The sequence below is a fragment of the Cnephaeus nilssonii genome, assembly GCF_951640355.1.
Source record: "Cnephaeus nilssonii genome assembly, chromosome: 7".
NCBI lineage: Eukaryota > Metazoa > Chordata > Mammalia > Chiroptera > Vespertilionidae > Cnephaeus > Cnephaeus nilssonii.
This window is the reverse complement of record NC_137078.1, coordinates 37,584,847-37,656,935: the sequence shown is the minus strand read 5'-3', so window position 1 is coordinate 37,656,935 and position 72,089 is coordinate 37,584,847. Positions and strand designations below refer to the sequence as shown.

The following is a 72,089-nucleotide window of genomic DNA, read 5'->3' as shown; positions in this document are numbered from 1 at the left end:
CTTGTGCATTGTGTCTTGGTATACTGTATTTTGTGCCTTTAAGTCAATGCAGGAGAGAGAGAACTACATAACCAGAAACCCTGTGAGAAGTGATCATGGGGAGACAAAAAAACAGCCCGCATACAAAAGAAAAGGAGGAATCACCAGAAAAGGAAGTAAAAGAAATGGAGGCAAGCAATATTAAAGAGAAGGAATTCAGAGCAACGGTCATAAGGTTGCTGAAAAGGATGGAAGACAAATTCAACAATATGTGTAAGAAGCAAGAGGAAATGAAGAAGAAATAAAAAATGATATCACGGCAATAAAGAACTCAATAGAAAGCATCAACACTAGACTAGAAGAAGTGGAGGACTGCATCAGTGAGCGAGAAGACAGGGTAGGAAGAAATACCCAAGCAGAGCAGCATCTAGGAAAAAAACTTAAAAAACAGGAGGAGAGCCTAAGGGAACTTTGGGACAACATGAAATGAAACAACATCTGCATAATAGGGGTGGCAGAAGGAGAAAAAAACTGAGCAAGGAATAGAAAACCTGTTTGAAGAAATAATGACAGAAAACTTCCCTGATATTGGGAAGAAAATACTCACAAAGTACAAGAAGCTCACAGAGTCCCAAACAAGATGAATCCCAAAGGACCGACACCAATACACATTATAATTAAATTGGCAAATCCAACGACAAAGTAAGAATCTTAAAGGCTGCCAGAGAGAGACAGATAGTTACCTACAAAGGATCTCCCATCAGACTATCGACTGATTTCTCAACAGAAACACATCAGGCCAGAAGGGAATGGAATGAAATATACAAAGTGATGCAAGCAAGGGTCTGAATCCAAGAATACTGTACCCAGCAAGGCTATCAATAAAAATTGAGGGTGAAATCAGGAACTTCACAGACAAAAAAGGACTAAGGGAGTTTATTACCACCAAACCAGCAATGCAAGAAATGCTAAAGGGTTTGCTATAAAAGGAAGAAATAGGAAGGGAAGAAGGCTCACAGGCATAAAGAATAACAATGTTGACAAACAAGTACCTATCAATAATAACTTTAAATGTAAATATATTAAATGCCCCATAAAAAGACATAGGTTAGCTGAGTGGATAAGAAAACATGACCCATATATCTACTGTCTACAGGAAACCCACCTTGGAACAAAGGACTTACACAGACTGATGGTGAAGGGATGGAAAGAGGTTTTTCAGACAAATGGAAATGAAAAAATAGCTGAGTTAGCAATACTTGTATCTGACAATTAGACCTCAAAGGGAAGGCCACAACAAGACATAAGAAAGGCCACTTCATAATACTAAAGGGAGCAATTCAACAAGAACATATAACTCTTGTAAACATATATGCACCCAATACAGGAGCACCCAAATATATAAAAAAAAACTTCTAGAGGATATCAAGGAAGAGACTGACAGCAATACAGTTATAGTAGGGGACTTTAATACCCCACTAACACCATTGGACAAATCCTGTAAACAAAATATCAGCAAATATCAATCCTAAATGACTCACTATGTCAGATGGAATTAATTGACATCTTCAGAACATTCTACCCCAAAGCCACAGAATATACATTCTTCTCAAGTGCACATGGGTCATTTTCAAAGATAGACCACATATTGGGGCACAGGCAAAGTCTCTTCAAATTCAAGAAGATAGAAATTATATCAAGCAGGTTGTCAGATCACAATGGGATAAATCTAGAAATCAACTACAATAAAAACAATAAAAATAAAAAACACTTGGAGTCTAAATAGCATGCTTTTAAACAATGATTGGGTTACAAAAGAGAACAAAGAAGAAATAAGAAACTTCATGGCACAAATGACAATGAAAACACAACAATCCAAAATCTATGGGACACAGTGAAAGCAGTCTTGAGAGGGAAGTTTATAGCTCTCCAGGCCTATCTAAAAAAATCAATAAAAGATGGTAATAAATTATCTAATCCTAAAATTCAAAGAGTTAGAAAGACAGCAGCAAGAAAAGCCCAGCGTAAACAGAAGGAAGGAAATAATAAAAATTAGAGCAAAGATAAACGACATAGGGACAAAAAAATCAGCAAAATACAAAAGATCAGCAAAACCAAGAGCTAATTCTTTGAAAGGATAAACAAGATTGATGAACCTCTAGCCAGGCTCACCAAGAAGCAAAGAGAGAGGACCCAAATAAACAAAATCAGAAGTGAAGGAGGCGAAGTAACAACTGATCCCACAGAAATACAAACGATTATGAAAAAATACTATGAACAACTCTATTCCAACAAAATGGACAACCAAGATGAAATGGACATATTCTTATAAAAATACAATCTCCCAAAACTCAATCAAGATGAATCAAAAAACCTGAATACGCCGATAACTACCAATGAAATTGAAGCAGCGATCAAAAATCTTCCAGCAAACAAAAGCCCTGGTCTGGCCAGCTGTATAGGGAGTTCTATCAAGCATTGAAAGAAGAACTAAAACTGATCTTCCACAGACTATTTCAAAAAATTCCAGAAGAAGGCACACTTCCAAGCTCTTTCTATGAAGCCAGCATTACCCTAATTCCAAAATCAAATAAAGATGCCACAAAAAAGAGAACTACTGGCCAATATCCTTGATGAACATAGATGCTAAAGTCCTCAACAAAATTCTAGCAAATCTAGTTCAGCATTACATTAGAAAGATCATACACCATGACCAAGTGGGATTTATTCCAGGAATGCAAGGATGGTACAATATCCACAAAACAATAAATGTGATACATCACATAAACAAACTGAGAGACAAATATCACATAATCATATCAATTGATACAGAAAAAGCATTTACAAAATCCAACACCCTTTCTTGATGAAAACTCTCAAAGTGGGAATAGAGGGACCATACCTCAACAAAATAAAAGCCTTATATGATAAACCTACAGCCAACATCATACTCAATAGGAAAAAACTAATCTAATTTCCCCTAAGAATAGGAACAAGATAGGGATGCCTACTTTCACCACTCCTGTTCCATATACGGTGTACTAGCCATAGAAATCAGACAAGAAGAAATAAAAGGCATCCAAATTGGAAAAGAAGAAGTAAAACTGTCCTTATTCACAGATGACATGATACTATACACAGAAAACCCCAAAGACTTCATCAAAAAACTACTGGACCTAATAAGTGAATTTGGCAAAGTAGCAGGATATAAAATTAACACCCAGAAATCTATGCCTTTTTATACACTAATAATGAACTCACAGAAAGAGAAGCGAGAAAAACAATCCCATTTACCATTGCAGGAAAAAAAATTAAGATACCTAGGAATAAACAAATTGAGGACATGAAAGACCTGTACTCAGAAAACTACAGGACATTGAAAAAAGAGATTGAGGAAGACATGAACAAATGGATGAATAGACCATGTCCATGGATTGGTAGAATCAACATCATTAAAATGTCCATACTATCCAAAGCAATCTATAAATTCAATGCAATCCCCGTTAAAAATGCCAATGGCATACTTCAAAGACCTAGAACAAACTCTCCAAAAATTCATCTGGAATAAAAAAAGACACCGAATAGCTGCAGCAATATTTAGAAAGAAGAACAATGTAGATCACAATACCAGATATCAAACTATACTACAAAGCCACTGTTCTCAAAACTGCCTGGTACTGGCACCAGAACAGACATATAGACCAATGGAACAGAACAGAGAACCCAGAAATCAACACAAGCTTGCATGCTCAATTAGTATTTGACAAAGGAGGGAAGAGCATACAATGGAGACAAGATAGTCTCTTCAATAAATGGTGTTGGGAAAACTGGACAGATACTTGCAAAAAAATGAAACTAGACCACCAACTTACATCATACACAAAAATACACCCAAAATGGATAAAGGACTTAAATATAAGATGGGAAACCATAAAAATTTTAAAAGAAGCCATAGGCAGCAAAATAGCAGACATTTGTTTTAGCAATATCTTTACCAATACAGCTCCTAGGGCAATGGAAACTAAAGAGAAAATAAACAAATGGGACTACATCAAAATAAAAAGATTCTGCACAGCAAAAATCAAAACAAAACAAAAAGAAACAAACAAAAAAACATCAACAAAAGAACAAGAAAGCCCACTGCATGGGAGAACATATTTGCAAATGTTATCTCTGATATGGGTTTAATCTCCAACTTCTACAGGGAACTCATACAACTTAAGAAAAGGAACAATCCAATAAAAAATTGGGCAAAGGACCTAAATAGACACTTTTTGAAAGAGGACATTCAGAAAGCCAAGAGACATATGAAAACATGCTCAAAGTCACTAATCATCCAAGATATGAAAATCAAAACAACGAGGTACCACCTCACACCTGTCAGAATGGCTATCATCAACAAATAAACAAACAACAAGTGCTGGCAATGATGCGGAGAAAAAGGAACCCTCGTGCACTTCTGGTGGGAATGCAGACTGGTGCAGCCACTGTGGAATGCAGTATTGAGTTTCCTCAAAAAGTTAAAAATGAAACTCCCATTTGACCCAGTAATCCCACTAATAGGACTATATCCCAAGAAACCAGAAACACCAGTCAGAAAGGATATATGTGCCCCTATGTTCATAGCAGCACCATTTAGTATAGCTAAGATTTGGAAACAGCCTAAATGCCCATCAGCAGATGAATGAATTAGAAAACTGTAGTACATCTACACAATGGAATACTATACTGTTGTAAAAAAGAAGGAATTCCTACCATTTGCAACCGCATGGATGGAACTGGAGAGCATTATGCTAAGTGAAATAAGCCAGGCAATGAAAAAAAAATACCACATGATCTAACTCATATTGGATAATAAAGAACTTTATAAACTGATGAACAAAAATAGATACAGAGGCAGAGCAGCATTGAACAGACTGTCAAACTACAGTGGGAAGGCTGGGGAGTGTTGGGACGGGGGGAGGTAAGAGATTAATTGAAGGACTTGTATGCATGCATATAAGCATAACCAATGAACGCAAAATACAGGGTAGTAGGGGAGGCCAGGGGAAGGTCAATGGGGCAAAAAAGGAGACATATATACTACTCTTTATAATACTTTAAGCAATAAAATTAAATTTAAAAAAAGAAAATATACAAATAACTAATAAACATATAACAATATAATTAACAGCACTAGCTATCAGGGAAATACAAATCAAAACCACAATGAGATACTATTTCACACCCATTAGGATGATGACTACCAAAAGAACAATATAGCAGCCTGGCTGGTGTGGCTCATGGGTGAGTATGGACCTATGAACCAGGAGGTCATGGTTCTATTCTCAGCCTGGGTTGTGAGCTTGATCCCCAGTGTGGGGCGTGCAGGAGGCAGACAATCAATGATTCTCATTATTAATGTTTCTATCTCTCTCTCTTTCTGTCTGAAGTCAATAAAAACAAACAACAAAATCACCACACACACAGCCAAATAACAGGTATTGGAAAGAATGTGGAGAAATTAGAATCCTGTGCATTTCTGGGAGAAATGTAAAATGGTAGAGTTGCTGTGAGAAATGACATGGTGATTCTTTAAAAAATTAAACATTGAATTCTAGGAAAATAATACAAATTATGCTTTTAAAAGGGAAATTAAGGAAAGTGGGAAGAGACAGTGCGTTGACTTTTTTAGACCACAGTAAGGTAAGAAGGTAACAGTAGATAGATTAAAAGCTTGCTTTCAATATTCCTCCCAATCTCTACCTTGCTCTTCCTTTAACACCATACTCAAAGCTGGGAGTGTGGGTGGAGAGAAGGGATCTGGCAGAGCTTAACTGGTGCCCCTCACCGTTTTTCTGCCCAGCCAGCTTGTTCATCAGGTAGGATTTGCCTGTGCGGTAGAGACCCACAATGGCCACCACCACAACAGGCTGTGTGATGGCAGACAGGATCTTCAAAGCTTCTGGGTTAACCACTAGTTGTGTGTCAGTGTTCTCAATGAGGCACACCGGGCCTGGCATCTGGATATATGAGGCCATGTCCAGGGTGTCACCTTATCTGCAAGCGAGGAGATGGGATGGATTAGAACTTCCATTCTAAGTAGATGAAGCACTTTCACCAGGTTATTTTGATCCAAAAGGTAGAGTCATAAAATTCCCCAACATGGCCAGAAGTTCTATGTCTACACTGAGGTGGATGAGAGGAAGATCTGTATTGTTTTAGAAAGTTACAGAAGTGCAATTGAAGGAGTACATTAAAAAAATATTGCTATGACAAGGACATCAATATTTAACTGCTTTTATGAACAAAATCTTTAATTTACCATAGAAAATTTTCTTTTTAGATTCTCATTAAAATTTTCAGACTAGAACCCGCCTAGTGGCTCAATGGTTGAACATGGGACAATGAACTAGGAGGTCAGGGCTCAATTCCTGGTCAGGGTACATGCCTGGGCTGCAGGGTTGATCCCCAGTAGAAGCTGCATAGGAGGCAGCCAATGTTTCTCTCTCATTATTGATGTTTCCATCTCTCCGTCTCCTTTCCTCTCTCTAAAATAAATAAAAATATATTTAAAAATTTAGTTGCTAGACATGAAATATAAAATAGAATAGGGTTTAGAGAGTAGTTTACATCCTGGCCATATGTAAGAAATTTAATATTTATTTGTTAATTAATTCTGCTATGAATAAAGACTTTTGGGAATAAATGTTTTGTCATTTGATGTATGCTCTTTGGACAATTTTCACAGATTTTTTTGTTGATGGTAATCCTCACTGGAGGATATTTTTCCATTGATTTTTAGGAAGAGTGGAAGGGAGGGGGGAGAGACAGAGAGAGAGAAACATCAATGTGAAACAGACTCTTGGATTGGTTGCCTCCTGCACATGTCCCCACCGCAATAATTCAGTCCACCCTTCATATGAGGGTCTACACTCTTAACTATTGTTCAAAAACAGGCAGGATATTTTTCACAGGTTTGAAATGTGTGTGTTTTGTTCTAGTTGTGCTTATTTTGCAGAAGTCAGGGTTCACAGAACTGGTTATACTGCTATTCTGGAAGTGGAACCAATATAACTTACATTTGCTAATTTTATAAAAATGTATGACTGTGTGCCGAAGCCGGTTTGGCTCAGTGGATGGAGCGTCGGTCTACGGACTGGGGGATCCCGGGTTCGATTCCGGTCAGGGGCATGTGCATTGGTTGTGGGCACATCCCCGGTGGGGGGTGTGCAGGAGGCAGCTGGTTGATGTTTCTCTCTCATTGATGTTTCTGGCTCTCTGTCCCTCTCCCTTCCTCTCTGTAAAAAATCAATAAAATATATTTTAAAAAAATGTATGACTGTGTGAGAAACATGACTAGGGACCTGCCCAAAGCCTTGATATGGGCTTGTGCAAGCAAGGGGCCCTGTACTTCAACTTCATTAACTTAAAAAAAATTAGCCTACAAGCAAGAGGGGGTAAGACTGCAAGGCTGCAAATACTGTATGTTGCCAAAAACCATGTTTGTGTATACATGTGTGTGGTGTAAGGGAACAAAAGACTATGAAATATGGGATAAAAGATCAGGAGAGCCTAGGTTGTTTTATGAAAATATATTTCCAGTCATGCACTTGTACGTTTTCTGTTTTTCCATTTGGTAGAGGAGAAGGAGAAGCAGGAAGAAGATAGGAGGGAAATAAACTGGGGAGGAGAGGGAAAGGAAGAGCTGAAAGGAGAGAGAGAGAGAGAGAGAGAGAGAGAGAGAGAGAGAGGGTTGTCAGACAAGTAGGTGATGAGTAAAGTTCATGCCAAGCCAAGGAATTCAGAGGCAGTTTCCAGAAAGCAAGAACAAAACTGCTTCAGAGCACAGAGAGGTCAGGTGAACAAAATGTTGGCTTTAGCAATGCAGGTTCTTTTAAGAGCAAACTTTTTAGTAAAGTAGTGGGGCCAAATTCTACCTGTAGGTGGTAAGAAAGAAGTTGGTCCTAAGAAATTGGGTTAAGTGAACAGGGGCTATTGTTTATTTTATTTTATTAAAAAACTAGAAGCCCGATGCACGAAGATTCATGCTAGAATGGGCTTTCCTTTCCCTGGCTGCTGGCACCACCTTTCCACTCTGGCCCAGCCCCTTTCTACTCAGGCTCGGGAGCTGCCTCTTTTTGTTTCAGGAGCCACCTCTTTCCACTCCAGCTCTGCCTTCCCAGGCTGCCCAGAGGCCCTGAGAGACTGGGGGTGGGGCAGTCTTTTTTGGGTTAATTTACATATCAATCCTGATTGGCGTAGCGGAAGTATGACCAATTTACATGTTTATCTATTATTAGGTATGATTGTTATTTTTCAATTACAGTTGACAATATTATATGAGTTTCAGTGTTCTACATAGTGGTTAGACATTTGTATACCTTAAAAGGATGGCTTCAAGGTAGGGGAGGGTGGGGGTAAGAGGGAGAGGTCAACCAAAGGACTTGTATGGCATGCATATAAGCCTAACCAATGAACACAGACAACAGGAGGGGGAGGGCATGATTGGGGGGTAATGAAGGGATAAGGACAAATATGTAATACCTTAATCAATAAATAATTTAAAAGTAAAAAAATCCCTTCTATGGGCTTCTATGGGTCTAGTACAGGGGTCCTCAAACTTTTTAAACAGGGGGCCATTTCACTGTTCCTCAGACCATTGGAGGGCCAGACTATAGTTTAAAAAAACTATGAACAAATTCCCTTGCACACTGCACATATCTTATTTTGAAGTAAAAAAAACAAAACGGCAAAAACACCTGCATGTGGCCCGCGGGCTGTAGTTTGAGGATGCCTGGTCTAGTACCTACATGTCAGCATCCATAATTATTACAGTACTAGAGGCCTGGTACTCCAATTTGTGCACGGGTGGGGTCCCTGGGAGTGGCCGGCAATTGGGGATCCTTGGGGCATCTCACCGAGTCCTGATCAGGGATGATCAGGGCCAGCCAGATGGGGGAAGGGGCTGAGGGAGATTGGCTGGCCAGGGTTTGGAGCCCGGGAGGTTGGCTGGATGAGGGGGATGGGCTGCAGAGGTTGGCCAGCTGGCCGGGGGAGGGGTTGCAGGAGGTTGGTCAGCTGTGTGAGGTTAGCTGTGGGAACACACTGACCACCAGGGGGCAGCTCCTGTGTTGAGCCTCTGCCCCCTGGTGGGCAGTGCGCATCATAGCGATCAGTCTTTCTGGTCATTCCGCCATAATGGTTGCTTATGCTTTTATTATATAGATTATTGACTATATGCCCTAGGCTTTACTTTACATCCCTGTGACTGTTTGGTAACTGCCAATTTGTATTTCTTAATCTCTTCCCCATTTTCACCCAGCCCCATCCTCCCTCACAGATGGCAACCAGAACCTGAGTTACTTTTCAATGAGTAATCCACTTTGAAACAAAGCTCATCGGTATGACTGAAATGTATGGTGTTTTTGTGAATCTTCATCTTTCACTCTGACTTTCAGGTTTTTGCTTTCTTCTTTTTTAACAGTGTCAGGTGGCTGTTTATGCTGCATCTCATTTCCTATGCCTCTTTCTCATGAAAATAACACATCTGTAGCCCTTTTAGTGTGTCAGCTGCGGTCAGATTAGAATTGAGCAAATTCCATGAAAGAAGCTTAGGGGAGGCCTGCATGGCAGTCTTGCAAACTCAGAGACCTAAAGTAACCACAAAGGATGGTCTGAAATTAACTGTGTCTGCAGCCAGCACAATGTTGGCAAGAAGAAAGACAATTGTAATGCATTTCAAACTCTGAACTTAGTCCCATGTCTGCTGCTTCCTAATTCCTCCAGGCACAGTTTTGACACTTAGGGATGCGCTGGGATTGCACCTCACCATCTGTCACACACGGGCTCCACTGCAACCTATCTTCATGCTCATCGTTCTTTGGAAAATGAACTGACCCTTGTAAATCCCTCCCACCCTGCCCCAACCTTGTTCTGGACTCCATTTCTCAGAGTACAGGTCCTTTACAGGTGAAGAGAAAGGCGCTTTAATGAGAAATAGTTCTTACCTGTTTTTTCCCCTCAGTGTAGGTTGGAGTGGTTTGTTACTTCTCTGCCTCTCACTGGAGGGTTGGGCTTTTACTTAAACTCTGATGTGATGTGGCTGTCCTGATGTCCTAAAGTACTTAATTAGAAATGAAAGCTTTAGAATAATGCGAAACTGAAAGCACTGAGTAAAAAGCAGTGACTCAACAACCATAAAAGGAATTTCTGAAAGCTATGCAAATGAGAGAGTACATGGACTTTACAGGATTTCCTAACTAGTTCATGACAAGCCAGCAGAGGACATTTGGCTAGTGGACTAGAAAGTCCAGAAAGAGAAAGTGGCCCCAGCCTCATTTCATGGAACAACATGCGGTCACCCTATGTGGCTTAACAGGAGGCAGTCACACCGAGGGAGAGACAGCAGGCCAAGGATAACAACAGCAGCTTACTGCCCACAGTCTTGTGGCCTGTCTCTCGCAGCACAGCTACTACTGCCTTTGCCATTCTCTTGTCCTGCTTCTCCTCCGGGGTGTCTCTATTGTTAAAGACCTTTTGGGCTACTTCTACTAACTATGACTGATTCATTCCTTCAAATCCTTCCAATTTTTGGAGTTTATTTCTGATATCTGGGGCTGACTGTGTTGCAAAGGCCACATTGATCGCCCTCAGGTTCTCCAGAGCATCTGGGTCTATGGGAGTACAGATTCAATAAGCCTCGCATAAAAGCTCCAGAAAAGCCGCAGGTGACTCCTGTGGTCCTTGGACAACTTCAGTGACTTTAGATAGATTCATGGGTTTTCTGGCTGCTGCTTTTAAGCCCCCTTGGAGAATGTGGTGAAAATTGTCCAAAGAAGCCCTTGTCCCTATTGGTATTGGGGTCCCACTGGGGGTGAAGGGAGGGGAATGCTTCCTCAATCCAGTCCAGGTTTTCCTCAATCAACCCCTACCTGGCCCGAGAACAGCCTTCCGGGCTTCTAAACGAAACTGGTCTCGTTCCTCTGAGGTAAAGAGGGTAGCAGGAGTTGCTGGCAATCATCCCAGGTCAGCTGGTGGGTATGGAAAACAGTTTCAAGCAGACCAATGAAAGCCTGAGGCTTCTCGGAGAACTGGGGGTTTTGTGCCTTCCAATTATAGAGGTGCTCGTGGAGAACGGGACATAACCATAAAGGGGCGCCCTCCCATTTCCCCATCCCTCCCCCACTCCCCCACATGGCACTTCTCTCAAGGGCAAGATGGTAGAGGAGACTGTTCCCTCTTGTGGGAGTCCTTCAGAACTTCCATACTCTGAGCTGCTCTGGGTGTGGGGCAGTGAAAGGGAAGTGTACTCTTGTGGCCCTCCGGCAGGGCACTTGGTGGAGGAAGGACTGGAGGCTCTAGAGTGGGAGGCGGAGCAGGGGGTTCGGGTTTCTGGATTTTCTTAGAAACGGCCTTAGGTCCTACTACTAAGACTCGAGCCCCTACTTGCAAGGCACAATTCTTAAACCAGGATGGGGGATTCTGGACTAGGGCCAGCCACTGATCTATGTATGGGAACTGGTCAGGGTTCCCTTCATTCCCAGTAAGGACATTCCAGATTACCCTAGAATCAACTGGGAATCAAAAGAGCCTGTTCCTGGCCAGCACACATCAAAATCGGGCCATTCTGACTCACACCATGTTCTGAGTCTTCCTGCTGAATAAAGCTTAACACCATAGTCAGCCCCTTCCACAAACTCTTCCTTAAAATTCTTCAGCATGCAACCCAGGGGACTCTTCTGAGAGCTGGGTCTGCCTCCCATAATGACTGGCTCGGGTGGGAGAGGTGGCGCTGGGAGATGTTACAGCCAGAAGGAGGGGAGGGGTTTGCAGTTTGCTGGTGAGTGTGTGGTGAGTGCTCGGCAAGGAGAGAAAGAAAAAAGTTAAAACCACCCCGTCGCCTGCCTGGGGCTGTGAGGAGAAGTCCACGTTAACCTGCAAAATGGAATCTTTAGTCAGGGAGAGACAATATACAGATTAGGAGTAAAGAATATAGTCACCTCATCTGGGGTGAAGTCCCTTAAAGATCCTTGATAAGCTAGGCCAGTAATCCATTCATCTAATCCTTCAATAGATAAAGAGGCTAGATAGAACCATGAAATGTCTTCCAAGAGAATTTGAGCGAAATATTGAAGATGACACACAAGACACATAGGGCCCACAGACAAAAAAAACACACACACAAAACAAAAGCCAAAAGTGACCTCTGACATCTCAGGGCACTTCAAGGATGGGGAAGTTTCAGCTGCGTCTAGCCCTTCCCTTAATCCCCAAATGACCGATCCCAAGAACCAAAACTCACGTTCTGGAGAGTTTCCAGATGACTCCAAGAAAATTTTTTAGGGACGGCCCAACATTCCCTGTCCACTTGCTGGATCTGAATGGAAGTTCTCCGGGGCCCTGGAACATCTCAGGTTGCGCACCCCCTAGAGACCCCTAGGTCTCCACAACTGGCCCAGGGTCGATCGGCCTCTCTTGGTGTCCGAACCAGCGCCCCCTAGTGGCTGGATCTCGCTGGGGCCTCCAAATGTTGTAATGTACCCTGTGAGTAAATACTCAGTATGCAAGACCAAATTAATGAGTCATTTAATCAATAAGCCGGAGACTGAGTTATGACTCCAAATCTCACAGTCCTGAAATAGTGGAAACATCAGGCTTATATAGGCAAATATCACAAAGGTATGGATTACATCTTTAGGTTTGGAATGAGGAACCTGGTTTGCAAAAAGCAGTTACAGAAGCTAAATTGAGCAAGGTAGATATCTACAAAGATTAATTATAGTTTTGGGTCTTGGGACCACTGAGTCAATGGAAACACATTATCTGGAGCCATTGAGGCAATTTAGAGTAATTGTGCTGTCCTGTCCAGGTCTTGGGACCGCTGAGTCAATGGAAACACATTATCTGGAGCCATTGAGGCAATTCAGAGTAATTGTGCTGTCCTGGTCTCCAGGTGCAGAGGAATGTGTTTCGAGAGACCAGTAAGATCACAATCAATGGGATATTCAAACCACAATAAATGGAGTATTCAATTGAATGGGATAACTTATATAAGTTCAGAAAATCAAAATAATTTTTCTATTATTTTAGCAAGCAAATAAGGACAGAAGCCAAAACTGCAGGGTTAAAGTTAAACAGCAGTTTTTACCCAAGATGATGGCTACCATGCTTCACAGAATGTCTCAATAATCCACTGTATATTTCTTTAAAAAATTACCTGGAAGAGTAATTTTTTAAAGGAAATACATCTGCTTACAATCACAAAGTCCATTTCCTTCTATATTAGCCGTCTGCTGATGTCCTTGTAGACACTTGTCTTTTTGGTTGTGTGAAGCACGTGTTTGTGATAGAAAAACTGGTTGGTCTCACAGAACTTCATGAGCTGTTTTCCTGCTTTGTTTCTGACCCCCAGTCCAAATTTACCAATGACATTTGATTCTGACATTTGATTTCCTACTTGTGCATTCTAGTCACCGATGGTTATCAGCATGTCTTGCTTTGATGTGTGGTCAGCTTCTTCTTGAATACTTGCATAAAAGCATTCAATTTCATTTTATTCAGCTCAGTAAAATGAAAAAGGAAGAGAGGGGGAAAAGAATAAAAAAACACAGCAATGGTTTGCCACTTCCTTCTGCTGTGCAGTGTGTGGGTCCAAACCCCACGTGTGCTGGGTTCCTGTTATCACAATCACTAAACACTGTTGTGGTTCTAAACTCTTTATAGGCTTTATTAACTAAATTCAATTTATTCTTCAGCACATGCATATAATGTAGGTATTATTTGCATTTTACACACCAGTAAATACAGTTTAAAGATATTTAATGTTTTTGTTTGTTTGTTTTTGATTTTTAGAAAGAAAGGAAGGGAGAGGGAGAGAGAAAGAAACATTGACGTAAAGCAAAACAACCTTTCACATGCTCCAGACCAGGGATCAAGTGCACATCCTGGGCAAGTGTACTGACCTGGAATTGAACCTGCAACCTTTTGCTGCGCAGGACAACACCTGACCAATTGAGCCACAGTGGTCAGGGCTAGTGGTTTGTTTATAGTGTTAGGGTCACCGAAGGAGAAACATATGGGGCCAAAAGGGGTAAAGAATTATGAATTTACTACAGGCCTGATGCACGAATTTGTGCATGGGTGGGGTCCCTCAGCCTGGCTGGCAATCGGGGCCAATTGGGGCTGTCTCACCCAGTCCCAATCTGGGCCGATCAGGGTCTACCGGCCTGAGGGAGGAACTGTGGGAGGTTGGCCAGACACGGGAGGTTGGCTATGGGAGTGCACTGATCACCAGGGGACAGCTCCTGCATTGACCCTCTGCCCCCTGGTGCTCAGTGTGCATTTTAGCGACTGGTTGTAATGGTCGCTTAGGCTTTTATATATATATAGATTAGGTCATCTGGATACCAGAAGGGCTGAGCCTCCAAATGGTGCCAGCACCCAAAGATGGAAGTCAGGTTTTTAAAGGACTCTAGGCAGGCTTTTTCTGGGTGCAGAATTCTCTGGACAGGTCCAGGATTCTGGGAAAGCACAGAGGGGAGAGATAATGGTCTTAGCAAGTGGAATGCCCATTGTGAAGTGGCCTGAAGGTCAGTTCCCAGGGGAGGGGGTATAGATTCAATTATTTGATCAGACTTAACATATAGCAGCAGTTCTTTGAGTCACAAGGCCCTGGTGATTGATTTGGGATTTCCTCAAATGATGAGTCAGATGAATCAGTGTGTTAAAAGGAAGGTGAGAGGACATAAAGAAGGCCAAGAGATATATGAAAACATGCTCAAAGTCATTAATCATCTGAGAGATGCAAATCAAAACAACAATGAGATACCATCTCACACCTGTCAGAATGGCTATCATCAACAAATCAACAAACGACAAGTGTTGGCGAGGATGCGGAGAAAAAGGAACCCTTGTGAACTGCTGGTGGGACTGCAGACTGGTGCAACCACTTTGGGAAACAGTATGGAGTTTCCTCAAAGAATAAAAAAAAAATGGAACTCCCATTTGACCCAATAATCCCATTTCTAGGAATATATCCCAAGAAACCAGAAACACCAATCAGAAAGGATATATGCACTGCTATGCTCATGGCAGCACACTTTACAATAGCTAAGATTTGGAAACAGCCTAAGTGCCCATCAGCAGATGAGTGGATTAAAAAACCGTGGTACATCTTCACAATAGAATACTACGCCGCTATAAAAAAAAAAAAAAAAAGGAACTCTTACCATTTGTAACAGCATGGATGGAACTGGAGAGCATTATGCTAAGCGAAATAAACCAGTCGGAGAAAGATAAATATCACATGATTTGCCTGCCTTACTTCTTTAATAAATGTGCATGCTTTAATAAATGGGCTTTCCCTAGCTGGTTTGCTCAGTGGATAGAGCTTCTGCCTGCAGAGTAAAGGGTCCCAGGTTCAATTCTGGTCAAGGGCACATGCCTGGGTTGTGGTCTCAATCCCTAGTAGGGGGCATGCAGGAGGCAACCAATCAAGGATTTTCTCTCACCATTGATGTTTCTATCTCTTCCTTCCTCTCTAAAATCAATCAAAATATATAAATTACCGGTATATCGAAAAATAAATAAATTTACTTTATCACAATGTAACTACCTGGAGTTTTCTCATATAAATGCACTTTTAAGAGATGACAAGCATGGAGGTTGGAGACAGCTCTCTCCCTCTGACTCAGGGCTCGTTGGTGTCTGTGAGAGGTATCTGTCATGACTCTTTTTAAATTTTTTGATGAGCTATCATGCAGTTTTCCATAGCCGCTGTACCATTTTTTCATTCCTACTTACATTTCACAACAGTTCTAATTACTCCATATCCTTACCATATCCTTTTTACTTTAAGGACAGTGGCCATCCTAATAGGTGTGAGGTGATATTTGATTTGCATTTCTGTAATAATTAATGATATTGAGCATCTTTTCATATGTATATTTTCTTTGGAGAAATATCTATTCAACTCCTTTGACTATTTTTAAACTGATTGGTTTTGAATTTTAGGAGTTCTTTATATATTCTGTGTATCAGATGTATAATTTTTAAATATTTTCTCTCATTCTGTGAGTTGCCTTTTGACTCTGTTGATAGTTTCCTTTGATGCACAGAAGTTTTAAAATTTGATCTGGTCTTATTTGTCTATTTTTGCTTTTGTTTCCTATGCTGTTGGTGTCATATGTAATATCATTGCCAAATCCAATGTCATGAAGCTTTTCCCTATGTTTTCTTCTAGGAGTTTTAAGTTTTCAGTCTTACATTTAGATCTTTAATATATTTTGAGTTAATTTTTATATGTGGCTTAAGGGTCCAACTTAATGCTTTTGTGTATGGATAATCCATTTTCCCAATATGATTTGTTGTTCTTTCACCATTTTCGGGGACTTGATGAGATCATTTTATCTTATAGGTGAGAGTTTAATTCTGAAGATGGGGAGGGAGCCTGATTACATAGCTATTCAGTAAGAAACAATACAACACATTCAATAAAGGCTTCTTCAGAGAAAATACCACAGGCCCTGCCACGTGGTCTCCATATCAAATGCCAGAAATGCCATAAATGTCAGCTCTGAGGAACTGACTCTCCTATGTGGATGAAAGGGGCCACATGCTAACCTGACAAGTTCAGGGAAGGCCTGCCTGGCAGTCTTGCAAACTCAGAGACCTCCAGTAACCACAGAGGATGGTCTGAAATTAAAGTTTAACTAAAATCAGTTATGGTGGGTAGTTATGTCCTAGGCCGGTATCTTCACTGACAAGGTCAACCTTTACCTTAACTGAATCTATCTGTCTTTTTGCCTCTATAATAACATATCTTGAAATGTCTGCGTAACTTGTAACTTCCCTTTTTCCAGACCCCTTGCGGCACAACCTAATGTGTCTGGACACCAGGACAGATACCCCAAATTCCTTCATTGTTATCACGTTAATTGTTCCTGCATCCACTTAAGTATGGGTCTATCATTTTACTCCTTATCTAATCCCAGAGGTTCCCACCTCCCACCCCCGCTTTGCTTTCTCCCACCTCTCTAATCTATCACCAATGGATTTCATGTAACACACCTATGTCCCTCCTTTTATTTCAATGTATAAAAATAGATGTAAGACCGCCATTCTCCAAAGCACTATCCCAATCCGTTGAGATATTGCTTCCCGGCAGTTGTCGACAGTTTGGCTCAAATAAACTCACAAAAATTCTTTACGGGTTTGAATGTTTTTTTACATTAACACCCACCTTCATGTTTTCAAGAAAACACTGCCCCATGAAAAAGAGTATCTCTGTGTGGCTCACATCTGCATCTGAGTCTCACAGTGGTGAGTCTGCTTGGCAGAATGTAAGTCACATTGTTACCAGAAAGGGGACCTGGCCCTGAGCGGGTCTGCCTAGCGCCGGGCGGTAGTGGGTAGTGTGTAGGTTCTTGACTTCATGCAGGAAAAGTTTCACAACATGAGTCCAAGTGAATTTAGAGGATGTTTATTAGAGCTGGGAAGTGAACAAGAAAGGGCTGGGAAAATGAGCCCAGGCTGGGCTGCTTTCGCTCACTAAGAAGTCAGAGAAATGGGGGCCTAGGGAACAGGTTCAGGGAATTTCCCTGGAAGAACTGCTACTACCCATTGCTGCCCTAGTTGCAAGCCTTGTGGGGTCCCTGAGAGGTGAGGAGATGCCTGCCTGTGGGGAAAGATGGGGAAAGGGAGGCGCAGGCATGCTCCTGGGAGGGAAGCTGGACCTTTGTTTTGAGGGGATTTAAAGGCTGGGCATTTAGGGGAGGTGTAGGGAGGATCTCAATATAACATTCACCAGCTTCATGCTGATGTACCAAAATAAGGTTTATTCTCTTACCTTCATCTGTCCTTGAGTGTGGTTGGCAAATGGCACTACTGGATATTTGCTGTCTGTTTTCCTGAATAGGGTGATTTAAGCTATTACCCTCTGGTTGGGGAGGAGAATTGCAAACCATTTACTCTTAAGTGTCCCGGATTTAGGGAAGATGGGATTTACTAAATGGCTGCCCACTGCTTGGCATCTAGATTTTCTAGATGGCTGCCATTGCTGTTTAAATATCTATCTCAGTTTCCCTATTCCTCTCATCCTGGCTTACTGGCCTTTCTCAACATGCTTCCCCATGGAGGGTCTGAGAAGTAGAGTTGTTTATCTCCTACTTTTAGAAATAAAGATGAAACAGGATTTTTTTGAGGTGAAATAGACAGATTTAGGAAATTTTAGAATTTAAGGGGACCATGAAAAAAGTACAGGGCTGCAAAGTAGCAGAAGGGATATTTCCATAGAATAGGGGAACTGAAAAGCTGAAACAGGTACATTTCCATAGAATAGGGGGCATAGAAACAGCAGAAGGTCTATAATTACAAAATAAAGGGAAGGAAGCCCCTCATCCAGAAGGAGAAGAAGAAGGCCCAATGGAATAGGAAAACAATAAAGAAGGAAGGGAGGAATACCTCACAGGTCCCATGTGAGGTTTGGCCTTTGAGCTCAGAAGTTACTATAGTAACCTGTCCAAGGGAAGAGTGACCTATCAGAGGATATCCAGGCACCAGGATCTGCAGCCTTTATAAGCCACAGGGAAAAGGAACTCAGTGGGACTCTTTCCTCCTCCCTACGTGGGAGTCCGTGCTATGAGACTCTCTCTCCCTCCCCACATAGGAGTCTGTACTTGTTCTTCAATAAATTTCCACCTTGGCTATACCATCTTCCATCCCTGGATTCATTCTTTTACTCCTATGGACAAGGAGCCTGGGAACCATCCTGCCCAGGGGAACACCGTGTGTTCCAGTCCAAAAATTCCATTTCAAAGATTGATAATGGGGGGAATTTCCATGCACACTAAGATCATTCAATCCAGCCAGGTAGAGCATCCTATATAATAAAGAGATAATATGCAAATTGACCCTGACTCTGTCATGCCATCATAGGATGACTGGGCCCACAGCTGAGGCAGGGTTCCTGTAACATAAGATGGCTTCGTCCACAGTGGAACCGGGGGTCTTGTAATGAGCAGTAAATGAGCAATCAGCAGGAACCTGAGGCTGCGTGGTGCCGGGCTGAGGCCGGGGACCTGAGGCTGCACACCCTCCCCTCCGCCCCCCCCCCAGCCTGGCGGGACTTTACGGGGGACCTCAGACTACACCCCAGCCCCTGTGCTGGGCCGGGGGACCTGAGGCCATGCCCCCTTACCAGTGGGGCTTGACAGGGATCCTGAGGCTGCGCCCCCCGCCTGGTGGGGCTTGACGGGGGTGGGGCTGGCCTGGTCTGGATCTTGCCCAATGGGGGTGGGGATGGCCGGGTCTGGGTCTCATGCAATTTTGAGGTACACATGGGTGGGTGGGGACTTGACTCTGGGTCCCATGGCATGCCCCAGACTCTTACAGAAGGAAGATTTTCATGTACATTTTACTAATTTTCTTTCATCTCTGACACTTCTATTATAGAGAAAGGGCAAATAGCAATATTAAAATATTTCCTCTAATTAATTCCCTTTTAATGTGCATGAATTTCATGTACCTGGCCACTAGTTGGTACTAAGGCTCTTGTTAGTATTTTCATGCATATCACATACAGCACTCTTTTTCACTTTTTCTCTTTGCAGTGGCATCTCAATATTTTAATTTGTTCCTCTACTTGTTTTTAAGTTCCACACATTAATAACATTCTTCAGTTTTTTAAACTTTTAACTTTCATACATATATACTCTCATCCCTGTCGAACATATTATTTGCTCTGCATGTAACATTCATTTTGGTTTTATTCAAATTTGGCATTTTTCTTAATTTTTAGTGCAGTTAATATTTTGTGTCTGTCTAAGAAGAAAGCAACTTTATTCATTTTTTAACTCATATTATGGGATTATTCTCTCATGCCACTAGTTTATTAGTCACTCAAGGAAGATGAATAGTGTCCTTTTTATTTTTTTATTGTCTAAAGTTTTACATATTTCTCCTTTCTCCCTAATTGACACCCCGCCCCCCAGCCATTCCCACCCCGGGCAAGCCCCCACCACCCCAGTGTCTGTGTCCATTGGTTATGCTAATGTGCATGCATACAAGTCCTTTGGTTGCTCTCTGACACCCCTTCCTCTACCATTTGTCTCTGGATTGATTCTTGTTCTTCAAATTATGTTGATCGTTATATTCCACATATGAGTGAGATCATGTGATATTTATCTTTCTACAACTGGCTTATTTCGCTTAGCATAATGCTCTCCAGTTCCACCCATGCTGTTGCAAATGGTAAAAGTTCCTTCTTTTTCATAGTGGCATAGTATTCCATTGTGTAGATGTACCACCGTTTTTTATTTTATTTTATTTATTTATTTTTTTGTACCACCATTTTTTAATCCACTCATCTGCTGATGGGCACTTAGGCTATTTCCAAATCTTAGCTATTGTAAATTGTGCTGCTATGAATATAGGGGTGCACGTATCCTTTCTGATTGGTGTTTCTGGTTTCTTGGGATATATTCCTATAAGTGAGATTACTGAGTCAAATGGGAGTTCCATTTTCAGTTTTTTTTGAGGAAACTCCATACTGTTCTCCATAGTGGCTGCACCAGTCTGCATTCCCACCAGCAGTGAATGAGGGTCCCTTTTTCTCTGCATCCTTGCCAGCACTTGTCATTTGTTGATTTGTTGATGATAGCCATTCTGACAGGTGTGAGATGGTATCTTATTGTTGTTTTGATTTGCATCTCTTGGATGATTAGTGACTTTGAGCATGTTTTCATATGTCTCTGGGCCTTCTGTAGGTCCTCTTTTGAAAAGTGTTGGTGCCCCACGTTGGGTGCCATAATGCCAGGGTTCTTTTTCCCAGCCTTACAAAGGCTTCAGCATTCTGGAGAAAGGACTGCGTGTAGATGATTAAAGAGTCCAAGGATGAAAGATATTTTTGAGAGGCATTGGGGGTCAGAGGAGCTTCAGCTGAAGGAGCTAGAAGACACTCCTCCTTGACTCAGGACCCTGCTTTTATTCAAAACAATTTGTCCCAAGGCAAGGTGGAAATATACACTTCAAAGGGTAAGGTATCAAAGGGTATACAGAAACATTGTCAGTTTGGGGAATAGCCTACAGCTGTTCAGGTGTTTGGCCAACAGGAGCCAATAAAATGCTCTGAGCTGTCTGGCAGTTAACAATCCCATTCAGGTTTGGGGGAAGTGCCCTTTATCCGTTTCCAACAGGTAAACTACATGTGTGCCTCACCCTTGTTGAGCCCCTCAAATTTCACCAACCTTTTGGTAAAACTCTTGTAATTATTACATGCTGGAATTGGTTCTTGGCAGAAAAGTGTCTATTTAGATCCTTTGCCCATTTTTTGATTGGATCGTTTATCTTCCTTTTGTTAAGTTGTATGAATTCTCTGTTAATTTTTAAGATTAAACCCTTATCGGAAATATCATTGGCAAATATGTTCTCCCATGCAGTGGGCTTTCTTGTTGTTTTGTTGATGGTTTCTTTTGCTGTGCAGAAACTTTTTATTTTGATGTAGTCTTATTTGTTTATTTTCTCCTTTGTCTCCACTGCTTTAGGACAGTGGTTCTCAAACTTCCTAATGCCGCGACCCTTTAATACAGTTCCTCATGTTGTGGTGACCCCCAACCATAAAACTATTTTTGTTGCTACTTCATAACTGTAATTTTGCTACTGTTATGAATTGTAATGTAAATATCTATGTTTTCTGATGGTCTTAGGCGACCCCTGTGAAAGGGGTCGTGATGCACAGGTTGAGAACCGCTGCTGTAGAGCCTAAGACCATCGGAAAACACAGATATTTACATTACGATTCATAACAGTAGCAAAATTACAGTTATGAAGTAGCAACGAAAATAGTTTTATGGTTGGGGTCACCACAACATGAGGAACTGTATTAAAAGGTCGCAGCATTAGGAAGGTTGAGAACCACTGCTCTAGGAGCTGTGTCTGTAAAGATATTGCTATGACATATGTCTGCTATTTTGCTGCCTATGGAGTCTTGTAGGATTTTTATGGTTTCCTGTCTTACATTCAAGTCCTTTAGCCATTTTGAGTTTGTTTTTGTGTAAGGTGTAAGTTGGTGATATAGTTTAATTTTTTTTGCATGTATCTGTGCAAATTTCCCAGCACCATTTTTTAAAGAAACAGTTTTGACTCCATTGTAAGCTCTTGCCTCCTTTGTCAAATATTAACTGAGCAGAATGGCTTGGGTCGATTTCTGGGTTTTCTGTTCTGTTCCATTGGTCTATACTGTATGTCTGTTCTTGTGCCAGTACCAGGCAGTTTTGAGAACCGTGGCTTGGTAATATAGCTTGATATCTGGTAATGTGATCCCTCCAACTTTGTTCTTCTTTATCAGGATTGCTGTGGCTATTTTTTTTTTTTTTATTCCAGATGAATTTTTGGAGAGTTTGTTCTAGATCTTTGAAATATGCCATTGGTATTTTAATGGAGATTGCATTGAATCTGTAGATTGCTTTGGGTAGTATGGACATTTTAAAGATGTTGATTCTATCAATCCATGAACATGGTATGTTCTTCCATTTGTTAAAGTCTTACTCTATTTCTTTTTTCAATATCCTATAGTTTTCTGAGTACAGGTCTTTTATGTCCTTAGTTTAGTTTATTTCTAGGCATCTTAATTTTTTTGGTGCAATGGCAAATGGGATTGTTTTTTTTTTTCATTTATCTTTCTGTGAGTTCATTATTGGTGTATAAAAAAGCCATAGATTTCTGGGTGTTAATTTTGTATCCTGCTACATTGCCAAATTCATTTATTAATTCTAGTAGTTTTTTTATGGAATCTTTAGGGTTTTCTATGTATACTATCATGTCATCTGATATATAAGGACAGTTTTACTTCTTTTTTTAATTTGGATGCTTTTTATTTCTTTTTGTTGTCTGATCACAATGGCTAGTACTTACAGTACTATATCAAACAGGAGTGGTGAAAGTGGGCATCCTTGTTTTGTTCCTATTCTTAGGGAAAATGAGTTTAATTTTTGCCCATTGAGTATGATGTTGGCTGTAGATTTGTCATATAAGGCTTTTATTATGTTGAGGCATGATCCCTCTATTCCCACTTTGCTGAGAGTTTTTATCAAGAAAGGATGTTGGATTTTGTCAAATGCTTTTTCTGCATTGATTGATATGATTATGTGATTTTTTTCTTTCAATTTGTTTATGTGATGTATCACATTTACTGTTTTGCAGTTATTGTACCATCCTTGCATCCCTGAAATAAATCCCACTTGGTCATGGTATATGATATTTCTAATGTAATGCTGGATCCAATTTGCTAGAATTTTAGCATCTATGTTCATCAAGGATATTGGCCTGTAGTTCTCTTTTTTTTGTGGTGTCCTTATCTGGTTTTGGTATTAGCGTAATGCTTGCTTCATAGAATGAGCTTGGAAGTATGCCTTCCACTTGGATTTTTTGGAATAGTCTGAGGAGGATAGGTTTTAGTTATTCTTGGTAGAACTCCCATGTAAAGCTGTCCGGGCCAGGGCTTTTGTTTGCTGGAAGATTTTTGATCGCTGCTTCAATTTCTTTGGTAGTTATCGGCCTATTCAGGTTTTTTGATTCATCTTGATTGAGTTTTGGGAGATTGTATTTTTCTAAGAATATGTCCATTTCATCTAGGTTGTCCATTTTGTTGGAATAGAGTTGTTCATAGTATTTTTCATAATTGTTTGTATTTCTGTGGGATTGGTTGTTTTTTCGCCTCTTTCATTTCTGATTTTGTTTATTTGGGTCCTCTCTCTTTGCTTCTTGATGAGCCTGGCTAGAGGTTCATCAATCTTGTTTATCCTTTCAAAGGACCAGCTCTTGGTTTTATTGATCTTTTGTATTGATTTTTTGGTCCCTATGTCTTTTATGCTTTTTTTTATTCTTTGATCTCTTTGGTAACCCAATCATTGTTTAATAGCATGCTATTTAGCCTCCAGGTGTTTGATTTTTGAATAGTTTTTATTGTCATTGATTTCTAGTTTTATGCCATTTTGGTCTGAGAAGATGCTTGATAAAATTTCCTTGAATTTGAAGAGACTTTGCCTGTGTCCCAATATGTGGTGAATCTTTGAGAATAACCCATGTGCACTTGAGAAGAATGTATATTCTGTGGCTTTGGGGTGAAATGTTCTCAAGATGTCAATTAATTTCATCTGATCTAGTGAGTCATTTAGAATTGATGTTTCCTTGCTGTTTTTTGTGTTTCAATTAATTTAATCTGATCTAGTGAGTCATTTAGAATTGATGTTTCCTTGCTGTTTTTTTGCAGTGGTGTTAGTGGGGTATTAAATTCCCCTACTATGACTGTATTGCTGTCAATCTCACCCTTGATAACCTCCAGAAGTTTTTGTATGTATTTGGGTGCTCCTGTATTGGGTGCATATATGTTTACCATAGTTATATTTTCTTGTTGAATTGCTCCCTTTAGTATTATGAAATGGCCTTCCTTATCTCTTGTTGTGGCATTCACTTTGAGGTCTAATTTGTCAGATATAAATATTGCTACCCCAGGTTTTGTTTTTTTTCATTTCTATTCGCCTTAAAAATCTTTTTCCAACCCTTCACCATCAGTCTGTGTGAGTCCTTTGTTCTGAGGTGAGTTTCCTGTAGACAAAAGATATATGGGTCATATTTTCTTATCCACTCAGCTACCCTATGTATTTTCATTAGGGCATTTAATCCACTTACATTTAAAGTTATTATTGATAGGTACTTGTTTGTCGCCATTTTTATTCTTTATGCCTGTGTTCTTTCTTTGCTTCTTATTTCTTCTTTTTACAGCAAACCCTTTAGCATTTCTGGCATTGCTGGTAATAAACTCCCTTAGTCCCTTTTTGTCTGTGAAGCTCCTGATTTCATCCTCAATTTTTATTGATAGCCTTGTTAGGTACAGTGTTCTTGGATTCAGACCCTTGATTTGCATGACTTTGTATATTTCATTCCATTCCCTTCAGGCCTGATCTATTTCTGTTGAGAAATCAGTCGCTAGTCTGACGGGACATCCTTTGTAGGTAACTTTCTGTCTGTGTGTGGCAGCCTTTAAGATTTTTACTTTGTCTTTGGTGTTTGCCAATTTAATTATAATGTGTCTTGGTGTCGGTCTTTTGGGGTTCATCTTGTTTGGGACTCTGTGAGTTTTTTCGACTTGTGGAAGTTTTTTCTTCCCTGTATCAGGGAACTTTTCTGTTATTATTTCTTCAAACAGGTTTTCTTTTCTTTTTTTCTTTTTATTTTGGTATATTTTTATTGAATTCAGAGAGGAAGGGAGAGGGAGAAACAGAAACATCAATGATGAGAGAGAATCATTGATTGGCTTTCTCCCGAATGCCCCCCACTGGTGATTGAGCCCACAACTCAGGCATGTGCCCTTGACTGGAATCAGACCCAGGACCCTTTATCCACAGGCCAATGCTCTATCCACTGAGCTAAACCAGCTACAGGTTTTCTATTCCTTGCTCGGTTTCCTCGCCTCCTGGCACCCCAATTATGCAGATGTTGTTATGTTTTGTGTTGTCTCAAAGTTCCCTTAGGCTCTCCTCCTTTTTTTTTTCTAGATGTTGCTCTGCTTGGGTATTTTTTCCTACCTTGTCTTCTCGCTCACTGATGTGGTCCTCTGCTTCTTCTAGTCTACTGTTGATGCTTTCTATTGAGTTCTTTATTGCAGTGATAACATTTTTCATTTCTTCTGGGTTCTTCTTCATTTCCTCTTGATTCTTACACATATTGTTGAATTTGTCTTCCAGCCTTTTCAGTGACCTTATGACCATTGCTCTGAATTTTTTCCTCTCATATATTGCTTGCCTCCATTTCATTTACTTCCTTTTCCGATTATTTCTTCTTTTCTTTAATATGTGGGCTGTTTATTTGTCTCCCCATGATTGCACTTCTCTGGGTGTCTGGTTATAGCTCTCTCTCTCCTCTGTTGACTTAAAGGCACAAAATACAACACAACAGGAACACAACACACAGGGCACCAAACACAAATGGATTCATGATACTAATAACCCTAAATAAAGATGACCACTAGAGAATAGAGAATTAGGGGATAGAAAAGAGTGCAAAAATAATATTGGTACAAGGAAAAAAATGTAAGAGAGAAAACAAAGAGAATAAAAAAGGAGGAGGAAAATATATGTATATGGGGAGAAAACTCCAATCAAAAAACAACTAATCCAATATATGTAAACTACAACCATCCAAACAACAAATACCCAGATGCATCTGAGGAAGCAGAGCTTATTTCCATAAGGTAAGGTCAAGGAATTGAATGAATGGGGAAATAGCCACAATTCAGTATAGAGGAGGTAGAATGAGAATGAGTGTATAAGAAGAAAAGTAAAAAACAAAATACAAAACAGAAAAAAATATACATTAAAATACATATTTAAAAGAAAATTTATATATATATATATATATATATATATATATATATATATATATATCCTACTTAATAATAGAGTAATATGCAAATTGACCACACCTTTGCTTTGCCTAAGCCACGCCCACCAGCCAATCAGAAGCAAATATGCAAATAAACCCAACCAAGATGGCTACAGCCACTGAGAGCGGGAGGGAGGCTTGGGTTTCTGCGGTAACAAAAGAAGCCATCCGCTGAAACCGGTTTGGCTCAGTGGATAGAGCATCGGCCTGTGGACTAAAAGATCCCAGGTTCGATTCCGGTCAAGGGCATGTACCTTGGTTGCGGGCACATTCCCAGTAGGGAGTGTGCAAGAGGCAGCTGATCGATGTTTCTCTCTCATCGATGTTTCTAACTCTCTATCCCTCTCTCTTCCTCTCTGTAAAAAATCAATAAAATAAAATAATTAAAAAAAAAAGAAGCCATCCTGTTGCTGGCCTAAGCCTCCACTCAAGGCTACAAAGTTTCAACTATAGAAGGTGAATTAACTACAACAGAAATCACTGCTGGCCGCGGAGTGAGCAGCAGGCTTGGCTTTGCTCTAGGCTACAAAGTTTCAATTGTAGAAGGTAAATAAATTCCAGATACCAGGGCCTCCTCTTGGGTCGCCAGGGGGCATGGCCGGCCTGCAAACCACCACAGGCCCCTCGCTCAGGCCGCCCCACGCCCCAAGGGAACCCCCACCCTTCAGGGCAAACCAGTCAGCCCCCACCCATGCACCAGGCCTCTCTCCTATCTAATAAAAGAGTAATATGCAGATTTACCATCACTGCAACACACAATATAGCTGCCCCCATGTGGTCAAAGATCCTGCCCCCATGTGGACACAAGATGGCCACCACAAGATGGCCAGCAGGGGAGGGCAGTTGAGAGGGACCAGGTCTGCAAGGGAGGGCAGTTGGAGGTGATCAACCCTGCAGGGGAGGGCAGTTAGGGGTGACCAGGCCGGCAGAGGAGGGAAGTTGGGGGCAAACAGGCTGGCAGGGGAGCAGTTAGGCATTAATCAGGCTGGCAGCGGAGTGGTTAGGGGGTGATCAGGCTGGCAGGCAGAAGTGGTTAGGGCAATCAGGAAGGCAAGGAAGGTGATCAGTTGGGAGCCAGCAGTTCTGGATTGTGAGAGGGATGTCCGACTGCCCGTTTAGGCCCGATCCGGGATCGGGCCTAAATGGGCAGTCGGACATCCCTCGAGGGGTCCCAGATTGGAGAGGGTGCAGGATGGGCTGAGGGACACGCCCCCCTTCCATGCACTAATTTCGTGCACTGGGCCTCTAGTGTGTGTGTGTGTGTGTGTGTGTGTGTGTGTGTGTGTGTGTATATATATATATATATATATATATATATATATATATATATATAAAATTTTCCCTTCTTTAATCTATCTATCTATATATTCATTTACTATTGGAAAAGGGGAATAGATAGTAGATAGGCCTGAGTTGGTGATTGGAATTAGTTAAGCTATTAGTAGAAGAATAGAAAAAGCAAGGAGAGCAAAAACAGAAGCAAAAAAAAAACAACCCCAAAACAAACAAGAAAAAAAACACACCAAACTAATAAACAATCAAATAAACAACAACAAGACAGAATGAAAGGAAAAGGGGAAAAAAAGGAAGAAAAAGAAAATTTGGATAGTGAAGAAAGAGAAGGGAGAAGTGTGTATTTACTTGGAGCAGGGGAGTGGAAATTAGATATATGAGTAAAATCAATTTTTAATAAGGAGTGAAAAGATAGGATAGAGAAAATCTAAAGCAGGAACAGGATAAGAGAAACAGGGCCAAAAAGGGGAAAGTGAGGAAGAGAGTGTTGGCATAAAGGCAAAATTGAGATAGAGTAAAATAATGCTACAGGAAAAATAAAAATAGAATGTAGAACACTAATCTAAAATAAAATAAAATAAAATAAAGAAAAATTAAAAAAGTTTTAAAAAGTAAAATAATAGTGGTAGTAATAATAACTAAAAATAAAACATAATAAAAAATTTAAAATCAGTGCTCGCTTCGGCAGCACATATACTAAAAAAGTTAAAATCAAGTGAGAAAAAAAATGTAGTTTCTTAAGTAAAAGATAAAAAATAAAAATGTGACGTAGTGAATGTTGTTCACTTCCTTTACTGTTCTGCTTGGCAGGTCTGTTTCCTGTCACATAGTCAGCACAGTATTGAACTTTCCTGTGATCCACCGCTCCTCTGTGTCATAAGCCACAACCCTGTGTTCAAGTAGGTGGGATCTCTTTGTTTCTCAGCCTGCTTTTAGTTGTATTTACACAAGAGTCAATTTCTGATACAACCCCTGGGTGGCAGTGTTTCTGTATTAATATCTGTGGCTAAAAAGCCCCTCAACCCAGAGTTTGATTGTTTTCTCTGCAGCACTTAATACTGGGTTGGAGGGACAGACTGCTCCAGAGCTAGTTTTCTGTTCATCTCTCCTTACTCTGATCCCCAGGTTCCATAAAAACAATTTTCCCCTGCAGTCTCAGTGAGCCTTTTTAATAGGAAGATCCTATGTACTGGACTTAGCAATCAAAACAAGGATTTAAAAAGAAAAAAAAAGCCAGAGGGTGTGAGCAGACTCTCGTCTTTTTCCCCTGGCACTGCACAGCCAGTATACTGGTAGAACTTTAGGCTGCCTTTCTGGCTGTGGGTTAATTTCTAGAGTCCTTTCTGCCATCATACCTGTGGACCCCCTTCCACATTTGTGGGCTACACTGACCCCAGCAGCCACGGATTTGTGGGGCTCAGTCTTCCTCTGAGACTCAAGTTCCCGCTGCATGCATTTCACGCGAGTTTCTCCCTCCAGCCTGGATTCCAGATCTCACCTTTCTCTAGGCGATATCTGACCTTTCTGGCCACGGATTTTCTCACCATCTGTGTTTAATTCACCAATTCTGGGTGGATGTTATCTGTTCCGGCTGTTCCTTCTATCTGCTCTGTGAGAAGGCACAGGGGTCTTCCACATATTCGCACCACTTTGTCTCCCCCTGGACAGACATTTTAGGCACCCGGGGTTGGTGAGGCTGTAGTCCTGGTGTTCATGGGTTCTCAGCTGAGGCAGCTGATCGCTAGGCATTGTGGTTGTAGGGTCCTGGGAGGTATCCGAGTTCTCCCTGGTTGAAGGTAAGGCTGGGCTTTTGATCACAGCCACTCTCCCCTTTTAGATGGCATGGTCTCTGCAGTAGAGCCGGCCACTCTGGGAGAGATTTCAGTAGCAATAGAGGCTTCCCAGCCAGAAGATCCTGGTCTGCCAGTCCTCATCAGTCCCTTGGAATATAGCTGTCCCTCATTCACAAATACAGACACTCCCCCCATGTCCACACACGCGCCTTTCATTCTCTCACTCACACACTATCTTGCAGCCTGCCGTCCCATTGGCAGCCATCTTCTAGACTTTGAATAGTGTCTTTCAAAATAAAAAGTCCACCTAAGTAAAATTAAAAATCTCTCTAAAATTTGATCCACACTTCATACAAATGCCTTCCTGCTTTTCCTACTCTTTCATACAGTCAAAGCCAGACTTAACTTACAGGAAAACAAGAAGGAAAAGGCATGTGTTCCCACCCTCTAGCTACCTCCCACAGATAGTAGCTCATATTTATGATACCTACGAGAGCACCCTCTCCCAGTCCAGGACCCCTCGCTCCTCACCGCCTGCCTCCTTTATGCTCCTTACTGCTTGACTTGTTACTCTTTAGCACTGCTGTGCTCACCAGTTGTGAGCCTGGCTTCTGGCTGAGCACGCTGACCACCAGGGGCAGCTTCTGTGTTGAGCACCTGCCCCCTGGTGGTCACTACGTGTCATAGTGACCAGTCGTTTCGCCATTTGGTTGATTTGCATATTAGGCTTTTATTATATAGAATTAAATGTCCATAATGTGCAGGAAACCAAAGGATAAGGAACCCTCTTACATGATACATTAATAATATGCATTGATGCCCTCTGCTGGTGACTTAAGTAATTTTTTAAAAATGGAATGATGAATGAATTATTTGCAGATCCCCCTATGGGGGTTTCCCACCAGAAATTTCCTACTGTGGCCCACTTTGACTCCTTTCCTCTAATCTTGATTTCTAGAAATCCATTCATCCCATGCCTCTTTGTGTTGAGGTCAGTGTGTAACCCAGTGATGGGCAACCTTTTGAGCTTGGTGTGTCAAACTTCGCCAAAAAACTGAGCATAACTCGGGTAGTGTGTCACTTTGAGGAAAAAACTAACTCCAAGACTCTAGTCGCAAATGTTTCATCCTCAGGAGCAGCAAATGTTTCATCCTCGGCATGCGGCCGCGTGTCATCAGAAATAGCTACGCGTGTCAGTGCTGACACACGTGTCATAGGTTCGCCATCACTGGTGTAACCAGACAACCAAGGGGTGCAGGCTGCCTGCCACTACTTCAGCCAATTAAGCAGAGACAGGGTTGAATCATATATGAGCATTTATTTTAATAATGCTGGCATTATGGGAGAGCAGTAAGTCATCCACAGAAATCTGCTCTCTGCAGCCTACTATAAACCAATTGCTTACATAGAAGGACAAGATTACATGGGGAAATAGAAATTACAGGTATGGGAAAGTGGGCCTGGAATAATCATTACAAGTCATATGGGCTGGGGTGTAAAGTTACAGAGAGTGGGTGCCTCAAGGTGCCCTGGGCGCCCCAAGACCAGAATACAGGTAATAGGGGCAGGTGCCTCCAATAATAGATGCCATGAGGTTGTAAATCCTTGCATAATGATAGGCAGTTCTCAGAAGGACTGTATTCCCATGCTCCCATGTCCCAGGGCATACAATTCTCAGTGAGCTTAGAATGTGCTTTCTCTAATCAGAACAGAACCATCATGGATAACAGAGCATGATTAATATTTCTTACAATTGTAGCTGGTCCCCAATATATTCTATTTCTGCCCCTAACAAATGCACCTTGCCATGCAATGTCTTGGGCAGTGTTCCTTTCAAGATCACTCAAATCTAGGGGATGGGCAAAAATGTGTGAAAGTGGTCAAAAAGTACAAACTTCCAGTATCATAGAAGTAGAACTTTTATGAGCTACTTTTTAAGCACTGTATTGTATATTTGAAAGTTGCCTTAAAATTTGATAATAAAAGTTCTCATCACAAGAAAAAAATTATGTGGAACTATGTGTGAGGTAACGGATGTTTATCAAACGTATTGTGGTAATTAACAAGAGAAACATGCAAATTAACCATCATTCCACTACACCCACAAGCCACGCCCACTAGCCAATCTGGAGCAAGTATGCAAATTAACCCAACCAAGATGGCGGCCCCCCTTGGAGCAAGCAAGAGGCTTGGGTTTCTTCGGGGATGGAGGAAGCCAAGCTTTCTGCCCGCTTGGGCCGGCCCTGGCCTCCGCTCAAGGCTACAAAGTTTCAATATAGAAGATAAATAAATCCCAACAAAAATGGTTGTGGCCATGGAGCGAGCAGGAGGCTTGGGTTTCCCTGGCGATGGAGGAAGCCAAGCTTCCTGCCCTGCCCTGGCCTCCGCTCAAGGCTACAAAGTTTCAATTATAGAAGATAAATAAATCCCAGATCTCAGGGCCTCTGCTTGGGTTGCTGGGGGGTGTGTGGCCATCCTGCAAACCACCACAGGCCCCTTGCCCAGGCCACCCCATGCACCAAGGGAACCCCCACCCTGATCCGGGACACCCTTCAGGGCAAACTATCTGGCCCCCACCTGTGCACCAGGCCTCTATCCTATCTAATAAAAGAGTAATATGCAAATTGACCATCACTCCAACACACAAGATGGCTGCCCCTATGTGGTCAAAGATCCTGCCCTCATGTGGACACAAGATGGCTACCACAAGATGGCCAGCAGGGGAGAGCCGTTGGGAGGGACCAGGCCTGCAAGGGAGGGCAGTTGGGGGCGATCAAGCCTGCAGGGGAGGGCAGTTAGGGGTGACAAGGACTGCAGGGGAGGGAAGTTAGGGCCAATCAGGCTGGCAGGGGAGCAGCTAGGCATCAATCAGGCTGTCAGGGGAGTGGTTAGGGGGTGATCAGGCTGGCAGGCAGAAGTGGTTAGGGGCAATCAGGAAGGCAGGCATGTGATCAGTTGGGAGCCAGCAGTCCTGGATTGTGAGAGGGATCCCAGATTGGAGAGGGTGCAGGATGGGCTGAGGGACACAGCCCCCCTCACACGAATTTTGTGCACCAGGCCTCTAATATATATATACACACCCCCCCCCCACACACACACATACATATAATCTTTACCTTGTACATTTTAAACACATACAATGTCATATGTCAATTATATCTCAATAAAACTTAAAGAAAAGAAGAGCCAGGGATTGGAAGAAAAGAACAGGCAGGGATTTTGAAATGCTGTTATACTAGAATATGATCCTAAGTAAGTGCTTAATCAAAATTATTGCCAGTACAAGAACAATTGCACTTCAATAAAAACTAGATGCCCGATGCATGAAGATTCATGCAGAATGGGCCTTCCTTACCCTGGCTGCCAGCACAGCCTTTGATCTGCCTGGAGCTGCCTTTCTGCCTTCCTAAGCTGCCCAGAGGCCCAGAGCGACTGGGGTGTTGCATGTGTTCCGCCCAAGCCACTGGGCACCTGTGTATGCAAATTAACCCACCAACTTTGTTGGGTTAATTTGTATACTCACTCCTGATTAGCTGGTGGGCGTTGCGAAGGTACGTTCAATTTGCATCTTTCTCTTTTATTAGTGTAGACTAGAGGCCAGGTGCACGAAATTCGTGCATGGAGTGGGGGGTGTCCCTCAGCCCAGCCTGCACCCTCTCCAATCTGGGACCCCTCGAGGGATGTCTGACTGCCCGTTTAGGCCCGATCCCATCCTAAATGGGCAGTCGGACATCCCTCTCACAATCTAGGACTGCTGGCTCCCAACTGCTCGCCTGCCTGCCTTACTGATTGCCCCTAAATCACTTCTGCCTGCCAGCCTGATCACCCCCTAACCACTCCCATGTCAGCCTGATTGATGTCTAACTGCTCCCCTGCCAGCCTGTTTGCCCCCAACTTCCCTCCTCTGCCGGCCTGGTCACCCCTAACTGCCCTCCCCTGCAGGGTTGATCGCCTCCAACTGCCCTCCCTTGCAGGCCTGGTGCCTCCCAACTGCCCTTCCCTGCTTGCCATCTTGTGGTGGCCATCTTGTGTCCACATGGGGGCAGGATCTTTGACCACATGGGGGCAGCTATCTTGTGTGTTGGAGTGATGGCCAATATGCATATTACTCTTTTATTAGATAGGATAGAGGCCTGGTGCATGGGTGGGGCCAGCTGGTTTGCCCTGAAGGGTGTCCTGGATCAGGGTGGGGTTCCCTTGGGGCGTGGAGTGGCCTGGGCAAGGGGCCTGTGGTGGTTTGCAGGCCAGCCATGCCCCTGGTGACCCAAGCAGAGGCCCTGGTATCTGGAATTTATTTACCTTCTACAATTGAAACTTTGTAGCCTGGAGCGGAGCCAAGCCTCCTGCTCCATCCTGGCTGCCATTTGGATTTGTTTACCTTCTATAATTGAAACTTTGTATCCTTGAGTGGAGGCCTGGGCCCACCAGAGTGTGTGGAAAGCTTGGTTTCTTTTGTTGCCGGGGAAACCCAAGCCTCCCTTCTGGTAGCCATCTTGGCTGGGGTTAATTTGCATACTTGTCCTGATTGGCTGGTGGGCGTGGCTTGGCTAGTGGGCGTGGCTTGTGTAGTGGATTGATGGTTAGTTTGCATATTACTCTTTTATTAGAGAGGATAATATAGATGATGACTCAAGTCTAGACACTTCCCAGTGTTTGTCCAGGAGAAAGATGTATGCATACCTACCTACCTTGGAATTGCAGGCTGCTCCCAGCTCTAATCCTCTCCTTTCCCCTTTGTTGCCACAAAGTGCTTTAGCAAGCCTCTCTCTGACTTTTAGATGTTTTTAGACATGACTCAGGCACAAATCTTTTTTTTTTTTTTTTATGAACCCCTCCAGGCTGGACAGAAAGTAACTGAATCTGATGTTTAAAAAACACACACACTATTTTTAGGGCATTGGCATAAGAATACATTCATCCTGCAAGCTCAACCCAAACATCTGAGAGAAATCTTTCATAATTATGTTTTCACTCTTTCTACTTTTGTCAGAAACACCAAAAGAAGTTCTGTCTTTTCTTTTTTTAAAATTTAATAAATCTTTATTGTTCAGATTATTACAATTGTTTCTCCTTTTTCCCCCCATAGCTCCTCTCCACCCGGTTCCAACCCCACCCTCAGCCCTTACCCCCCCACCCCACTGTCCTCATCCATAGGTGTACGGTTTTTGTCCAGTCTCTTCCCACACCCGCCACACCCCTTTCCCCTGAGAATTATAAGTCCACTCCCTTTCTATGCCCCTGATTCTATTATATTCATCAGTTTATTCTGTTCATCAGATTTTTAATTCTCTTGATTTTTAGATTCACTTGTTGATAGATATGTATTTGTTGTTCATAATTTTTATCTTTACTATTTTCTTCTTCTTCCTCTTCTTAAAGAATACCTTTCAGCATTTCATATAATACTGGTTTGGTGGTGATGATCACCTTTAGCTTTTTCTTATCTGTGAAGCTCTTTATCTGACCTTTAATTCTGAATGATAGCTTTGCTGGGTAGAGTTAATCTTGGTTGTAGGTTCTTGCTATTCATCACTTTGAATATTTCTTGCCACTCCTGTCTGGCCTGCATAGTTTCTGTTGAGAAATCAGCTGACAATCGTATGAGTGCTCCCTTGTAGGTAATTAACTGTTTTCTCTTGCTGCTTTTAATATTCTCTCTTTGTCTTTTGCCCTTGGCATTTTAATTATGATGTGTCTTGGTGTGGTCCACTTTGGATTCCTTTTGTTTGGGGTTCTGTGCACTTCCTGAACTTGTAAGTCTATTTCTTTCAGCAGGTGGGGTAAGTTTTCTGTCATTATCTCTTCAAATAGGTTTTCAGTATCTTGCTCTCTCTCTTCTTCTGGCACCCCATAATTCAAATATTGGTACGCTTGAAGTTGTCCCAGAGGCTTCTTACACTATCTTCAACTTTTTGGATTCTTTTTTCTTTTTGCTTTTCTGGTTGAGTGTGTTTTGTTTCTTTGTATTTCACATCTTTGACTTGATTCTTGCGTTCCTCTAGTCTGCTGTTGGGTCTCTGCATAATATTTTTTATTTCAGTCAGTGTATGTTTAAGTTCTAGTTGGTCCTTTTTCAGATCCTCGAGGGTCTCGCTAAATTTATTGGCCTTTTCTAGGAAATTCTTGAAAAACCTTATAACCGTGGTTTTGAACTCTATATCTAGTCACTTGTTTTCCTCCATTTCTTTCATTTGTGATTGTTTCTTTGTCTCCACATTTTCTTTTTTAAAAAAAATATATTTTATTGATTTTTTACAGAGATGAAGGGAGAGAGATAGAGAGGTAGAAACATCGATGAGAGAGAAACATTGACCAGCTGCCTCCCGCACACCCCCCACTGGGGATGTGCCCGCAACCAAGGCATGTGCCCCTGACCGGAATCGAACCCGGGACCCCCCAGTCTGCAGGCCAACGCTCTATCCACTGAGCCAAACCGGTTTCGGCTGTCTCCACATTTTCGCTCCTTCCCTGAGTTGGTAGGGTAGCTTTGTGTGCTAGGTGTCCTATATGGCCCAGTGGGTCGGCCTCCCCCGTTCCCTGAGGTGGACACTCTTGGAGCACCTCTTTGTGGACTGTGTGTACAGCCTTGTTGTAGTTAAGTCTTGGATTGTTGTTGGTATCACTGGGAGGAATTGATCTCCAGGCCAGTTGGCTGTGAGGATCAGCTGTGTCTACGCCGGGAGAACTTCTATGCTGGAGACAGCCTTATGAGACAAGACTTGCAAAATTGCAAAAGCCTCTGTGCTCAGCTTGGATGGGGCGGAGTCTCAGGGCTGAGCATACAGTCTTGGCTTCCCATCAGCCCTGCCCTATGAGGCCCCTGGGTCTCAGTGTCCCTCGGTAATTGCTGCAAGCACCTCTGAGAGAAAGCTGCCCTCGAGTTTTGCCCGTTGCCAGATATTCCAGTTTCCCCCCCAATGAATCTGGATTCCCAGATTCTCGCCCGGAACTGGAGTTCCATGCAGTCGGGAGCTTCTGGTTCACTCCAGCTCAGCCCTTTGCTCCTCCTCTGATTCTCTGTGAGCTTTTCTCTTTCCTTCTAGTTGTAGAATTTCCACTCATCCAGCTTTCCTGTGATTCTGGATGATGTCTGTTCTGTGTTTTAGTTGTAGTTTTGAAATTTTTGTGCGAGGCAGCAGTTTAGGTGCTTACCTATGTCGCCATCTTGGTTTCTCCCCCAAGAGTTCTGTCTTTTGTAATGCTTGTTAAACTACTGATTTAAAGTGGGGAAGGGGAAAAAATCCAACACCATAGACACTTTTTTGTTTACTTTTATAATAAAAATTGTTTGAATAATTAAGTCTGCCTTGTTATGGGGGAGAGGGGATGAGGAGACCTCGGGTCTTGTCTTCTTGAGGGAAATATTTCAATCAAGTGACAAAGTGTAGAAAAGCAAGCAAGAATTTATTGACCATGGCAAAACTATACTTAGGAGAGTGAAACAAGGGCATAGAAGAAGCAACAGGAGAGTCTAGACTGGGCTGCTTTGGCTCATGAGGAAGTCAGAGAAAAGGGGGCCTTGGAAACAGGTTCAGGAGGTTAGTCTGGGACGAGCTGCTTCTGCCCATTGCTTCCCTGGTTGCAAGTCTCCTGGGGTGCTTTATAAGTTAGGGGATATGTGTGACGAGTAGAAGGAGGAGAGTTGGAAGGGAATGGCACAGGTGTGCTCACTGGAGGGGGAGTGTCAGGCACAAATCTTAGTGTCCTCGAATTCTAGGAAGCACATGTCAGCTTTCAAGAGCATCTTTGAAGTTCTAATTCTACTCAGGTTATGGAGGGAGAGAGCAAGCAATAGCATTCATTATGCTATGGGGGAGGTATAAGGAGAAAAGCAAAATGGAGCGGGGGTGGGGAGATAGCAACACACCAATAACTCTCTCCAGTGAAAATTTCTACTACTAATCTCGTCTGATTAGTCTCTTCATCTCCTACATACCCCAGAGTTTGATTTTGGTCTAAAGTGTACAAAAAGTTTCACACTCTCAGTAATGTAAGCATAGTAATATTGCATCTATGGTTTACACTCCTTGGAAACTCCCTTTGATAAAAACCCTAAGAAATGAAAAAAAAAGGCACTATGTAATGGATAAGGACAGCATGGGTGATTATAGGAACAGTGTAAAGAGAGCTAAACCCAACCCCCAGCAGTGACAGGATGCTTGCTTATCTATAGTCTGTCTAGCCCTGCGCAGAGCAAACCCACATCCTGGAACAAGTTTGCAGAGGTTTGAACTAAAACCAAGATACTAGTGTAGATGTTTGCAGCTGGTGGCAAGCAGGTGTCATCTAGAAGATTTTTTATGACCTACTTTTCAGCAGAATAGCTTTTAGTTAGCCCCCACTGAAACAGAATCTGGGGAATATATATATCGTGGTTCATCAGAATAGGGTTGCTCAGTTTTTGGGGAACTGACTCCCTCTGAGCCAGCAGCACTGCATTTGGAATAAAGGTGAACTTCTGCATCTCCCCAGTGCTTGTCTGGTTCTTTTGGGTACTTTGCCATAACACTTACAGTTCTATTTTATATGTTTACATGAACCCATATGTTTGCTGTTATCTTTCTCCTTTGTTACTTACTGCACCCAGGCCTTCCTTCTGGATTCAGCTATGTGATCTTGAAATTGGCTTTTTGAAAGCACCTTTCCTGAGAATTTCTTGTTTAAATAACTGCCTTCGTGTTTGTCGTCCCTCACTAACCCCCCTGCCAGCCTGGTCGCCCCATGTGGCCTGCTGTTCGGTTGTTACTGTTACTCTGTGGCGTCCTGACAATTTGCATATTCTTCTATTTTTAGTATAGATACCTATGCATTCAAGTTTTAAAAAAATAAACAGATTTTTTTGATAATTTAATGATGGATCTCCACAGGTGAGTTGTTGTTTTTTAAAATGTATTTTTTATTGGTTTCAGAGAGGAAAGCAGAGGGAGAGAGAGATAGAAACATCAGTGATGAGAGAGAATCATTGATCAGCTGCCTACTGCACACCCCCTATTAGGGATCGAGCTGGCGACCTGGACATGTGCCCTGACTTGAACTGTGACCTCCTGGTTCATAGGTTGATATTCAACCATTGGGCCACACCAGCAGGGCCACCAGTGAGTTTTGAACTGCATTAAAGGCATATGATTTTGTTAACTTAAAACATTCAAACCTGTAAATAATTTTTGTGACTTTATTTGAGCCAAACTGTTGACAATTGCCAGGAAGCAGAATTTCAACGTATTGGGAAAATGCTCCAGAGAACGGCAGTTTTTCACCTTGTTTTATACATTACAATCAAAGGAGGAGACATAAGTGGGTTACAGGAAATCCACTGGTGATAGATTAGGGAGGCTGGAGAAAGCAAAGTGGGGAAAACTCTGGGATTGGATAAAAAGTAAAATGATGGACACATACTTCTTTTTTAAAATTTATTTTTCTGTATTGATTAAGGTATTACATATGTGTCCTTATCGCCCCATTGCCGCCCACCCCCCCCCCACTCATGCCCTCACCCCCTTGGAGTCTGTGTCCATTTGATAGGCTTATATGCATGCATACAAGTCCTTTGGTTCAGCCCTGCTGAAGCCCCAAGGTTCTCTAACTTACCCCCACCCTCCCCTGCCTTCCCTCAGAGGTTTCATGGTCTGATCAATGCTTCTCTGTCTCTGGATCTGTTTTTGTTCATCAGTTTAAGTTGTTCATTGTATTCAATAAATGAGTGAGATCATGTGATATTTATCTTTCTCTGACTGGCTTATTTCATTTAGCACATTGCTCTCCAGTTCCATCCATACTGTTGCAAATGGTAAGAATTCCTTCTTTTTTATTGCAACATAGTATTCCATTGCATAGATGTACCACAGTTTTTTAATCTACTCATCTGCTGATGGGCACTTAGGCTGTTTCCAAATCCTAGCTATGGTATATTGTGCTGCTATGAACATAGGGGTGCATATATCCTTTCTGATTGGTGTTTCTGGTTTCTTGGGATATATTCCTAGAAGTGGGAACACTGGGTTAAATGGGAGTTCCATTTTCAGTTTTTTGAGGAAACTCCATACTGTTCTTCATAGTGGCTGCACCAGTCTGCATTCCCACCAGCAGTGCACAAGTGTTCTTTTTTCTCCATATCCTCACCAGCACTTGTCCTTTGTTGCTTTGTTGATGGTAGCCATTCTGACAGGTGTGAGATGGTACCGCATTGTTTTGATTTGCATCTCTCGGATAATTAGTGACTTTGAGCATGTTTTCATATGTCTCTTGGCCTTCCTTATGTCCTCTTTGGAAATGTATCTATTTAGGTCCGTTGCCCATTTTTTGATTGGGTTGTTTATCTTTCTTTTGTAAAGTTGTATGAGTTCCCTGTAAATGTTGGAGATTAAACCCTTATCCGTGATAACATTGGCAAATATGTTCTCCCATGCAGTGGGCTTTCTTGTTGTTTTGTTGATGGTTTCTTTTGCTGTGCAAAACCTTTTTATTTTGATGTAGTCCCATTTGTTTATTTTCTCTTTAGTTTCCATTGCCCTAGGAGCTGTATCGGTAAAGAAATTGCTTTGGCATATGTCTGAGATTTTGTTACCTGTGGATTCCTCTAGTATTTTTATGGTTTCCCATCTTATGTTTAAGTTCTTTATCCATTTTGAGTTTATTTTTGTGTATGGTGTAAATTGGTGGTCTAGTTTCATTTTTTTTGCATGTATCTGTTCAATTTTCCCAACCCCATTTATTGAAGAGACTGTCTTGACTGCATTGTATGTTCTTGCCTCCTTTGTTAACTATGAATTGAACATAGTCGTTTGGGTCGATTTCTGGGTTCTCTATTCTATTCCATTGATCTATATGTCTGTTTTTGTGTTAGTACCAGGCAGTTGTGAGAACACTGGCTTTGTAATACAGCTTGATATCTGGTATTGAGATCCCTCCTACTTTGTTCTTTCTCAGATTGCTGCAGCTATTCGGGGTCTTCTTTTATTCCAGATGAATTTTTGGAGAGTTCATTCTAGGTCTGTAAAATATGCCATTGGTATTTTAATGGTGAGTGCATTGAATCTGCTGTGGTCTTATCCACATCCAGAAGGGTTCAGGAATCTGGAGAAGGGGCTATGATGTAAATTAAATAAACTAGATATGAAATATAAATTGGGGAGGCATTTTGGGGGAGCCAGGAGAGGCTTAACTTTAGTAAATAAGCTCCTTGAATCTCTGTACCCAGGGCTTTTTATTCCCACATTTTGCCCTATAGCAAAGCAGATATATATATATATATATATATATATATATATATATATATATACACACACATACATCTCAAAGGTAAGGTTTGGTAAACAATAAAGTATTATCAGGTTGGGGGAACCGCCCTCAGCTGTCTGGCAGCAGGCAATAACATGCAGATCTTCAGCCCTGCTGAAGCCCTAAGGTTCATTAACCTTTTGATGAACTTCTTGCATTTATGACCTACTAAAATTAGCCTCCACAAGAATCTATAGATTGCTTTGGGTAGTATGGACATTTTAATTATGTTGATTCTACCAATCCATGAACAGGTTATGTTCTTCCATCTGTTTATGTCTTGTAGTTTTCTGAGTACAGGTCTTTTACCTCCTTAGTTAAGTTTATTCCTAGGTATCTTAATTTTTTTGGTGCGATGATAAATGGGTTTTTTTAAAATTCTCTCTTTCTGTAAGTTCAGTATTGTTGTTTAGAAATGCCATAGATTTCTTGGTGTTAATTTTGTATCCTGCTACATTGCTGAATTCATTTATTAAGTCTAATAATTTTTTGATGGCATCTTTAGGGTTTTCTATGTACAGTATCATGTCATCTGCAAATAATGACAGTTTTATATCTTCTTTTCCAATTTGGATACCATTTATTTCTTCTTCTCGTCTAATTGCTATGGCTAGCACTTCCAGAACTATGTCAAACAGGAGTGGTGAAAGTGGGCATCCATGTTTCTTTCCTGTTCTTAGGTGAAATGGTTTTAGTTTTTGCCCATTCAGTATGATGTTGGCTGTGGGTTTGTCATATAAGTCTTTTATTATGTTGAGGTATGATCCCTCTATTCCTATTTTGCTGAGGGTATTTTTTTTTTTTATCAAGAAAGGGTGTTGGATTTTGTCAAATGCTTTTTCTGTATCAATTGATATGATTATGTGATTTTTATCTTTCAATTTGTTTATGTGATATATCATGTTTATTGATTTGCATATATTGTACCAACCTTGCATCCCGGGATAAATCCTACTTGGTCATGGTGTATGATTTTTCTGATGTAATGCTGGATCCGATTTGCTAGAATTTTGTTGAGGATTTTGGCATTTATGTTCATGAGTGATATTGGCCTGTAATTCTCTTTCATTGTGTTGTCTTTATCTGGTTTTGGTATTAGGGTGAGGCTGGCTTCATAGAATGAGCTTGGAAGTGTTCCTTCCTCTTGAATTTTTTGGGAATAGTCTGAGGAGGATAGGTTTTAGTTCTTCCTTGAATGTTTAGTAAAACTCCCCTGTGAAGCCTTCTGAAACCGGGCTTTTGTATGCTGGAAGCTTTTGATTACTGCTTCAATTTCTTCCATAGTTATCGGTCTATTCACATTTTTAGATTCTTCCTGATTGAGTTTTGGAAAGTTGTATTTTTCTAGGAATATGTCCATTTCCTCCCGGTTGTCTATTTTGTTGGAATAGAGTTGTTTATAGTATTTAAAAAAAATTCTTTGTATTTTTGTGAGGTCTGTTGTTATTTTGCATCTTTTATTTCTGATTTTGATTATTTGGGTTCTCTCTCTTTGCTTCTTGGTGAGGCTGGCTAGAGGTCCGTCAATCTTGTTTATCCTTTCAAAGAACCAGCTCTTCATTTCATTGATCTTTTGTATTGTTTTGTGTTTTTTTTTTGTTTTGTTCTCTATGTCATTTATTTCTGCTCTGATCTTTATTATCCCCTTCCTTCTGCTCACTTTGGGCTTTTCTTGTTGCTCTCTTTCTAATTCTTTAAGTTGTAGAGTTAGATGATTTACTACCATTATTTCTTGTTTTTTTTCGGTAGGCCTATAGAGCTATAAACTTCCCTTTCAGTTCTGCTTTCACTGTGTCCCATAGATTTTGGAATGTTGTGTTTTCATTGTCATTCGTTTCCAGGATGTTTTTAATTTCTTCTTTGATCTCTTTGGTAATCCAATCATTGTTTAATAGCATGCTATTCAGCTCCCAAGTGTTTGAATTTTTTTATTGTTTTTATTGTAGTTTACTTCTAATATTATGCAATTATGGTCTGAGAAGGACAAGGCTTGGCACATGTCTGTCTATTCCACCGCCATTTTGTCTCCTCTGACACATACTTAGTTTACTTAGGTGGGTACTTGATAGTTAATGGCCAACAATTAAGATGATAACTATAACAATGAAGGTTATTAGTATCTTGGAAAAGATTAATTATATTATCCATTCAAGAAAAACCTTTTTAGCTTAAAAATTTTTTTATTTTCAAAATCTGCTTTGTTGTATTTTATGACATCTTGTCCCTTGAAATATTCTTTCTTCTATTATTAAACAGTGTAAACATTTTATTTTATTTTATCACTCAAAATTTTATTGAGCTCAAAATTACAGTGTCTGATCCTAGTGGGTCTTTCTACCATTTGTCTGTTACTTTGTATTTCTTACTTGTGTGGGATTGCAACCTTGTTTGAGTTTGCGTTTTGGCCCCATGTCTGAGTCCAAGTTGAACACAGCCTTACAAAAAGGACTTGCTGCTGCCAGGTGCCCTGGGGCCCCATCAATGCCAGTCCATTTTAAGTAGTTTCTGAAACCACACCTGTAATGTAGGTAAGTTCAATCCAATGCTCAGGGAAGGGAAAGGTTTTATTTTTAAACTAGTAGTTCTGTGCACGAATCCATGCGCGAGTAGCTTGCTGCTGTTTGCCTCAGCTGGCCACCCGCCCACTGCCTCTGGTAGCTTTCTGCTGCTCATAGCTCACTCCCCCTCCCTCATGGAGCTCTCCTTACCTCCCTCCTCCCTCACCCCTACCCCCATAGCTTGCTGCCCTGCCCAGTCCTGTAACTTTTCGCTGCCCACTTGTAGTTCGCTGCCCCACCCTCCTGCAGATCTGTGATCTGCTCGTTACGTGGTTGGTCATTACGTCTCAAGGCGTAATGGATAATTAGCATATTCCTTTGTTATTTTATAGGATTCTTATGCAGGTCAATCAGGTAATTTTTCATCTGCTATAAACAGATACTTATTAGCCTATCCTTTCCTGGGAGGATTTCCAATTCATTCTAAGTTTCCAATTAGGAAACCTACCACTCTCAGCACCAAGACTTCCTCCTCTGCTCTTCTTATGGTCATTAAGAGTCCAAGATTGGCACATGCTTCAGAATGGTCACAGCTTCAGCTTCCAGGTACTACCAGGATTTTCTTCTCATTTTCTGTATTTGATTCCTTCAACTTTATGTTCTTGCAAATGCACTGATATATTTTAAAATGTTAAGTAATATTTCTTTTGGCATTTACAGGTGTTTTGTAGGGGGAAGGTTTCCCCCATATGTAGCCTGCCATAATTTGAAGTCTCACTATCAAATGTGTGTAGACAGAATAATTTGGGGGGAAAAAAGAGGACTGAAGGTAAGAAAGATAGTTTCTTATAGTAAATAAGTCATCTCTTAATCCCTTGGCTTTGGAAGAAAAGTAATGTACCTGATTAACTAGGTACACAGTTTTTATTAGAACAGACACAGTACTGCAAGGGATTTTTCATGGGTGAATAAAATTTACATACAGAACCAATCCCATTCCTTTTGCTCAGTTCACCATAGATTCTGATAGAATCCACCACGGATTTAATGGATGAGACTTACACTGTGCATGCAGGGGTATGCTAATTTGGGAAGGTTTTCTATAGTGATGATACCTAGAAGATGACCTTGGTTCAGCAGAATATATTAAAGGGTTGTTGACAATACAATGGTAGGACAGAAACCTGGTTTGGAATAATGGACTAGTCACCTGGTCACCTATACTGCTGTACATAATAATGAATAGTAATTAGGAACTGGAGATAGATTAAAAAGAAAAAGTCTTAGACAGAAAAAAGGAGGCATCAGAAGATGACAAGATTGACTAAATCACCCACCACCATATGAGTGCAGGCTATATATCCTTCTTAAAAAACTCAACCAGACAGGTTTATGGGGATATAGATCATATGCCATACAATTCAAAAATTCAAAGGTACAATTTAATGGTTTTATATATATTTGTGTAACCATCTCTATAATCAAGGAGAAATTTTTATCACCCCACCAACTCCCCCCAAAAACAACCCATGAACCCAGAGGTCATCAGATTGATCCTGGTGAAGCCATATGTCTGGGTTGCGGGCTCGAACCCCAGTAGGCAGCGGATCTATGTATCTCTATCATTGATGTTTCTATGTCTCTATCCCTTTCTCTTCTTCTCTCGCTAAAAATCAATAAGAACATTTAAAAATAATAAAGAAATAAAATCATATTTCACATATTAAATATATATAATTATATTTATCAAAAAAGAATTATGTCCATTTTTCAACCTCATATCGTTATTTTAAATGCAAGATTTTTTTTTAGTATGTATTATGAAAATAAATTGATGCTTTCCAGCCAGGTAATAATAGCTGTACAAACATTACGTATTTCTAATATTGTAATAGACATTGTACATTACCCACAGAAAGGCTGCCCAGGGTAACTATGTATCTATGTCTCTATCTGCCTGCCTTCCTGTCTGTCTATCCACATGTGCATTTGACTGGATTTACAGCAATTTTAATATTTGCAGTGGTTACTTGAGTTAGTGAGAAATTTTTCACAGTCTCTGAACAATTTTTAAACAGGCATGGACTCGGTGTGTGGCTTCCGGCTAATAGTGTTTGAATATATCACTGTACAAGTGAGAATCCCTGTTAGCACCTGGTAGGAATTGCCCTTCTCAGGAAGGTATGTTTCCTCTCTCAGTGTGGCTTCGCCTCCGGAATTCCTGGTTCACATGCAGGACGGAGCTAACGCTTTTAGAGGCCTCTCTCTCACAGGCTTTGTGCAGGCTCTCAGCTCCTGGAGGGTTTCAATGGGGACTGCCCTTTGCTCCTTCAATTTGTCCTCTTGGCACTGCTGCTGGTCAGCACTACGTGCTTTCTGTCAGCTAGATCCCCAGAGCAATGGCAGGAACGTAAATCAACACAAGGTTTTCTAGGTCTATGAAGAAGGAATAATGAAGAAATCCTTTATGGAGACAGAGAGGCAGAGGGAGAAGACTGTACACTAAATAGTACAAGAATTTAGATAACTATCAAATTCCTGTAATATTAAATATGATATTAAACAATCAAATGTTAAACTTACAGGGAGAAGCATTAGGAATGGTGCTGGGATGATAAACTATTCATTACGTTGTTCACTCGTGTGTTTAAATATTGATTTTGCAGGTGCCAGGAGCCCTTCTAGATGGCTGAGTCTGTGATATACAAAATAGGTAATGTTCCTGCCCACTTGTATTCTAGTGGGAGAGACAAACTATAAACTCTGGTGATAAAAGGTAGTGATAAAATGCTGTGAAGAGTAATATTAATGTTGGCCACTAGAGAGAACCCATTGCTTTCTTCATTTCTTTACCAATCAACTGCATGAGAGACATTGTGAGCATGACACACTGTTAATTAAATAGGTTCTTTTGGGGGCCAGGTAATAGGTGCTGTCTCTCTTTCTATCTCTCCCTCCCAAATTGGATTTCTTTTTTCCACTATGTGACTTATAAGAGAAATATGGTTAAGACATACTAAGGAGCCATCTGAGATATCTTGGGGTAGAGGGATTAGATCAACTCTTTCCTAAATCAGAAATCCTCTCCCCTCAATTTCTTGGGCATTTAGTTTTCTGTAATATGTAATCTCTGTCTTCACCGATAGACTATGAGCTCCATAAGAGAGGGACTACAACTATATTCCCACTGCTTGACAGAATATGTGATAGATACTCAACCAATGTTTTTTGAATGAATGAGCCCTGTAGCCTAAGCGATGTCTGTTTTTTATGAAGTCTCATCTAACTCCCTGGGGACTCTGTTTTGAACATAGTTTTTGGCGAAAAGAACTCTGAGTAAGTTTTCCTGTCTTGTGTTCTATGAAATCCTGTCTGTCAAAGAACTCACAGTGAGTGGGAAGGGTAGGATGTGCACGTGTGTGTGTGTGTGTGTGTGTGTGTGTGTGTGTTGTAGGCATATTATATGACACTGAATTCTGAGCCATATTTTTTCCTCTTTCTGTTTGGATAAAAGCCTAACACACAATGGAGATATATATACTTGCTTTATCTTTATTGTTGATAATATTAGAGCTATCCCCCTTTTTTCCCATTGACCCCCCATACCCTCCTGCCCCCCACAGTTGACACATTTTTAGTTCTAAACGAATCTTAACAAATACTAGGCACATGCTTTTGTCAGGGATAACTCTGAAAATAAGGGTCTTGAACCTTCTTCTCTACAATGAATAAAAGGAACATTGTAAAAACTACAAGGGAGTTGGAATCTAAGGAAATTCATACATCATGATCAATCCCATAATCTCTTGGTCTTAGAATGAAGATAAAAGCATAGAAGATCGTGTGCGTGTTTAGTTCTATTTTTACCTAAGTATTCCATTTTCAAATAACAGCTATTGTAAATGGTATTGTTTTTTAATTTTTGGTTTCCAATAGTCCATTGCTTTTATATAAAAATACAGTTGAAAGTGGATTTTTGTGTATTGACCTTGAATCTTACAACCTTGTTAAACTCACGTATTTGTGCCAAGAGTTTTTGTTGTTGCTGTTTTTTGCTTTTTTCTTGTAGACTCCCTGGGATTTATCTATATGGATAATCATAGTGTGTGAGAATAAAGGCAGTTTTATTTATCCTTCCCTTCCCTTCCCTTCCCTTCCCTTCCCTTCCCTTCCCTTCCCTTCCCTTCCCTTCCCTTCCCTTCTTCTCCCTTCCTTCTTTCCTTATTTCTTTTGCCATATTGTAGGAAGCCTTCATTATGCTGTTTAACTGGAGAGGAGAGACTGCACATTCTTGCTTTATTCCTGTGTTAGGGGCAAAGCATTCCATTTATTATCATTAAGTATGTTAGGTGAAGGATTTTTTGTAGATTTCTTTTATCACCTTAAAGAGGGTCACATTTTCTTAAGTTGTGACATTTTTCAAGTTTCTAAAACTGCTTGAGTTATGCCTTGGGTAGAGTGACCCCGGAATCTCTTTTCCTTAGGTCATTAGCTTATGACACATTTCTTCTTTTTTCTTGCCATGTTATTCTTGAGATTCTCTATTTCTCTCTGAAGTTGTCTGCTCTCATTTTGGAATCCTTCCTTTAGTAACAAGGCCTGTTCCTAAAAAGGGACAAATAAAGAGTAAAGAAAGTACAGCAGTAAGCAAATTTCAACTTGTAGCTAGTTTCCACATTCATAGTTCTTTTTTTTTGAGTATTTAATTTCTTCTTGAAATTTTCTCTACCATAAATATTCATTAAAAGAGGCCTGGTGCATGAAGTCCAAGCACAGGTGTGGTTGGTTCCTAGGCCTGGCCGGCGATCAAAGCGCAAGGATCTGGTGTGGAAGGGCAGGTCCCAGCTGACCTCTGGGTCCTGGGCAGCACCTGGGCCCCCGCATAACCCCCTCATTCTGAGTCATCAGGCACCGCCAGGCTACCGCAGTGCCATTGGTCACCATCTGCAGGGTGATTGGCGGGGTGATCGGGCCCCGCTTGCACTTGACTTGGCCTGGTGCTGCCCAGTTACCTGGTCCACCATCTTGCCCCAGTCCTGCTCTCATCAGGGCCCATCGGGGCTGGCAGCGCCTCCAATGCCACCCGCTGCCGGCGCCGGGTCACTGACCCTGCCATGTTCCATGCTGCCCCATGGTGGTCAGTGCACATCATAGCCAGCAGTCAAACTCCCGGTCAAACTCCCAGTCGAGGGGACAATTTGCATATCAGGCTTTTATTATATAGAATACTTTCACTTGGACATCCTAGCTCCATGATTGCTTATCTTGAGCCTCCTTTAGCTAAGAGAGATTTTGGCTTATAACTTTTAATATATTGATAAACTTAAATTATAAGTCCCATTAATGCTATACAACCTATGTGGGCAATCTTAATTATGTTTCTTTTCAAATCTTTTAGATTCTTACACACACACACACACACACACACACACACACACACACAAACTCAGACTTTTATATACATACACAACAGAAATAAAAATTTCTCAAAATCAAAGGAAGTGTCTGAATCTTAGATCAGGGAATTTGATTTAAGGTTCCACATATTGGTGGCTAGAATAGTAGGATATAAGTATGGACATAAAGGCCCCTAACTTTCCATACTGGATTTCTGCAGAAAGCTCACTACACAAACTAGGAGTAGGGCATAGCAAACAGGCAGGAGTGGCAGATACAGGTGTGAGAGGCAAGGAGTCTTTCTGCTCATAAAGGTTCTCTTAGAATCGAAGTCATACCAGGTGTGACAGGAAAACAGTGATTGTAGATTCCTCAAGTTTGAAGGTGGTTCAGATATCTTACTGATCTGTGTGACCCTGTAAAAGCTCATCTTTTCTGAACCCCTGTTTCTTCTCCTAAGATATAGGTACACAGCAATTCTTGCTTCATATAATATTAAGCAAGAGATACAGATAAGACATATTTACAGTGCCTGCAATATAATAGCTACCATTGATTGAAGAATCCTATATAATAAAAGGCTAATATGCAAATTGTCCCCTCTGGAGTTTGATCGCTCACCATGATGTGCGCTCACCACCAGTGGGCGGCGCAGAACAAAGGAAGCCCCAGCCACAAGCTGGCAGCCAGGGGAAGGAAGGCTCCAGCTAGCAGCTGGCAACTGGGGAAAGTTTGTTGCCGGCAGCCAGAAGGAAGGCCCTGATTGGCCCTGAATGCCGGACAGGCCTAGGGACCCTACCTGTGCACAAAATATTGTGCACCAGGCCTCTAGTCTATATATGTAAAAGCCTAAATGACTGTTCAACCGTTTGACTGTTCGACTGGTAGCTATGACGTGAACTGACCATCAGAGGACAGCCATTCAGTACACAGGCATGGAAACATGGAACAGACTGATGAGGCAGAAGGAAGGAGGGAGGGGAGTGGGTGAGAAGAGATTAATCAAAGATCTTATATGCATACTAGAGGTCCAGTGCATGGATTTGTGCACTGGTGGGGTGCCTTAGCCTGCTCTGTTGGGATCGGGCCAAAACTGGCGGTCCGATATTCCCCGAGGGGTCCCAAATTGCGAGATGGCGCAGGTCAGGCCGAGGGACCCTACCATTGCACAAATCTGTGCACTGGCCCTCTAGTGTACTGATAAAGGACTGGATGTGAAATAAAGGATAATAAAAATTTTTTAATAACCAGACATAGGCAGGCTCCAAGTCAGGCAGAAAGACAGGGATTGAAAGGTATAAGTGGGCAAGCAAGATACTTCTGGGTTTCGTGTTCTAACAGACCCACTAACAAGTCAGGGAGAGTGGACAGAAAACAGAAAAAGAGAAACCTTAAAGTGATGCCATTACATACCTGAAGTTTAAGAGCCATAGCCCTCTCTTGTTCCGCCATCAATTGGGCCCTCTCCTGCTCCATCTTATCAGTCAATTGTTTCACATGTTCCTGATAACTCTTTTCTTTCTCCTCCATCATCTGCTGATTCTTCTTTTGCATTTCCTCCAGCATTTTTGCTGCAGCCTCCGCAGATTCAGCTTTCACACGTTGCACTGCCAGGAGGAAAGGAAGAAGACAAATTCATGTGGGTGACCACCTTGCTGTTTCTTCTTTGTGAACTCACCTGTCATTGTTGCTGCTGACTGCATTTGCCCCACTGAGACTGACTTTGGCTAGTAATAGGCATCTTTGCTCATCTGGCTCTTGTTTAAGGACCCAGGTCCTCCATGCCAAATTATTTAAACTTTTAAAAGCTGTTGAGGCTATCTAGTCTCTTGACTTGCTCCTCACCTTCGATCTCCTTTTCCTTTTCTGTGAGACTCTGGTCTGTCTGTAAAATTGCATCAGTCACAGACTCCTTGGACCTCAGGTATGTCTGAAGGACTTCTTCACTCTAGGACCCAGAGAAAACGGCATTAGTGATAGGAAATCGCTGGAAGCGCTTATTCCTAGTTTCCCACCATCTTTTCCTGTAGGAATCGCTTCTCTTGGCCCTGGTCTGTGTGCTGGTCACGGTGCCCCTGTCACATGGTGGGCACATGCTCCAGGTTGGCCAAGCCTGGCACCCGATGAAGCAGAATCCTTTGTAAGAGATTGATATAAATATAGACTGAGAGTCCCTGTTCTCTGAGTGAGGGCTCTCCTTTTGGATCTGTTGGTGCTGTGGTCCCATATGGGGTAAGGAATGAAGCCATCGTGGAGAGAGCAGATCCCAGGAAAGGAGGTGGAGGGAGACTGGGAAGAAGGGAAGTGTAGGGTTGAGGGGAGAAACAGAGACAGAGAAAGGCTGGTTACCTGTATTCCCTTCCTGGGTTCCTGAAGATACTTTTGCTTCAGCTCGTGCATAGTCTGCATTAAGAGACGATATCCTCCTGGTTTAGAATAAACCCCCTGCTTTATCTCTTCTTCTAAAGGATGGAAGATATCCTTAAGTAAAGCTGAGCAGCGATCCGATGATGCTTTCATATTCTCTTTACAAAAGTCATCTCGCCTTTTTTCTAGCTGGGCCTTTAATGTGAAAATAGGAAGTAGAAAGAGTACAAAGAATAGGTTAGCTTGACCTCAGGATTTTTGGAAAGGCTTCTCTAAAAACAGTCTGTGATCCCTGTAAAACTTACAGGCACCTCAGCAGGACCACATCCTTCCTCCTGATCCTGTCTTTCTACTGAAGTCCCTTTCTCCTTGGAGGAGAAGTTCATGGCAGAGATTGCTAGCTTTATGTTAGCATTTATGTTACCCATCTGCCGGTCATAGTGGGCCACGTCCTTTTGCACTGCAGCCGAGTTCTCTATCTGGGCCAAGGCCAGGACTGCGTTCTCCATGCAGGGCAGGTCCCCACTGCTGATGGCATTGACATAGGTCAGGACTAGGTTCTCTAGAAAGAACCTCCTGCTTTTCAAATTGAACCAGCGATTGCAAATGGAAGAAATGTGACTCAATGTAAGCCTGCTCAAGATAACTAAGACTACATCTTTATTTTCTTTTGGCTATAATATTAAATAGTCTGATAACAGCAAGCATGTAACTTGATGAAAAGCTCTGATGATTACTTGCATGCATTTAACTAAATTACGAGGAATTGTATTAGTTTATGCATGAAAGGAAAAAAAACGTTCAAAATTTAAGTCAATAAAAATAAAATGGGTTTTTCTTACTATAATAATAACAAATAGTGGTTTTTGTCATTTTGAAGTCTAGTGGGAATTCCTTCTCTCCTGATAAATACCCATTTTATTTTCTAGTAGTACTTTGCTTTCTGAAACGCTAATCCATATAAACATAAGAAAAAAATTACCGCTAATTCCTTTTGAAATAAATGGTCTACATCCTTGAAGGAATTCTTGATGAAGACTTCAATGGCCTCTTTCTCACTGACTATGTGCAGGTCCAGCAGCTCTTGGAGGGTTTCTGTGGGCAGCTGCACCTTCTGGGCCATTTGCTGGTCATAGTAGGCAATGGCCTTTTGCACTGCAGCTGAGTTCTCTATCTGGGCCAAGGCCAGGACTGCGTTTTCCATGCAGGGCAGGTCCCCACTGCTGATGGCATCGACATAGGTCAGCACCAGAGTCTCCAGCCCTACAAATAGAGAAGAAAAGATAACATTTGTTGTAGGTGGGGTGAGGAAACAGTCCATCCTCTATAAATCTGGTGATATCTCTCAACACTCATTTGGTCACAGCATCTATGTCCTCAGCATCACCTAGAAGTTTGCTAGGAATGCAGACTCTCAGCCTCTGCTCCAGATTAACTGAAATAAATCCTCCTCTGGTGACATCTAGGGTGATATGGATACATATCAAAGGGTGAGAACCTCTGTTCTAGGCACCATAGACCTGTGTTTATTGAGTGCATGTGCTTTACCCTTAAGCACCATTAGGATAGGAAATGTACCTCTCATTTATGTCTCTATCATCAGTTCTGGTCCATGGTAAGCATTTATAAAATCAATATTTGTGAAACAATTAGAATGAAGTCCTCTGCCCTGTCCAGGTGGCTCAGTCGGTTGGAGCATCGTCCCAGGCACCAAAAAGTTGTGGGTTTTGTTCCTGGTCAGGGCACACACCTAGGTTGCTGGTTCAATCCCCTGTTGTGGCGCATGCAGGAGGCAACTGATTAATGTTTCTCTCTCACATTGATGTTTTTTTCTCTCTCTCTTAAATTCATGTGAAAGCATCCTTGGGTGAGGATTAAAAAACTAAAAATAAATTTAAAAAGGAGTTTCCATTTTATTTATTTTGGCAGAACACTGTCCAAGAGAACTTTCTGTGATGATGGTCGGGTGCTGTAAGTGCTGCCCATTATTGCAGCCCCTAGCCATGTAATCAGAATTGTTAATTTTCTTTAATTCTAATTAATCTACATGTAAGTTTCATTAAACGTAGCTACTACACTTGTCTAGTAGCTATTATATGGCATAGTACAGGTCCAGGTTATTAGGGCAATTTTAAGCAATAGAGATTTTTTATTTGTTCTTTTCTATCTATTCTCACCCACAAAATCTGTCTAATAAAATCTATTAGAAATGTTGTGTCATCCAGAATATACCGCAGTAATAGTAGTACATTTGCATTTTTCAAGGCTGAAACTAGGTGGATGCTATTCCACCTTCCTTTAGTCTTAACAGTGAGAATAATGACTGGGAAGAGGACTCACGGGGTCCATTGACCTGGATGCCTCCTGAAAGGGTTTTGACTTTGGAATTGGTAAAGATGTAGGAACAGAAGTCAGCAGCTTGTTGCACAAATTCGGGGTCCAGCTCATCATCATGCATTGTCTCAAGTTGGCCTAGCTTCTTCCGATGAGTGGGCCGATCAAAGATAAAGCATTTCTTCTTTGGGAAGAACTTTCGGATACAAAGTCGGGGCAGGTTAAACTTTTCCTCTTTAGGACTGGTACCTGTAGAGAGATAAAAAGGGGCTTTGTTTAATATAGGGATTTGGAAATATTTTCTGTAAATGGTCAAATGTTAAATATATTAGGCTTTGCAGGTCAGGTGGTTTCTTTGCCAAGTATTCAATTCTGCTATTATAGCATGAAAGCAGCCATGGACCCTCTACATAGGATTCATCCAGTAAAACCTATTTGTACGATAGCTGGCAGGCTGCATTGCCCATCATTTGCCTGTGAGCTATGGTTTGCCGACCCCTGGCCTAGCGCATCATTATGCTTAATCTATTTTCTTTAAATAAATGCTCATTGTACTTTATATTCTTTGGCTAATTACAGCATCACAAGTCCTAAGCAGGGAGGTAAAAATCAATCTGATCACAGTACAGGGAAAGGTGAAAGAAAACGAAACTTGTTCTTAGAACGGGGGAGTAGATAATTCAATATCAAATCTATGAACTTAGGTATTAAACAAGTATTAATTCTTAGAACTAGGCAGCTGAGAAATAGAAAACTATACATGTAAAAACACTAAATAGAAACACAAAAGATAATGGTTTCTAATGGCTTGTGATTCCTAATAATCAGTTCTCAGTCCCCTTTACCTTGCTTGAGTTTGAGTGAATTCTGCAGGTACTCGTCTGCTGAGATGGGTTGCCCATTTACTTCCAATTCTAGGGAAAAATCCCTCAGCGTCCACACAAAATCTGGAAAGAAGCTCACAAAGTCAGCTGAGTCTTCAACCTCATTTGCATCAGGTGAAGATTTTGCCCTTATTTTATCTGTCAGCTCTGTCACATAGCTAGGTAGCAAACTAAGGAAAAATGCTGTAAAAGAACAGTGCCCCTCATGCCATATTAGTCCCACATATTCCAAACCTTTGTTTTGGCTTTGTTTCTAACCCAAGTGTTAATTCTTCCTGCCCTTGAATTACTTTTTATACTGTCTCTTTTTGTGTTGATTCACCAGGATTCACATTCAGGGAGCTGGTTTTTAAGTACAGGCCTCCCCTCTGATTTTGATGCTGTTCTGCACCTCAGAAAGGATACTGCAGTTGGTCCATGGCCTGCTGGTTTATGGTCCCCATGCTATTGTACACAAAGGTGCTGCTCAGCAGTATTGCCAGGGCAAAGATCCAGGAGTCATTTTGGTTGTCACCCTGGAAATCAGAACACATTTGGGCCAGGATTATGTTTTATTCTCATGGCACTTTCCAGATCAGTAGTAGTAAATGGATACTCATTTAGTTGAGTGGCTTTTTTAAGATTAATGACTTATAAGAGGAAAATAAATCCAAATGAAAATGATTGTTAGGAGTTGGACTTTGAAAAGTCTTCTGATTAGTATTTTTGGTGACACGTATTCTCACTAGGTTCTCTAATGACCATTGGCAGATAAATGCAAAACAAATAGTCCAGATTGGTGGGCACTCTAAAGCCTTAAATATAATTTAATTTTCTCTATGTTTTTATAGCAAAATTGACTTATGTAAGAGTAATAATACTGATAGCTATTTTATCTAGTAATTATTATTCACCTAACACTTTCCATTCTTATTAAATAGTCAAAAGAATACTATGAGGCAAATACAGACCGTTTGCATTGGTTTTACAGATCAGAAAGCTGAGGGTAAAAGAAGTGAAATAATTTGCTAAGGCCACTGTGTTAATGACAGAGTTTAAATTTAAACAACAGTTTAGGACTTCTGAACATTACTCCTTAACTAAAGTTCTCTGCAGGATAGGACTCATGACTAATTTTGTTTGTAGTACCTTTATGCATCTGTGTTAACTGGCTTAGCTTATAGCCTATTGTTAATAATGAAAATACTATCTAATGACCACTATGCTCTTCTAGGATTCTGCCTTATATTTTTTTGATCCTTGATAGCAAAACTTGGTCACTAGCATGTAAACAGAAATGAGAAAAACATGTATGGTTTAGTTCAAGCTCTTATTTGAATAAAAGTTAAATAGTGTAGAACAGTGGTCGGCAAACTCATTAGTCAACAGAGCGAAATATCAACAGTACAATGACTGAAATTTCTTTTGAGAGCCAGTTTAAAAAATTTGTACAGGTAGGTACATTGTTATTAACTTAATTAGGGTACTCCTAAACTGGCCTTTGCTAAAAACTCAAGGGGCCAAAGAGCCGCATGTGGTCGCAGTTTGCTGACCACTGGTGTAGAAAATACCCAGAAGTGATGGGATGTCCTCAAATTGAATCTTCAATACTTACCTTCTCTACATCTCCCAGCCCTTCAGTGTCAAGCAGAACTAGAGTGTGGTTTGGCTTCTCAGGGTGAGGCACACACCACATCCAGATTCCTTTCGTGTGAGACTGAACCGTGGAGCCCAGAGAGAAGCCTCAGGGAGAGGAAAGTGAGGTAGTGGAGTTTTAATAGCAGATAAGTCTTCAAATAGTGATAAAAATTAATATAATCAAGGTGAGGAGAGAGAAAACTATACTACATCTAGAAGCCTGGCTGGCATTGGCTCAGTGGTTGAGCGTTGACCTATGAACCAGGCAGTCATGGTTTGATTGCTGGTTAGGGCTCCATCCCCAGTATGGGGTGTGCAGGAGGCAGCCAATCAATGATTCTCTCTCATCATTGATGTTTCTATCTCTTTCTCTCCCTCTCCCTTTCTCTCTGAAATCAATGAAAACATATTTAAAAAACAACTACAACCAGTATTAATTTACAGAGAAACAGAGAAATTCAAATATCCAATACACAAAAACATTCAACACCTTTTTATTATAAAAACAATTAACCAATTAGGACCAGAAGAAAACTAACTCAACATAATAAAGGCCATATATATTAAAAGCCTTCAGCAAACATCTCACTCAATGAAAAGCTTTCCTTCTACAACAATTAACCATAATAGTTCAAAGACCTATATGTAAGAGCTAAAACTATAAAACTACCAGAAGAAAACGAAAGGGGAATGATTCATGATATTGAATTTGGGATGGTTTCTTGGATATGACACCAAAAGCATAAACAACAAAAGAAAAATAGATAAGTTGGACTTCAAAATTAAAGCTTTTGTGGATCAAAGGATACTATCAACAGAGTTTAACAGGTATCCTATGTAATGGAGGAAAATATTTCTTAGTTAAGAGATGGATATCCAGAATATATAAAGAAGTCCTACAATGCAATCCCAGGAAACAACCCAATTAAAAAATGAGCAAAGGAGTTACTTGAACAGATATTTTCTTAAAGAAAATATACAAATAACCAATGAACACATAAAAAGATGATTAATATCACTAGTCATTAGAGAAATACAAATCAAAACCACAATGAGATACTGTTTCACTCCCATTAAGATGATCACTACAAAAAAATAATTAAAAAAAATAACAGGCAGTGAGAATGTGGAAAAATTAGAATCCTGTGCATTTCTGGGAGAATTGTAAAATGCTACATTTGCTGTGGAAAATGATATGGTGATTCTTTAAAAAATTAAATATAGAATTCTAGGAAAAGAATACAAATTTATGCTTTTAAAAGGGAAATTAAGGCAAAGTGGGAAGAGACAGTGAGTTGACTCTTTCAGATCATAGTAAAGATAAGAGCATAACTATAGATTAAAAGCTCGCTTTCAATATTCCTCCCCATCTCTACCTTGCTCTTCTTGTAACACCGTACTCAAAGCTGGGAGTGTGGGTGGAGAGAAGGGATCTGGCAGAGTTTTGCTGGTGCCCCTCACCTTTTTTCTGCCCAGCCAGCTTGTTCATCAGGTAGGATTTGCCTGTGCGGTAGAGACCCACAATGGCCACCACCACAACAGGCTGTGTGATGGCAGACAGGATCTTCAAAGCTTCTGGGTTAACCACTAGCTGTGTGTTAGTGTTCTCAATGAGGCACACCGGGCCTGGCATCTGGATGTCTGTGGCCATGTCCAGGGTGTCACCTTATCTGCAAGCAAGGAGATGGGATGGATTAGAACTTCCATTCTAAGTAAATCAAGAATTTTCACCAGGTTATTTTGATCCAAAAGGTAGCGTCATAAAATTCCCCAACGTGGCCAAAAGTTCTGTGTCAACACTGAGATGGATGAAGGGAAGATCTGTATTATTTTAGAAAGTTACAGAAGTGCAATTCAAGGAGTCCATGAAAAAAAATATTGTTATGACAAGGACATGAACATTTTTTTAAAAAATAAATCTTTATTGTTCAGATTATTACAATTGTTCCTCTTTTTTCCCCCCATAGCTCCCGTCCACCAGGTTCCTACCCCACCCTCTGCCCTTACCCACCCACCCCAGTGTCCTCCTCCATAGGTGTACGCTTTTTGTTCAGTCTCTTCTCGCACCCCCACTCCCCTTTCCCCCCGAGAATTGTCAGTCCACTCCCTTTCTGTGCCCCTGATTCTATTATATTCACCAGTTAGTACTGTTCATCAGATTTTTTATTCCCTTGGTTTTTAGATTCACTTGTTGATAGTTACCTATTTGTTGTTCATAATTTTTATCTTTATCTTCTTCTTCCTCTTCTTAAAGAATATCTTTCAGCATTTCATATAATTCTGGTTTCGCGGTGATGAACTCCTTTAGCTTTTTCTTATTTGTGAAGCTCTTTATCTGGCCATCAATTCTGAATGATAGCTTTGCTGGGTAGAGTAATCTTGGTTGTAGGTTCTTGCTATTCATCACTTTGAATATTTCTTGCCATTCCCGTCTGGCCTGCATAGTTTCTGTTGAGAAATCAGCTGACAATCGTATGGGTGCTCCTTATAAGTAACTAACTGTTTTTCTCTTGCTGCTTTTAAGATTCTCTCTTTGTCTTTTGCTCTTGAAATTTTAATTATGTTGTGTCTTGGTGTGGTCCTCTTTGGATTCCTTTTGTTTGGGGTTCTGTGTGCTTCCTGGACTTGTAAGTGTCTTTCTTTCATCAGGTGGGGGAAGTTTTTAGTCACTATTTCTTCAAATAGGTTTTCAGCATCTTGCTCTCTCTCTCTTCTTCTGGGACCCCCATAATTCTTATGTTGGTATGCTTGAAGTTGTCCCAGAGGCTTCTTACACTATCTTCAACTTTTTGTATTCTTTTTGCTTTTTCAGAGGAGTGTTTTTTGCTTCTTGGTATTCCAAGTCTTTGACTTGATTCTTGTGATCTTCTAGTCTGCTTTTAGATCTCTGTATAATATTTTTATTTCAGTCAGTGTATGCTTTATTTCTAGTTGATCCTTTTTCATGTCCTCGAGGTTCTCGTTTAATTTATCGGCCTTTTCTAGGAAATTCTTGAAAAACCTTATAACCGTGGTTTTGAACTCTATATCCAGTCTTTTGCTTTCCTCCATTTCCTTTAATTGTGGCCTGCCTCTTTGTCTCCGCATTTTAGCTGCTTCCCTGAGTTGATGGAGTTGCTTTGTGTGTTAGGTGTCTTAGCAGAGCCCAGTAGCTCAGCCTTCCCAGTTATCTGTGGTGGATCCTCTCGGTGCACCCCTTTGTGGGCTGTATGTGCAGTCTTGTTGTAGTTAAGCCTTGCTTGTGGTTGGTATCACTGGGGGGAGTTGATCTCCAAGCTAATTGGCTGTGAGTATCAGCAGTGTCTCTGCTGGGAAGTCTTCTGTGCTCAGCTTGGATGGGGCGGAGTCTCAGGGTGGTGCAGACAAGCTTTGGTTTCCCATCAGCCTTGCCCTAATGTCCCGCAGCAATGGCTGCATGCACCTCTGAGAAGGCTGCTCTTGAGTTTCGCCTGTTGCCAGACAGGCTGGCTTCTCCCCGACCGGAGCTAGATATCAGTGCGGTTGAGAGGTTTTGTTTTTCTCCCGAACTGCTCGGCTTGGATGGGGCGGGGTCTCAGATTGGTGCAGACAAGCTTTGATTTCCTGTCAGCCCCGCCCTAAGAGGGTCTTGTTTTCCATATCCCACTACAATGGCTGCACCCCTCTGAGAGAAGGCTCCTCTCGAGTTTCGCAGGCTGCCAGACAGGCCGGCCTCTCCCTGATCAGTGCTGTATATCAGTGTAATAGGGAGGCTTTGTTTTCCTCCCGAATGAGAAAGCCAGCCGCGCACTTGGTGCCCGCCCTCTCTGCGCGCCGCGAGCAAGCCAGTTGTGTATTCAGCCGCCTGCCCTCTCCACGCTCACAGATCTCTGCACCTCCACAGCTCCCAAAGCTCAGCGTCCCTTTCTCTTTTATTCTAGTTGTAGAGCATCCGCTCAGCCAGCTTTCCAGTGGTTCTGGATGGTCTGCTCTGTTTTCCAGTTGTAGTTTCAAAACTGTTGTGGTAGGCAACAATTAGGTGTTTACCCTATGCTGCCATCTTGGTTTCTCTCAAGGACATGAACATTTAACCACTTTCATGAACAAAATCTTTAATTTACCATAGAAAACTTTCTTTTTAGATTCTCATTAAAATTTCTAGATGAGAGCCCAGCTCTTATGGCTCAGTAGTTGAGCATCAGCCCATGGACCAGGAAGTCACAGCTCAATTCCTGTTCAGGGCACATGCTCGGGTTATGGGCTTGATTCCCAGTAGGGGGTACACAGGAGGCAGCTGATTGATGTTTCTCTCTCATCCTGATGGTTTCATCTCTCTTTCCCTCTCCTGTTATCTCCCTAAAATAAATAAAAATATATTAAAACATTTTTTTAGACTAGACAGTAAATGTCAAATAGAATAGGATTTGGAGGGTAGTTTACATCCTGGCTATATGTAAGAATTTCAATATTTATTCATTAACTCTACTATGAATAAAGACTTTTGTGAATATATGTTTCATAATTTGATGTATGCTTTTTGGACAATTTTCACAGATTTGTTGTTGTTGTCAATCCTCACCTGAGGATATTTTTTCCATTAACTTTTAAAGAGGGTGAAAGGGAGGGGGAGAAACAGAGAGAGAGAGGAACATAGATGTGAGAGAGACACATTGATTGGTTGCCTCTAGCATATGCCCTCACCAAAACCTTTCAGTCTGTGCACCGATGCTCTAACCACTGAGCAAGACTGGGTAGGGCATTTTTCACAGGTTTGAAATGTGTGTGTTTTTTCTACTAGTTGTGCTTATTTTGCTGAAATGAGGGTTCACAGAACTGGTTATACTGCTATTCTGGAAGTGGAACCAATATAACTTACATCTGCAAATTTTATAAAAATGTATGACTGTATGAAAAGCATGACTAGGGACCTGCCCAAAGCCTTGATATGGGCTTGTGCAAGCAAGGGGCCCGATACTTCAACTTCATTTGCTTCACAATAAATTAGCCTTCAGGTAAGAGGGGGTCGAACTGCAGGGCTGCAAATACTGAATGTTGCCCAAAACCATGTTTGTGTATACATGTGTGTGGTGTAAGGGAACAAAAGACTATGAAATATGGATTAAAAGATCAGAAGAACTAAGGAGAAGGTTGTTCGATGAAAATACATTTCTAATCATACACCTCTAGGTTTTCTGTTTTGTTCTGTTTTTCCATTTGGTTGAGGAGAAGGAGAAGCAGGAAGAAGACAGTAGGGGAGAAAAATGGGAAGAGAGAGTGAGAGGAAGAGCTGAAAGAAGAGAAAGAAAGGGTTGTCAGACAAGTAGGTGATGAGTAAAGTTCATGCCAAGCCAAGGAATTGAGAGGCAGTTTCCAGAAAGCAAGAACAAAACTGCTTGAGAGCACAGAGAGGTCAGGTAAACAAAATGTTGGCTTTAAAGAGAAAACTTTTTAGTAAAGTAGTGGGGCCAAATTCTACTTGTAAGGGGTAAGAAAGAAGTTGGCCCTAAGAAATTGGATCTAGTGAACTGGGGCTATTTTATTTTTATTTTATTAAAAAATTGTTATTGTTCAATTACAGTTGACAATATTATGAGTTTCAGCATACTACATAGTGGTTAGATCCCTTCTATGGGTCTAATACCTATCTGGGAGCATACAAAATTATTACAATATTATTGACTAGATTCTGTTTGAAGGAGTTTACCTCCCTGTGACTGTTTTGTAACTGCCAATTTGCACTTTTTAATCCCTTCTCCTTTTTCACCCAGCTCCCATCCAGCAACCAGAACACGAATTACTTCTAAAGGAAGTAATCTAATCCACTTTGAAACAAAGCTCATCTGTATGTCTAAAATGTATGGTGTGTTCATTCATCTCCATCTTTCACTCTGGGTTTCAGGTTTTTCTTTCTTCTTTATTAACAGTGTCCAGTGGCTGTTTATGCTGCATCTCATTTTCTATGCTTCTTTTTCATGAAAATAACATATTTATAGCCCTTTCAGTGTGTCAGCTGCAGTCAGAGCAGATTGAGCAAGTTCCATCAAAAACAAGGGTAATTTAACTGTGTTCGCAGCCACCACAATGTTGGCAAAAAGAAAGACAAGCCTAATGCATTTCAAACTCTGAGCTTAGCCCCATGTCTGCTGCTGCCTAATTCCTCCAGGCACATTAGTGACACTTAGGGATGTTCTGCCACCTGATATTATGGGGATTGCACCTCAATGCCTATCCCACATGGTCTCCACTGCCACCTATCTTCATGCTCATCATTCTTTGGAAAATGAACTGACCCTTATAAATCCATTCCCACCCTGCCCCCACCTTATCCTGGACTCCATTTCTTAGAGTACAGGTCCTTTAGAGGTGGAGAGAAAGCTGCTTTGATGAGAAAATAAAGTTCTTACCTATTTTTTTCTCCTCAGTGTAGGTTGGAGTGCCTTTCACTGGAAGGTTCGACTTTTATTTCACCTCTCTGATGTGATGTGACTTTCTGGAATTCTCAAAATTAGAAGTGAAGTGGTTTAAGTAATGTGAAACCGAAAGCACTGGGTACAAAGCAGTGACTCAACAACCATAAAAGGAACTTCTGAAAGCTCTGCAAATGGGAGGGAGGGTTCCTGGATTTTACAGGATTTCTTAACTTTGTAGTTCAGTTTGACAAAAACTCCACTCTGGTTCCTGGTGGGTGTGGTCAACAAGATGTGGCTCCCTCTTCCCTCTTTCAAGCAGGGTAAGGTATGTCCCTGGGAGAGGCAGGCCACCAGTATTTCTCATCCTCTGCAGCAACTGAGTTTCAGAGACTAAATTCCTGGAGGCTGAGGCTCCCAACCTGCACCCAGCCCCACTCATAGAGTGAAGGCTCTAGCTGATGCATAGCAGGCTGAGATTACTTGGCCTGATCACCCTCCCTCTGGCTCACTTGTAGGAAGGAGTTTCCAAGCTGGGAGAGGCAAGTGGGGAAGACCAGAGGCTACCACCCCTGCCCAGGGGAGGAGCAGTGGCTCAAAGATATTTGTCCAGGGAGAGAGGCAGTCCATAGTCACAGTTGTTGGAATTTCTCCCCCAAAGAACTGATTTTATTGAAACAGTGTGGGGACTTGAACAAACTTTATTATTAGCACATTGACTTTACAAAAAACACAAAAGGAGGTTTTCAGGCAGGAAGCAAGTGACTTCAGATGGTAACACAAATCCATATGGAAAAACAAGGAATACCAGTAAGGGAATTGTGTAATGATAAAAGACAGTATAAATATAGATTTATTTTCCTTTCTTCTCTTAACTGGTGTAATTATAAAATACAGTATAAATGCAGATTTATTATTATTTGTTCTTCTCTTAACTGGTCTAAAAAACAATTGTATACAACAATTGTATTGCAGGGCCCATAACACACTTAAATATAGTGTATTTAGTAATAACAGAATACAGATATGTATTAGTAAGGTGAACTGATAGTAAGGTGAACTCATAGGAATAAAGAGAACCAGAAAATGTAAGTCAGAAAGTAAGGTGAACTCATAGGAATAAAGAGAACCAGAAATTGTAAGTCAGAAAGTTAATATAACATGCCCTCAACATTTATTCTTTCTACTTCAGCTTTTTTTCAAGACATAAATTATATAAGTTAATAACTCAAAATGTATTGTTGGTGTTGTTACATATACAGATGTAATTTGTAATCCTCTCTAATAAAAGAATAATATGCAAATTAACCATCACTCTGCTACATGAGCCACGCCCACCAGCCAAGCCACGCCCACCAGCCACACCACACCCAACAGCCAAACAGGGAGAGTATGCAAATTAACCCCAACCAAGTTGGCTACCAGAAGGGAGGCTTGGGTTTCCCCAGCAACAGAGGAAGCCAAGCTTTCCACACACTCTGGCTGGCCCAGGCCTCCACTCAAGGATACAAAGTTTCAATTATAGAAGGTAAACAAATCCAAACAGAAATGGCGGCAGCCACAGATTGAGCAGGAGGCTTGGCTCCGCTCCAGGCTACAAAGTTTCAATTGTAGAAGGTAAATAAATTCCAGATACCAGGGCCTCTGCTTGGGTCGCCAGGGGCGTGGCTGGCCTGCAAACCACCACAGCCCCCTCGCCCAGGCCTCTCCACGCCCCAAGGGAACCCCACCCTGATCCAGGACACCCTTCAGGGCAAACCAGCTAGCCCCACCCATGCACCAGGCCCCTATCCTATCTAATAAAAGAGTAATATGCAGATTGACCATCACTCCAACACACAAGATCAAGATAGCTGCCCCTACTTGGTCAAAGATCTTGCCCCCATGTGGACACAAGATGGTCACCATAAGGTGGCCAGCAGGGGAGGGCAGTTGGGAGGGACCAGGCCTGAAAGGGAAGGCAGTTGAGAGGGACCAGGCCTGCAAGGGAGGGCAGTTGGAGGCGATCAACCCTGCAGAGGAGGGCAGTTAGGGGTGACCAGGCCGGCAGAGGAGAGAAGTTAGGGGCAAACAGTCTGGCAGGGGAGCAGTTAGACATCAATCAGGCTGGCTTGGGAGTGGTTAGGGGGTGATCAAGCTGGCAGGCAGAAGCAGTTAGGGGCAATCAGGAAGGCAGGCAGGCGAGCAGTTGGGAGCCAGCAGTCCTGGATTGTCAGCGGGATGTCGGTGGGATCGGGCCTAAACAGGCAGTCAGACATCCCTCAAGGGGTCCCAGATTGGAGAGGGTGCAAGCTGGGCTGAGGGACACCCCCCGCTGCACCGGGCCTCTAGTATATATATAAAAAGCACTAAAAGGGGTTAAGAGGGAATAGAATAGTAGGAGTAATAGTTCTGTATCTCACTGGAATTAATTTGGCAAAAATTCAAGGTATATTCTTTTTTAAAAAATTTTATTGAATTTATTGGGGTGACATTGGTAAATAAAATTATATAGGTTTCAAGTGTACAATTCTGTAATACATTGTCTGTATATTGTATTGTATGTTTACCACCCAAAGCCAAGTCTCCTGCTGTCACCATTTATCCCCCTTTATCCTCTTCTACCTTTCCACCCCCTTTGCCGCTAGTTATCATAATGCTGTTGTCTGTAAATATGAGGTTTTTTTTCTCAATCTCTTCACCTTTTTCACTCAATCTCTCAATCCCCCTCACCTCTGAGGTCCTGGAGAGTATTATGCTAAATGAAATAAGCCACTCAGAGGAAGACAAATACCATATGATTTTACTTATATGTGGAATCTAATGAACAAAATAACTAACAAACAAAATAGAAACAGAGTCATAGCTACAGAGAACAGACTAAAGTGTATTCTGAGAAATATTTATATGCATGCCCTGGAGCACCACTAAGAAAACAACAGATCTCAATTAATATCCTTTTACCATAGGACAGTGTAAAATAAGAACAAACTAAATCCAAAGAAAGCAAAAGGAAAAAAAAAAGAGATTTATGTAAATGATATTAATGAAATACGTAATGGGAAAATATACAAAAAAAGCAGTGAAAGAAAAAGCTGGTTCTTTGAAAAGATAAGCAATTTTGACAAACTTTTAGCTAAACTGGCAATGCAGAAAATACAGGAGACTCAAATTACTAAAATCAGGAATGAAAGAGGGGACATTACTATTGACATCACAGAAATAAAAGAGATTATAGGGCAATACTATGAACAACTGTATGCCAACAAATTAGATTAAAAATGGACAAATCCCTAGAATGACACCAAGTACTGTTTGTTTCAAGAAGAAATAGCTTAAAGAAGGAGGAGGAGGAGGAGGAGGAGGAGGAGGAGGAGGAGGAGGAGGAGGACGAGGAGGAGGAGGAGGAGAAGAAGGAGGAGGAGGTGGAGGAGGAGGAGGAGGAGGAGGAGGAGAAGGGATAGCTCATCTGAATAGACTTGTAACAAGAGGTTGAAAACTACCACCAAGAAAAGCTGAGGCCCAAATGGCTTCACTGGTGATTTCTACCAAATACTCATTCCTCACAAACATAGCCAAAAATATAAAATTCCCTTAATATTATTTTACCACATATTTTCTTTCTCTGTCTAAACTATTTGAGAGTTACAGACATAATGCCTCATTAATTCACTATATATTTCCTTAAAAAATTAAGGAAGAGTAATTTTTTAAGGAAACACAACTTCTGCTTCCAATTACTATAGTCCATTTTCTTCTATATTACCCATCTGCTGATGTCTATGTAGATAGTTGTCTGTTTGGTTGTGTGAAGCACATGTTTGTGATGGACAAGTTTGTCTCACAGAACTTCATGAGCTGTTTCCCTGCTTTGTTTCTGACTCCCAGTCCAAATTTTCTAGTGACATTTGATTCTGCTTTATTTCCCACTTGTGCATTCTAGTCACTGATTGTTATCAGCATGACTTGTTTTGATTTGTGGTCAATCTCTTCTTGTATACTTGCATAAAAGCATTCAATTTCATTTTATTCGTCTCAGTAAAATGAAAAAGGAAGAGAGGGGGGAAAAAAGAATAGGAAAATTCAGCAATGGTTTAGCACTTCCTTCTGCTGTGCAGTGTGTGGGTCCAAACCCCACGTGTGCTGGGTCCCTGGTGTTGAAGCAGAGGCACTCCATCTTGCTACCTTAATCTCTATTCTGTAAAAACTGCTGTTTGAAACTTTAACCCTGCTCTTCTTGGCTTCTGTAAACATGCTTGCTTGCTTGAATAATAAGGAACACAAGCTCAACTATCTCACCTTGCAAGCTGCTCCACTGCCTTCCCTGGCTACTTCCCTAAACAGGTGCCCTCCAGTTATCTGAAAATATACTATGCTCAAGGCTACTGAGTTGTGCTGTGCTCAAGGTTACAAGCTGCCTGCAAAATACTTACATAAAGCTCTTTGTAAAGTCTGCAAAAGGTCTGGAAAACTCATCTTTGGGAGACAAAGGGACTGGGAGAGGGAATAAAGGGAAAACTTCCTCCATACTGTTTTGCTCAGACTCAGGAGGTTACTTCTCTGAGACCACTAGCGTAATAAAGGTTCCAAATTAATTAATTTGGCTTATTAATGCATCTTATGTTCAGCTTGCTGATTTACAATATAACAGTGTCACAATCACCAAATGCCTAGTAAAAGCAAACACTGCTGTGGTTCTAAACTCTTTATAAGTGTCATTAACTAAATTCAATTTATTCTTTAGCACATGCATATAATGTAGGTTTTATTATTTGCATTTCACACACCAGTAAATACAGTTTAAAGATATTTAATGCTTTTGTTTGTTGGTTTGTTTTTAAATTTTTGAGAGAGAGGAAGGGAGGGGGAGAGGGAAAGAAACATCAAAGTGAGAGCGAAACATGGGCAAATGTCCTGACCTGGAATTGAACCTGCAACTTTTTTGTTTTGTTTTGTTTTTTTGGTTAGTCCTCACCGAGGACATTTTCCCATTGATTTTTTTTTAGAGAGAGTAGGAGAGGGAAAGACAGAGAGAAACATCGAGGTGAGAGAAACACAGCGATTGTTTGCCTCCTGCATGCATCCTGACCAGGACTTGGCTGGGGAGCAGCCTGCAACCAAGGTATGTGCTCTTGACTGTAATCAGACCCGGGACCCTTTGGTCTCTAGGCTGAACCTGCAACTTTTAAAAAAATATATATTTTTATTGATTTCAGAGAAGAGAAGAAAGGTGAAGGAGAGATATAAACATCAATGAGGAGAGAGAATCATTGATTGGCTGCCTCCTGCACACCCTCTCCTGTGGATCGAGCCAGCAACCAGGGCATGTGTCCTTGACTGGAATCAAACCTGGGATCCTTCAGTCTGCAGGCCAATGCTCTATCCACTAAGCCAAACTGGCTAGGGCAGAACCTGCAACTTTTTGCTGCACAGTACAACACCTGACCAACTGAGCCACAGTGACCAGGGCTAATGGTTTGTTAATAGCAGTTCATTGAGTCACAAGGCCCTGGTGATTGATTTGAGATTTCCTCAAATGATGAGTCAGTGTGTTAAGAGGAAGGTCAAATTAGGTTCATCCATGGCTCTGTGTTTGCAGATGTGGACTGAAATACTGGTGCTTGGAGTCTCCCTTTATCCTCACTGCCTGTGACAGTCTGATGAGCCCTTTTATCAATTCAAAGTCTCTAGCTCTTGTTTTTCTCACGAGTGAGGATTATCTTGTGTCCATTAAGGACAAATGGAAAGTATTTGTATTGAACACACATTCTTTGTAAGTGGAAGCAGGGACTAGGAAGTAGCTCTTGGTTTCTCAGAAATAGACTAGATGTCAAGACAACAGCTCTTTCCTGTTTAGTACAATGAAGTCTGTGTAGTTTTTGTGCCTTTTGTTTTCATGTGAGGCTGTTTGAAAAACATTCTAGGGACTTTTCCTTTTAAATGCTGGGTAGAGAAAGGTATATTTCCTCTCTTTCCAATACTTGGAGTTGTAGTCTCTAGAATACTTGTATTATTCTAAAAGATAGTCACAGATCCAATTAATTTGCATGTTAGTATTATTATATTAAAATTCATGTGTATTTATGTGCTTAGGGATTTCAAAGGCTGTTAGACAGACTCTGAATTTCAGGTGTGGGATGTTTTTATACTAAGCTGCTTTTCACATGAAGAACTCCATGCAGGATGTTCTAGGGTACTCAGCAGCAGGAAGTCATTGATTCAACTGGGGTCACTGAGTCTCATCTACAATGGAGGCAGGACCACCAAGTTAGAAAAACAATCTCAACATGTGCGTATAGAGAGTGTATGTGCTGTGTGCACAGCACTGTGCTAGGTGCTCAAGGGTGGATGAAGATTAATTACAATAGTCATTGCCTTAAAAATGACTTAATATCGTGGGTGACACTGACTTGCACCCAAATAATAAAAGCAAGCGAATGAATGAGAGAGGTAAGGAGGAGCCCTTGTTACTGAAGTAGCAAGTCTCCCAATCTCAAATGGTAACATTTAAAATTTTATCCTTGAGAAATTTATTTTGAGGTCAATGAGAGGAAATAGATTGAATTTTATTTTAAGGGGAAAAAATGGCTTGACAGTTGTTCTTATTCATATTTAAATTTATTTCTTAACCACCTATTCTGTTCTGTTGTCTATTCTAGTAAACTCAGTATAGCACTTTAAATGACTGTTATTTTTAATTTGTTTTAATAATAGAGTCCATTATTTTCCAGTGCATTGTTTTGGCTCCCCTTGCCAACCAGTTCTTCTTAGTAAAAATCAGGGGCACTTCGTGAAGTTCCTCCAGAATTGGGATTATCTACACTAATAAAAGAGAAACATGCAAATTAACCATCACTCTGCTACACCACAAGCCACGCCCACCAGCCAATCAGGAGTGAGTATGCAAATTAACCCAACCAAGATGGCGGCTGGCCACAGAGCTGGAGCAAGCAGGAGGCTTGGGTTGCCCTGGCAATGGAGGAAGCCAAGCTTCCTGCCCGCCCTGGCCAGCCATGGCCTCCACTCAAGACTACAAAGTTTCAATTATAGAAGATAAATAAATCCTAGATACTTGCTTCTAGGCGGCCCTGGCCTGTGCTCAAGGAGGAGCTGGAAAAAAAAAAAGAAAAAGAAAAACGGAGGGGCGGGGACCTTGGGTCGCCAGGGGGTGATCAGTACAGGATGGGACGGCAGAGGCCGTTGGGGGTAAGCAGACCAGCAGGGGGGCCAGTTGGGGGTGAGCAGGCTGTCAGTGGGGGTCAGTTGGAGGTGATCAGGACAGCAGGGGGGTGCAATTTGGAGTGAGCAGGCCAGCAGGGGGGTAGTTGGGAGTGAGCAGGCCAGTGGGGAGGGAAGGTGGGGGCGAGCAGGCTGGCAGGGGGTCAGTTGGGGGTGAGCAGGCTGGCATGGGGGGGCAGTTGGGGTGATCAGGCTGGCAGGGGGGCATTTGGGGACGAGCAGGCCGGTGGCTGGGAGCAGTTGGGGCGAGCAGGCTGGCAGGCAGAGTGGTTAGGGGCAATCAGGCAGGCAGGCAGGCAGGTGAGTGGCTGGAGCCAACAGTCCTGGATTGTGAGAGGGATGTCTGACTGCCGGTTTAGGTTTGATCCCTGTAAACTGGCAGTAGGACATCCTTCGAGGGGTCCCAGATTGGAGAGGGTGCAGGCGGGCCTGAGGGAAACCCCAACCCCCCCTGCACAAATTTCATTTACCGGGCCTCTAGTATAGGATATAACAAGCAAATCTAAACTGATTTGTAGATACCATTTTTAGCTAATTGCTTTCATTTTGGAGTATGAATTGTTGCTCTACTTATTTAAAACCCTATTTAGAGTTTTATTTATTTATTTTTTTAATGAACTATATGTTCACGATGACATTATTTATCAATAAGTAAACTTCAAAATGCCCGACATTTCATAGTATATAGATACATTACAGATCAAATACATGATGCAATTTATTAAAATGAATTTTAAATACGTTTTAATGACATAAGGAAATGTTCATGCTACATTAAGTTTTAAAAAAGAGGTTTCATGCCCTGGCTGATGTGGCTCAGTTGCTTGAGTGTTGTCCCAGGCACTGAAAGGTCACTGGTTTGATTCCCAGTCAGGGCACATGGTCAGGTTATGGGCTTGATCCCCAGTCGGGGTGGGTATGCAGGAGGCAGCTGATTGGTGTTTCTCTCTCACATTCATATTTCCCTCCCTTCCTGTCTCTTAAATCAACAAAAAAAATTTTTTTTAAAAAGAGGGTACATTTGAAACCTATATAATATTAACCAATATCACCACAATAAATTCAATAAAATTTTAAAAAGCAAAAAAGGGCCCATTTTGATGCTCTCTAAAAACCATTGGGGACCTAGACAGTTTGACTCATTGGATAGAATGTCGGCCGGTGGACCTAAGGGTCTCAGCAGACAATTAATCCCATCAGCCCATTAGGTGGATGGACCCCAGGCCTGGAGAGATTATACTTCTGAAGAAGCCTTCTTAGTCTTTGACAGATGATGCTTGGGTTTCTGGAAGGACTTAGAACTGGTCTGTGTTTGGATTGATCATTTGGGCTCTGGAAAGAGGCTCCAAACTCAGGAATACAAAAATTATGGCCCAAGTGCCAATTTAGGGCATTATTTTTTTTTAGCATATTATTGCATTATTATTTCCTTTTTCTGTTTAATTGTAATTAAAAGAAAAATAACAAAATTTACCATCTTAACTATTTTCATGTGTACAGGTTAAAAATACCTACATGTTAGTTATATTCACATTGTTGTGCAACGGGTCTCTGGAGCTTTTTCATCCTGCAAAACTGAAACTCTGTACCATTAAAGAACTTCTCATTAACTTTCTTTGCCTGCCTTTGGCAACCACTATTCTATTTTCTGCTTTTATGAGTTTGACTACCTTAGGTCCTCATGTAAGTGGAATCATAAAGTATTTGTCTTTTTGTAACTAGATTATTTCACTTAAAATAATGTCTTCCTGGTTAATCCATATTGTGGCATGTGACACGATTTTCTTTTTCCTAAGGCTGAGTATAATAATAATAATAATAAAATCTATTCATCCTTTGGTCTGGACAAATGGGTTCCTGCTACCTCTTCACTATTGTGAATAATGCTTCAGTGAACAGGGGTGAGCAAATATTTCTCCAAAATACTGCCTTTACTTCTGTTAAATATTACCCAATAGTAGAATTTCTGGATCATATGGTAACTCTGTCACAGGATATTAAGAAGCTAGGAAAATTCTAGGGCAGAAGGAAGAGGGAAACTGAGACAAGAAAGTTAAAACAAGACCAAACAGTATGGGCAACTTGTAGCTGGCCTGCAAATAACAAGCCATTATCTTCCCCAGCCAAGGACAGGAGAGCAGACGGTTAAAAACCTCCATAACCAGAGAATGAAAGAAAGGGGGAGAGAAGTGGAGAGTCTTTCTCATCCACTAAACCAGCGGTTCTCAATCTATGGGTCGCGACCCCTTTGGGGGTCGAACGACCCTTTCACAGGGGTCGCCTAAGACCATCGGGAAAACACAGATATTTACATTACGATTCATAACAGTAGCAAAATTACAGTTATGAAGTAGCAACGAAAATAATTTTATGGTTGGGGGTCACCACAACATGAGGAACTGTATTAAAGGGTCACAACATTAGGAAGGTTGAGAACCACTGCGAAAGCAGCCAGTTCAGGAAGGGAAAGGGGGGGGGGGGAGGCAAATTTATTTTATTTATTTATTTTTGCTCCCTAAGCAGGAAAGCCAGCAGTCTTAGGACTTGACAAGATAAAATTGTCAGGTGCTTTTCATGAATTCTGGGAAGGCCACAACAAAGTCAAAAGGGAACTTGAGAATTAATCTGTACCACTATATTTAGCAAAGG

General features: G+C 41.3%; 2 protein-coding genes across 2 annotated transcripts in view; both read right to left on the bottom strand.

Moving 5' to 3' along the window:
* LOC307103829 (guanylate-binding protein 1-like) overlaps positions 1-6,002 on the bottom strand; it is a 22,754-nt gene extending 16,752 nt beyond the window's left edge. Inside the window, exon 1 of the mRNA XM_079778372.1 lies at positions 5,810-6,002. Coding sequence (XP_079634498.1) covers positions 5,810-5,999 — 190 coding nt within the window. The 5' untranslated portion in view covers positions 6,000-6,002. The remainder of the gene's footprint in view (positions 1-5,809) is intronic.
* Positions 6,003-47,470: 41,468 nt separating this feature from the next.
* Positions 47,471-62,356, bottom strand: LOC307103751 (guanylate-binding protein 1-like). The gene is made up of 11 exons (XM_079778261.1): positions 62,220-62,356; positions 57,319-57,527; positions 55,835-55,962; positions 54,646-54,755; positions 54,202-54,398; positions 53,363-53,605; positions 52,005-52,285; positions 51,005-51,217; positions 50,501-50,603; positions 50,069-50,262; positions 47,471-47,863 (listed from the first exon to the last, which is right to left on the bottom strand). The coding sequence occupies exons 2-11, from the start codon at positions 57,506-57,508 to the stop codon at positions 47,747-47,749; spliced, it is 1,776 nt and encodes a 591-aa protein (XP_079634387.1). The 5' UTR covers positions 57,509-57,527; positions 62,220-62,356; the 3' UTR covers positions 47,471-47,746.
* Positions 62,357-72,089: the final 9,733 nt, after the last annotated feature.

Bases quoted from the DNA above. Each gene is read 5' to 3' on its own strand.
- LOC307103751 (XM_079778261.1), bottom strand. From the start codon at position 57,508: ATGGCCACAGACATCCAGATGCCAGGCCCGGTGTGCCTCATTGAGAAC. The intron at 53,606-54,201 runs GTAAAGGGGACT...ATCTCTCTACAG, and splicing joins TTCACTCAAACTCAAGCAAG to GTACCAGTCCTAAAGAGGAA. The intron at 47,864-50,068 runs GTATGTAATGGC...GTCCCTTTTTAG, and splicing joins CTATGGCTCTTAAACTTCAG to GAACAGGCCTTGTTACTAAA.